The 72,089-nt window shown below is 41.3% G+C and overlaps 1 pseudogene; it reads left to right on the top strand.

Annotated features, from left to right (window-relative positions):
- Nucleotides 1-30,087: 30,087 nt before the first annotated feature.
- Nucleotides 30,088-31,374, top strand: LOC101709608 (ras-related protein Ral-B pseudogene; annotated as a pseudogene).
- Nucleotides 31,375-72,089: the final 40,715 nt, after the last annotated feature.

The following is a 72,089-nucleotide window of genomic DNA, read 5'->3' as shown; positions in this document are numbered from 1 at the left end:
AAGGACTCTCTGTGCAGTCAGTACCCAGTGGCTTTCTTGTCTTCTATCCAGTAGGTGTGGTGGCCACAGCCGGTGATCCCTGCAGTTGTGACAGCCAACAAGATCCCCAGAAATGACTCCCGTCTCCTGCTGGCGAAACCATCCCTGTTAAGAACAGAGTAGGTGAAGCTTGGAGGGTGCATGAGGTGGTTACAATCACACGGAGGGCAGGTGTGGAGGAAGGAACCAGAGACAGATTGAGAAAGGGCTCATCAGGTCCATGAGAAAGTGACATGGAGGGGGCAAGGGAAGGAGGAGGGTGAGACTGGGGGGCGGTCTTTGGAGTTGGAGATGTAGGAGTCATGCTAAACCTTTAATAGGGGGCTACTGAAGAGGGACCAGAAAGTGACTCTGAGGTAAGTATAGGAACGAACAAACAAAAGTGAGGACTGTGATTCTAGATTAGCTCCTGAATAGATTAGTTAGGGAAAGACAAAAGAGGAGAAAGAGGCAAAAAAAAAAAATAGAGATGGTTTGTTTTAGGACAAGAGAGACCTGCAAACAAGGTGGGCTGATAGGAAAATGCCAATAACTTCAGGCAAATACAGAGCTTTAGGAAGGAACAGAGTCTTTCCTTTACTAAGAGTTCAAAATATGGATAATATTAATTATGAGAGTATATGTAATTCAAATTATAGCAACATTATATTAATTGTAACAAGTATAGCTGTCTCTTATCTTTTCTTTCTTTTAAATGTTACAAGACAAAAATCCATAAGTTAGGATGTAATACAATTAATCTACAATACAACAAAATCATGATTTTGCCTTTAGGCTGCTGGGTGACTTTAATAGTAGTGATGATTTTCTTTCTTTCTCTCTTTCTCCTTCTTTCTTTCTCCTTCCTTCCTTTCTTTCTTCCTTCCTTCCTTCCTTCTTTCTTTCTCTTTCTTTCTTTCTTTCTTTCTTTCTTTCTTTCTTTCTTTCTTTCTTTCTTTCTTTCTTTCTTTCCTTCTTTCTTCATTTTCTCCCTCCCTCCCTCCCTCCCTTCCTTCCTTCTTTTTTGGTTTCTTGGCTTCTCTTGCTTCTCTATGACAGCGTGGGGATCAGGAGACAACAATACTAAAACTATCCTTCTTTGTCTTGCCTTAGGAACCACATTTGCGGGAGCACATCGAACTAAGGGGAACCGAGCGAGACAGGCTCCACTGTGTATTATTTTGCCAGTGCTCTCCTTGTTGCACAGCATCAGTATAGGGAAAATCACCCTTCCCGAACACACCCTACTTTTTGCATTGTGTTGCCTCAGTCTCCAGTCCCCTTCCGGGCTGCTCACTTTATCTGCATGGCTTTGGGCATCTTCTTTATTCTGTCCAGATTTCAAGTCTGTCATTTACACAATGAGCAGGTGGGAACCAATAAGCTCTGAGGTTGTTTCTGGCTTTAAAATTCTATAATTGTATGATTTCCTTTCTGCATTATCTTTGTTTGGTAAGAGCTTGCCTTAATCTGCTCCATTCCTGAGCAAAATCTCTCAGATTGACTTGGAGCTCCAGTTTCCACTCCGGTTCTCACACCTTCTGTTTATTAGGTCATAAGTAATGAGCTCTGAATGCTTAGGAACTTGCCAGGTTCACACAGTCTGTCTGTCAGGAATGTATTCGGAGTGAGAAAAAAATTTCCTGGCTTTCCAATTCCCCTGGTGCAGCATTGAAAGCCAGGAGAGCAGCCACCTGGGAGCATGCAGAATGCACATGTTTGTCCCTCTTCAGTAGGTCACAAATGCAGTGCATGCATCCTTCCTTTTCGAGCCCCATTTGCAATCAGGTGGGTCAGTAGGTTCTAATTCCTTTGATAAAGAATCATATATGAGTTTCATTTCATGTATGAGTTTTACCATATGTAACTATGGCAAAAGGATCAGCTACCTCTCATAGCAAGTTGACTTTCCAGAGAGTGATTGTATTTAACTATATTCATATATTGTAATTTGCACTGCCGCCCCTAGCTTCAGACCTTATCTTTAATCTCCTCAGCCTCGTGCCTGACCCCCAGTAGGGGAGGACTGTCCCAGGGGACTGATTAGCTAGACAATGGGTTACCCCAAATAACACAGCTTGTCTTGGGATAAGGAGCAAAAAGCGTTTCACTTCTGCCCTGGAAGTTGATTTAAATAGAATTTTTTAAAAACTTAAGATATAAATCCCTTTCCTACATTAAGTTTTGTGTATGGCAGTGAAGGCGCTTGGCTATATTTTTGAGGTAGCTGTTTTTGGCCCTCCATGGCATTCTGCCCATTGACATTGAGCAAGGTGTTTTCAGTTACATACAATGTGCTCCTCTTAGTACGCTGCTATGCATTACAGTCATGCAAACTGAGTCCAAGGTGTCAGCAGGCTTACATTCACATGGAGAATTGGAAGTAGGATTGCTTCGACACAGGGAACAGCGTTCTGAGCAGCTGTCCACTCACCCTTTCAGTATGATGGGCCTGGGGTGGGGGAGGACAGGACAGAGGAGGCAAGGAGGATGACGGAGGGACGAATGTGCTCACTGAGAAAATAAGATTAGGGGTGCTGAGGCAGAACTGGGGGACAGGTCCTTTCCTCAGCATCTGCAGAAGAGGGGTGCATTTAAATCATTCTAAGCAAGCACTTCAGGCAGGACCTGGGCTTGGCGAACACTACTCCTCAGGGCTGGCTTTTATTGTCTGTGTTCCGTTCTGTTGTTTCAACTTCTCAACACTGGCTAGGTTGGTAATTTTTGGAGAATTATTGAACTGCTTTGCATCAGCGTTTCTCTTTGTAAAACCTGGGATATTCCAGTGTCTGGAGGACAAACCAGTAAAACGCCAGCATCGCCTCTTCTTTGTTGGGGAAAGAGCTCAGGAGTACCCTTCACATAAGCTCCTCAGTTCACTTTGGTTTCCCTTTTTGTGGTTTTCTTATTCATCTGTTTTTTTCTTTTTCTTTTTAAAAAAGGTCTAACATACTTTTGCTCATACACAGTGTACATTTTGTTCAAAACATAGTTCCAAATTTATGTTCTACATAAAGCCTTTGATGAGTAAACTAGGTGCATAAATATCTCTGTCTTCTGTATACCTCTTCTGCTCTGTTTTCAGGATATGCCAGGGAGTTACCACCGTCTTCCAGATTGTCTAGTTGTGTCGTGAAAACATGTTTTGATTCCCCAAGTAGGAATTCCTGATTCCTGCTCATCTCCTATAATACCTAGCACAGTGCTGGGCCCCAAATACTTCCGGAATGAATCACGACATGCTGAAGACTGTGAAAAGATAAAAAGAAAATCATCCTGAAGCTCTGCTGGCAAAAGGTCAGTTGAAATTTATGACAATGTCAGTAGCTGAAGACGAGCGATGGATGTTGTTCCCAGTTTCGAAGGGGAGATGACACCAGCACTGAGAAATGTGAAGCAATTGTTCTGTATTCTTAACAGCCCATGTATAATCCTAAATGATACACATGGGTTGGCATAGTGCACTCGGTTTGATTCCAGGGATATCTCAGGCTTATTTAACAATGCTACCCTCAGAACAACATTAGCATACTAATCTATATTACTAGCCGCAGACCACATTCCTGGGTATCCTTTAACCAGGCAATTGAGGCTGTTGCCCCAGATAGCCGGAATAATACTTAGTATGATGGCCTGAGACTTGAGGAGGGCAGCATTGGGAGGAAAAGTCCTGGATTGAAATCATTTTTCCCTTGCAGCCTTCTTCCTGATAACGCACACAACGAAAAATCCTCTGAAGTTTAAATCTCTTTCTTTCCCCTCACTTGTGCTGCTTATCACTCTCCTGCGCACTTCACTGAGCTTGAAAATTGCAAAAGAAAGACACCGCTCCCCCACCCAGCTCCTAAACTACTCTGTTTATAGTCAGTTTGCTGCCTGGGTCTTATGTTTTAACACATGCTGTAGTGTTCAGATTCCAAACACAGCAGAGGGATGTTTAAATCCTAAAAACAAACTGTTTTCATTGCAATGTGCAAAACAACATTCCACGAAGACATTTCAATTAATATTGGCTGAGTGAGGGAGCCCTCTCGCTGTGGCCTGTTCAGTGTTTGGCCTCTCTCCGCAGAGCCTGCCAACGAGGGCGCTGCCAATTAATGCCAGCTGTGATCTATTGTTTGCTTCTGACACCTGGGAAGTCCCAGCGCCTCAGAATCCTGCAAACAGCAGCTGGCTTAGTGGAGGCTGCCAGACTTGAGGGATTCTGAGATCTCCCAGCGAAGGTAGGGGGCCGTCTTGTTTTAGTTAAGGGAATAGTCTGGAATAACCAGCTTAAAACCCAAGAAGACTTATATTAAACAACCCACCAAATTTGGGGAGCCTCATAGCTCAGCCTCGGTTCCCGTGGGACGATCTAAAAAAATTCGACAAATGTTCTTAATCCTTTCTTATAAAGGTATACTGTAAAGGTATTTCCAGGGCTCCTTGTAGCTCTGTGAGGTTCTCAATTTGGTCCACTTTTGTGATAATTTAATTTTGCATGCTCTGAAAAATGTGTATGTCCTCCCTTTGCCTAAAATTCAAGCTTTCTAGGACAATGCACAATCTGATTTTCTTACTGATAAGACTTGAACGACCAACATTTCGTGAGTGCCTACTTACTGTGTGCCAAGTGCTAAGTCCTTTACAGGTTCTATCCTTCTATTTCATTCATCTTTAATAAGCACGCTTGATTGTAGTAGTTATGTCGAGTGCGTGAAAAGTCAAACAGGAGCAAGCATTGCTTCTTCTGCCTTCACACCCTAGTGCTCTTAAGTGATGCTGATGTTTTACGCTGAACTCAAGCCTACTTCGAGGAAGAACTGGAGCAGGTGGCACTTCCGGGCTGCATCTCACCATGGTGGTGATGGGGCAGTTGGTGGAGTTGTCTCACTCAGAACTCAGAAGGGTTCATGCTTCCTTTGCATTATAAATACCAGGGAGACAGAAATTGCCTGTATGCATCACAGGTTTCCACCCTGCAATTTGTAAGGCCCTGTAGGAACAGCAAAACACTGTGGGCTTCTTATCCTGAGAGAGCGGGTAAATACTACTGGATATGACTAGATATTCTGTCTCTGGAGGCCTTCCTTCATATCCCAGGCCATTTTCACATGGTGCCCTTTAAGATGGGCTGGTAGCTTCCTCTCTTCTAGAAGGCTGTTGATTGTGTTAAATATGCAGTTACTTTATGGTCCTGATTGTTAGAAGCTAAGATGAAGCTATTTGGCCTTTGATTTATTCAGTACATAATTCCATGTCTCAAGAAGTGAAAATCCAGAGAACGAAGCTTCTGCCTTAGCTCTCATTAACAATTTGATCCAAATCCACTCAAAATGCTCACACTTGAAGTCATCAGGGATGATGATAGCATTGTTTGTTTGCTAAGGTCTGTTGGTTCAACTGGATAATTATACAGAGTTTACAAAGTTTCCAAGTAATACTTGATTTCTTATAAATCCACCAAAATTTCTCAAAAAGTTAAAATTTATTTTATAACAGTAGAATATACAAATCGTATAAAGGTGAGAGAGCACTTCTAGATTCAATGTGCAAGACTGCAGAGTCTTCATCTGTATTTATTTGAAATAAAGTATGTAAAAACAAAACTGGAAAGGAAAATTGAGGGAAACAGGACATTTTGATGGTTTCTTCTGGGTAGATCACGTCAGTCTTTGACCTGTCTGACAAGTTGATGCACTTCATCCAGACCAGCTAGTTTGGGAATCAGAGCCCCAGCCTTCTCTGGTCCTGAGCTAGTGGATGCTGTGTGGAGGAGTGTGTGTTGGCAGCGCTGCTAGGCCAGAGTTGCTTTATTCAGGTTTGACTGAGGGAAGAATTAAACCACACTCTTATAGATCTTTTGTATTGGAGAATGATACAGAAAAATCAATGAAGCCAAGAGTTGGTTCCTCAAAAGAATAAACAAAATTGACAAACCCTTAGCCAACCTTATCAGAAAAAGGAAAGAAAAGGCCCACATCCGTGCAAATAGGAATGAAAAGGGTGAAATTACAATAGACTCAGCAGAAATCCAGAGGATCATCAATACCTACTTTGAGAAACTGTACGCCAGTAAGAGGGAAAACAAAGAAGAAATGGACAGATTCCTAGATATGTATGAATTACCAAAGTTGAACGAAGAAGACCTAAAAATTCTAAACAACCCAATATCAATCAATGAAATTGAAAACGTATTAAAAACTTACCAATTAAGAAAAGCCCAGGTCCTGATGGCTTCACTGCCAAATTCTACAAGACATTTACAGAGGAACTACTGCCACTACTGTTTAAACTCTTCAATGAAATTGAAAGGCAAGCAATGCTCCCGAATTCATTTCTGGAAGCAAGCATCACCTGGATCCCCACAGCAGAGAAAGACCCAACCAAAAAGGAGAACTATAGGCCAATCTCACTAATGAACATAGATGTAAAAATCCTTACTAAGATACTGGCAACTAGAATGCAGAAGATCATCAAGAAGATCATACACCCTGACCAACTGGGATTCATCCCAGGGATGCAGGGATGGTTCAACATACTCAAATAAATCAATGTAATACATTATATCAATAGAGCCAAGGACAAAAACCATATGATCTTCTCAATAGATGCACAAAAAGCATTTGACAAAATCCAACATGCATTTATGATAAAATCCCTACAAAAAATTAGAACAGATGGTCCCTACCTCAATCCGATAAAAGCCATCTATGAAAAACCAACAGCCAATATCATACGAAATGGTCAAAAACTGAAATCCTTCACACTCAAATCAGGAACAGGACAAGGATGTCCACTATCACCACTCTTGTTCAATATAGTTTTGGAAACATTAGCCACGGCAATTAGACAAGAGAAAGAAATAAAAGGAATAAAGATAGGAAATGAAGAAGTCAAATTGTCATTATTTGCAGATGACATGATACTCTATATAGAAGACCCCAAGAATGCCACCAAAAGTCCTCTAGACTTAATAACCAAATTCAGTAAAGTAGCTGGATACAAGGTCAACACACAAAAATCAATAGCTTTCCTCTACATGAACAACAGACTCACTGAGAGAGAAATAGGGCAAACAATTCCTTTCACAATAGCATCCAAAAAACTGAAATACCTAAGAATCAACCTAACAAAAGAAACCAAAGACCTATTCTCTGAAAACTATAGCACTTTGAAAAGAGAGATTGAAGATGATATCAGAAAATGGAAAGATATCCCCTGCTCCTGGGTAGGAAGGATCAACATAGTGAAAATGGCTATACTTCCAAAACTGCTTTATAGGTTCAGTGCAATCCCAATTGAAATTCCAGGAGCATACTTCATGGACCTTGAGAAAACAATCCAAAAATTCATTTGGAACAAGAAGAGACATAGAATAGCAAAAGCAATTCTAGGCAACAGAGACATGGCAGGTGATATCACAACCCCCAACTTGAAACTATACCACAAAGCTACTGTGATAAAAACAGCATGGTACTGGCAAAGAAACAGACCTGAAGACCAGTGGAACAGATTAGAAGATGCAGAAACAACTCCAGACACATTCAGCCACCTCTTCTTTGAAAAAGGAGCCAAACACCCTCACTGGAGGAAAGATAGCCTCTTTAATAAATGGTGCCGTAGAAATTGGGTTTCAGCTTGCCAAAGATTGAAACTAGACCTGTATCTCTCGCCATGCACTAAACTAAAATCAAAATGCATTAAAGATCTAAATATTAAAACAGAATTTCTGAACCAGCTGGAACAGAGGTTAGGTAGAATTCTTGAAGACATTGGTGTAAGAAAAGATTTTATGAACAAAACCTCGGTTGCCCATGAACTAGCACAATCAACAAGTGGGATCTCTTCCTATTAAAAAGCTTCTGCACAGCAAGAGAAACCACCAGCAGTGTGAAGAGACAACCCACAATGTGGGAAAAAATTTTCACCTGCTGTTTCTCAGACAAAGGTCTACTATCTAGAATCTGTAAAGAACTTAAAAAAAATCAGACCTCCCAAATTTAAAGACCCAATCCAAAAATGGGCGTCTGAAATGAACAGACATTTCTTGGACAAAGAAGTAGAAATAGCAAATAAATACATGAAAAAATGTTCAACATCACTGGTCATTTGAGAGATGCAAATGAAAACAATGCTGAGATTCCACCTCACCCCAGAAAGAATGGCTGCTATCATGAAATCAATCAGTAACAAATGCTGGTGGGGGTGTGGGGAAAGAGGAACCCTGCTCCACTGCTGGTGGCAGTGTAGACTGGTGCAAGCACTGTGGAAATCAGTATGGAGATACCTCAAAGAGCTAGGACTGGAAGTCTCATTTGACCCAGCTATTGCCCTGCTGGGGATCTTCCCCAAAGAATTAAGAGAATCATACCACAGTGATATATGTGCACCCATGTTCATAGCAGCACAGTTTGTAATAGCTAAAGTTTGGAAGCAGCCCAATTGCACATCAACTGGAGACTGGATAAAGAAAATGTGTTTTTAAAAATAAAATGGAGTACTACTCAGCCATAAAAAATGAGCAATTAGAGACATTTATAGCTACATGGATGCACATTGAGGTGATACTCTTAAGTAAAATAAATAGTACACACATGAATAAATACCGAATAGTTTCTCTAGTGTGAGAAACAAAGTGTAAATAAGGACTAAAAGGTATAGTAGATAATGTGAAATAGGAAGAAAAGAGGCAAAGGGGAAGGGGAAGTGGGAGGGGTAGGGGAAAGGAAAGAAGGGAAAGGAATTAATATGAGAAAATGGAAAAATGGAAACAAAGTCTTTGTAAATAGAGGGGGATGGAGGGGTTGAAGGGGGGGCAGGGGAAGAGGGAAAAATAAGAACCAAGAGAGGTTATGCACAGGTGCAAATTTCCAGTGGTGAATGCCATTATATTGTGTACCTAAAATGTACCAATAAAATTAATTTAAAAAAAGGAATTAAACCACACTCGCTCTAGCCCCAGCCAACCATGGAGCCCTGCCAGTTTGCTTCTGTAAACTAAAGGCCGTCATCCTCATTGCATGTTCCTCTGCTCTTTAGATATTTGGAAATCAAGTAAGTTCTCGAGGGCCTGGATATGGTTCTATAGCTAAAGAACAGCCCACAAGTCTCTCTACTCCACCCGCCCATCAGATCTGGAAGTGCCTCAGCATCATGTATCATCTGCACCAGAAAATTCTCTTCACATGAACTCTGATTGACTTGAGCCTTGCCACTTTTCATCGTTGTATTTCATTACACAAGTGGGGGAACTTTGTGACTTTTTTAATCCATCCGAATGGCCCACGTGCTCAGGTACATGTGGTTTGATGCATACTCGGTGGACGGCAGGCCTCTGGGGAGGAGAATGGCATTTTGGCACACTAGCCAAGTGTGTCTGGAGACCTTCAAGGCTTTTGCCACAGTTCGGGAGCTACTGGCTCACTGAAATCAAACCAGGGTGTTCAATACCTGTGAGGAATTGCTGTATGTGTTGGCACGGTTCACATGATACCTTCACTTCAGCTTAGCAAAGCTGTGTGGCAAGCATAGGTAAGCTTAGACTAGGGCTATTTTTACTGAAATTGTACTGACTTTCTTTCTGAGGACGCGGATACAACTCTGATACTTGGTGCTGAGTGGAGTGGTGCAGCCGTCCCAGCCCCAAGACTGTCAGATCGTGAAAGGGAATCTCCCACACACAGCCGTGGGCTCTGCTCCACACTCAGAGGTCTCCCTTTCCAAGTTAGGTGAAGAGGGTGAAATAAAAGGCCTGGGGTGGAACTGCTGCCTAAACAGTGAGGAAGGCAGAGAAAGCCGCAAGGAAGGCAGTCTAGAGATTAAGCCACAGGGGTTAAAACTGACACAGCCTGGAGAATTCCAGGTAATTCTAGTTTATACTAATTTCTCCTAAATAACCTCTCTTTCACATAGATGTCAGCTTGAACAAAGTAGACAGGAGAGTGTTTCTCAGCCGTCCCAGTGGCCAGTTCTCTAACCAGAAAGTGAAGATCAGGGAGGCCTGATCATACGGTTCCTAACAACAAGCTAATTTTTCCCCTTTTCATTAGGCTTTCTGAAGGAGTTGTTTAACTAATGACAATAGATAGTTACTGAGGGCTGCTAGGGTTGTATATGCTCCAGTGTTTTGTCTAGAAGGCAGAGGGACCAATAGATGTGAGCATTCATATGTATGTGCCGCAACACGACTTAAAAGTGGGACTTAAAAGTGCTTGTAAACAGGGACACTTACAGAAAAGATGGGACGGCTTCAGTAACAGAGGCAGATGGTCACTTTGTTTTGTGTGATCAGGCAGGAGTCTCCCTGTACAAGATAGGTGTAAGAATAATCATTTCCACATCTGTATTTGGACTCGGCTCCCATCCCTTAAATCAGAGTTATAAATCCTCTGAAGCTGGATTAATCTTACTTTATGGATGGCTGTAAAGTGAAAGGATGTCCTCTGACTTTACTTCAGGAAAACCAAGAGGCCTCTGCAGAATGGAAACATGGGAAGGGATATTCTGGGGGTTTGAGACCCCCAGAGGCGTCCTGGGTTTGCTCTTGTTAACTAGAGAGCAGACTGGAGGTGTCTCAGTGAAGCTGGGGTAATAAAAAGAGCTTAGGTCTGGGGGTCAGACGGCTCTGGATTTGGATGCTGGCTCTATGATAACTAGCTTTGTGACTTTAGACTTGTTACTTAACCTCTCTGACCTCAGGTTTCATTTGTGAAAATGGAAGTAAGACCCATATTACAAAATTGTTTTGGGAATTAGGGATGGTCATATGAAGTGCATTATGTTTGGCACTTAATAATTGGTAGCTGTTTTCTTATATTGTTGTTTGATTGCAGTGTCGAGAAGGCCCGGAAACCGCAATCACATGGCTCCCAGGAGGTTACAAGGTTCTGCCCCATTCCGTGCAGCATGCGCAGCCTAAAGCCTGGAGAGGAATCTACAGCCACACATTTTCAACAGCCTAACACCTGACAGATTAAACTTCCCTTGGCAAGTCTCCTTGGTCACATTGGTTTGCACCTTCGTCTTCTTCCTCTTCCCCGAGAAGATCCAATCTTTGGAGTCAAACTTACTTGGATTATTAGAAAAAGCACATGTGTCTGGTTTGATACGCATTTGACCACTTGTTACCCAGAAATACAGGTTTCCTTCTTGCTTTGAGAAAATCTCCCTGGCAAAATGGAAAGAGGAACCTGCTAATTTAAAAGTCAACTTCGAATGAGAACCAAGGGAAAGAGCTCAGCTCTTACGCATTGGAGGCAGACACAATACATCTCTGTGGCTGTAACACTGTTGCTGTTCCCCAGCCCCAGGACAGCCTCACAAGCTTGCTAACGACTACCTGGGGTCAGTACCGACCTGGCCTGGGCCCACACTGGTGTTCCCGGAAAACACAGGGCCTCTCCCTGACCAGTGCCACGGGAGATCAGCAGCTCTGGCCTCAGGCCAGGTGACTTGTCTCAGACTCCTCACAAGACCTTGTCTGCATTTTGTTTTTATTAGTTCTTACCAGCCTCATTTCTCTGCTGTTAATGTTTCATTGGTTTAAGCTCTCGGCAGTCTTTCTGCTTTCTCAGCAACTTAAAGAAAATAAACAAAACCAAGTGAGTGTCGGGAGGGTTCCCCCCAATTCACAGCTCTAATTGTGTAATCACCACCCAAACTCCTCACCCCGAGTCCCCTCTGTTTTTCTACACAGGCAGGCTGGGCGTCCGCACTGGGAGGTGTCTTTCTACCTGCTGGGCGGATGCAGGGCACTCTCCTATGCAAATGCACAAGGTGCCACCGTGCCAGGCAGGCTGCAGCTACCTGCACCCTCGCTGCTCCCCGCAATCCAACCATATAGTCCTGGTGAGGAAGCTTACTGAGATAGTTAATGGTTATAAAAGCACTTATTTACATCTGCTTTAGTGTAGCCATGAAGAGTGCAATTAATTAAGAAGTTTCTGGTGTGGTAAGAATAATCATACAGCAAGAATGCAAACACGTGATTTCCAAAGAGAATTTTATTCCATATGGAATTTTTTCCTAACAAAGAATTAATTGCAACTTTAAAGTAGGTTTGATTGTGTCTATGAAAAACATTTTAACTACTGAGGAACCCTAAATGACTTCAATTTAGAATTTTCTTTCTTTACATTGTTAGAGTTAAGAGAGAAGTGCTTTGATCAAGCTCTGAGTTACAGAATTTATTAGAGTAAAAGGGAAGAGGGTAACCTTCAGATGTTTTCTGTGGTGAAATGTTGAAGTTAAAAATTTTAAATGTTTGCAGACTAAAGACATGCACGGCCGTGAGGCCTGAAAGAATAAACAAAATGTGACATGTTTTATTTTGTTACTTAACCCTTGTTTAAAAAAGCACAACAAAAATGTATATAAATCATATTTTTATGTCTTTCTGCAAACACAGACATGGATTTTTGGTGATTATCCTCCGTGTAGAGGCATCAGGCCATCGGGTAGGCAGTGGTTAGTATGTATGCAAATAGCTGTAATTTTTGGTATGGCAGCCTCCCGAAGCTGAAAGCATTTAAAGATATCCAACATGAATTCCATGAAGGGATGCCCTTCTCTTTCTGCTGCCATATGCTGCACATTCCAGTATTTTGCTGCAGTCGAGCGATGCATAATGCAAAGAGCCCAAGAGGGAAACAAGGAAACACACAACAGAAAGCAAGGCTGCCCGGGAAGTGATGCTCTTTACTGTCCCGACACAGAACCCGAATGTGAGGTGCGAGAGGAGGACAGGAGTGAGCGCGACTTGGATGCAGACAGCCGATTTCTTTCAAATGCGCTTTCAACAGCTGCTGAGAAAAAAATTTCAATCAGTGACAAAGAGCTCTTACTGCATACAACTTTAATTTGATTGGCACGGCATTTCCATTATATGCTAATGAATTAGGGATGATGAGAACTGCTGTCGCCTTCGGAGTGCAATTGAACATTCATCAATCAGTTACTTAAATGCCAGGCTGTCTGAGATATTAAAGGAAGTTGTTGCTATTTTGGAGATGAAAGTAAACAAACTGGAAATCTTGAATTAATTGAGAAAAGGATACACGTAGGTAAGTAGGATTTGGCAAGTTATTACTTCTCTGAGCAGATGACAGAGCAGGTGCCCTGCTCTTGGCACAACAAGTCTGTCCCTGCAAAGCTAACAAAAACAAATTCTCTTAAGTAAACCCTGTTTTTCTGTTGACTAGCATTATACAATTATTGGGGTCAAAAAGCACTGATCCTACAAGGTAGTAAGATCGCGCTCCAGTGTGCAACACTTTTGACAATACATGTTTCAAGGGAAATAACCACCTACTAAAATATTAACCATGACCCTCACAGAAGCAGCAACTCTTTTAATTTTTTAAAATTATCACAATAAACTCTGCAGAGTAATTGAGAGTTGCTGCAAAAGCCTGGAGTTTTTGAGAAATAACCAGGGGTTTGGGGAATGGAGCAAGATGAGGGAGATTAGGTCGAATACAGCCAGGAAACAAACTGGGGAACGTTGGCTCTTTCTTTGTATCAGGTGGAAGAAACTATCACAGAGTTTGGAATCGGGGAGAATCATGGCTGGATATGTTTAAAATGAACACAGGCGATTCTCCGAGGGAAATGCAACGGAAATGTGGAAATGGCAGTTGAGAGGAGGATGTGAGATTACTTTTAGCTGGAAGAATCATGGAACAGAACATAAAACAGAGCAACAGAGGAAAAACATTTCTTTTTACATTGGAGCACGCACGAGAAATCTCTAAACAGCAGAAGTAAGACAGGAAAGTCTCTGCTCTGCTATTGAGTTATTTGTTGATGTCAAGAAACCAAAGCTCATTTACTGAGTCCCTTGTGAGCCAGATCACGTCAGCACGCGGTCTGTGATGGCAGCCTAGCCGTGGGGCCTGGGGCTCTGGGAACCCTGGGGGTAGTCTCCTCGGATGGACACAGCCTGGGGCTTTATCTGAATACCAATGGCTGGAGAGCTGGAGATGGCCAAGCGTTTCCTATTTAGAATAACTCATCTAATAACTGGTGCTTCCAACACACCCCTCCCTGCTTTACAGTTAGGTGACAGCTGGGAGAGTACCTTTTAACGTGCCCATCCATCACCTAGGAGATGCTGGCTCTGTGTTGGAATCTAGGAGCCCGTGTAAGTGACCACTGGTATCACACACTCAGTACCATTGTGGTGCTGGGATGTAATTACTGGACAAGTAGTGTCAGTAGCTCGAACCCAGACTCTAGAGTTCAGGGAAGAACAGATGACGCCTGTCTTCTCTTTCCTTGAGAAAATGTTCTGTGCTCCTAATAATGCTTTTCTCAAATTCAACATGACTGTAAAGAGTAATGGAATCGTGTATCAGACCAAATAAAAGAAGTGCAAGTCTGTGTGTGTGTGTGTGTACACCCAAGTAAGTACACAGTTGATGAGAATTACAAACAAGAAATTCCAAGCACGGCCTCGAGTGTGCTAGAAAACATATTCTATAAAATCAACTGCTTTCAAATTTGAAACGCCCTGTCAATGTTTTCCTCTCACTCAGAATGCTCATTGAAGTAATGTTCTACTACAAAGTTAAAATTTTACAGAGTAAACAGAAGTAGAACTTAATTTTATCTCTCATTGCCATATTCAAATAACTGTCTTTGGCACTTGCGTCATACAGTTGTGTAAATTGCTAACAAGTTGAAATATACTAGTTTTGGTAGATAACTTGAGTTAACTTTCTTAAATATTAGAAAATCTTATGAAAACATTCCAAACTATTAGCTTTTCTCTCTCTGAGTAATTGCTGTAAACTCTGTGTTTAATTACATAGCTAATTTTGTTTTCATTATAATGTTTTTTTCCTTTGGGAAAAATACCCAATTGAATGAGTAATCATCAAAGATGTACCCCAAATTAGAAACAAAGTTTATGATATTCAAGGAAGATATGTTTTATCTTTCACTCTAAATGTAGTTCTGTTCTTTTTCCTGAAATTGTACCTGTGAATTTCTGGATTAGTTCTGTTTTGTTTAAAAATTTATTTGAAAGTTACTGAAAAACAAAAAAAGTAAAATGTACCCAGAATGATACAACCTGAGAGGCAATGGAAATCCATAAGCGACATTCATGCTGTTGCCTTCCCTGCTTCACTCATTGTGCAATGCAGAAGGAAGTCCTCCATGGCGCTCCAGCCTTTTCCTGTGTGTCTACAGGCAGCCATCTACGTGTGCATCGCTCATGCATAGGTCACCTTCTCGTGTGTCAGTGTTGAAAGGCTGAAAGGCTGTCTTTCTAGGTCAGTGTGTTGACTTCCACCTCAGCTATTACCGTCTGGAGATCTGGAAAGACGTGGCTTGGAAGTGACTTTTCATTGGGTTGGCATATAATGCGTAGTAGAAAAAACTGAATTTCAGTTCTTTTGGTGACAGACCTCTTGATTTCTTGTCATTGCACACATTGTTGTATCTGCTCTGTGATCTGAAGCGTTCACATTTGTGATCTCGAGTTATATTCCGTCTGTGTTACACCTTCGCTTATTTGATGGCTGCTCATACAGGTCCTTGAAGTTTCCCTTCCCTCTAACCATTATTTACTACTAAAAGCAGTGTCGCACTGGCTATCTTAAAGCACTAATCTATGTTGCTCTTAGTCTGGGATTTTGAAAGTGGGATTGCTCAGTCGTGTAGTATTATACACCTAAATCTTTCACAGACACTGCAGGTTACTCACAATCTAAATTACCAGTTTTTAAATTCCACGAATATATGAGTTAAATTTCCCTACTCTCTTTACCAATAGCTTATTTCAACTCATTCAACTCTTTCCCATTCTGAGTGATGAAAAAATTAGTGTGTGCTTGATTAATTAGTATTTAAAAAGAACACATCTATCATATGAATTCCATATTCCCGGGCTAAGTCTAACTTTCATTTGGATCATTGTCTAAAATGTAAAATATTAGCTCTTTGTTATTAGTATTGAAAATACCTTCGTTCTTTTCAGTACTGGGATTGAACTCAGGACCTTGTGCTTGTCAGGCAGGCACGGCGCCGCTGAGCTCCATCCCCAGCCCTGAAGATGTCTTCTTTCAGTCCTTTGCTTGTGTTTTACGTTTTTTTTTTCACTGATGGGCAACTGAACCCAGGATCTCATACGTGGCGCCTCAGCCCCAGCCTTTTACATTGATTTTGCCCCTTTTAGCACGCAGAAGTTTTACATTTTTATGTAATTAATTCTCCTGTCTATTCTTAGTCTGAACAGGCTTGAGGGGGCTTCATGCTCTCCTCTGCTGTCAGCAGCAATGTCAGCTATAGTGCATGAAGCAATTGCAAAGCCTGGTAAAAAAATTGTATACAGCAACATTCAGTGCAGCATAAATGTTAAGAATTAAACTCACAAGCTGTCCATTTCTGTGCTATTCAGCAAAATTGTCAAACACTTTCTCTGCTCCGTACTTTTGAAAGCTTGGAAGAGTATCCCGATTGTCTCTTGGGTGCCTTTAATCCATATTGTGTGGTAGGGAAGTTACTATTCCTTTGGAATTTTCATTTTCAGTTTCTATATATATTCTAAAAGAACAGAAAATACCCCATCGCCTAAACCCCTCTTTGCTGTGTAGTTTTGTTTAGTAAAGTTGGAGTTGATGTGAAGATGAAATTCCCATCCTATTTTTCCATTGCTTCCTTTTACCTATTCGACTTACGAATGGATCTGATTTTGTTTAATTCTACCTTTTAGTTTGTGACAAAATGTTCACTGCCAGCTTACCTAAACCAGGTGTTTTGTTTGTAATTGAAATTTTAGCCATGGTAGGGTATGCACACATTCTGGGGGTAATACAATGGCTAAATTAATATGATAATGAATTGTGGAAAATTTTCTGAGTTTTCATCTTGGAGAACTTTATAAATCCTACTCCTTCTGGTTATAGCCTGAAAATACCACAGTGATTTTAAAGACAACTGTATAAATCTCAGCTTTTTGTTGTGGTTTTGTGTAGCACTCCCTGTTGACCTCAGTGTTCTGATCTATGGAATCCATGTTTAAAAATCAAATGTGAAAAATGAAGCACCTCTTTAGATCCCTCAGTCCAGAGCTCTCGTCAGCCTTGTTTGGGACTTTCAGCCTTGACCTGGGACATGCACGTTTGTTGCTTCCTGTGGAACTCTTGTCCGTCCTACCAGATAGACTGCGTCCGTGCCCTGAGCAGATGCCGGAAGAAGAGGAAAGGCTGAATTCACTTCTCATCACTAGCCCCATCTCCCATATGCAAGGCTGCCATACTCTGCATTCAAAGTTCGCAGTGTAAGTTGAGCATTGATGTAATTAGCAAACAAGATGTTAATCTACTAGAGTCTTTGGAATGCTGTGCTCAGGTTTTGCTGTGCTGACCCCTGCACCTTGCTGACTGCTTTCAATGACAGCATAGTGAGAATGGGCTGTGGACTCCAAAGGCATTGTCTTAATTAGTTAACCTGGGCCTGGCGGTGGTGTATTTGCTGCTTGGTGCGTCAGGTAACTACAGACACTGGGGACGCTGGCCTGGAAATGAGCTCTTATGGCTCTGGTCACAGAGATCACAGGATAATAAAGTAGTTAAGTGAGTCTGAGAACTAGTTCTCCCACTTACTGCCTCTAAGTTTTGGTTTCTTTAGCTGTAAAGTGGGACAATAATAAGGTTACATAAAGATTAAATTAGTGATTATGAAGCATTTAGCACAGTGCCCAGAGCTAGGCAAGTGCTCAATACCTGTTTGTTATCATCAGCACTATGATATTGCCTATTGTACTGCCCTGTTACCACTCCTGGGAGAGGGTGTGAATGACTAATTGCCACGTCTCCCTGCTGAGGAACATACATAGAGCTGCTGCTGCTGGGAAACTTGCCATGTGACCCTATGACCCTGAAGCAACCCAATGGAGTGGACACAGCCCAACAGTCCTGAGTCGCTATCTTGTTGACATGTGTTCGGATAGCAGAGCTGTTGTCAGCCTTGAGGAGACTGAAGTCCATGGACAGTTAGAGCACTGGGGACTTGATCACCTTTGGCACCCTTTGGCTGTGTAATTATTTGCTATACGGATCCCACCTATATGCTCACGTGTCATAGTTGTAACCCTGAACTGAAGCTGCTCTATGGCTTCCTCACTAGCGTACCCCATATTCAACCCATGTGGCCCAATGACAGTGCACAGTATGGCTGTGATAATATGCTTCTCAGCTGTGCTTGTAGATCTGGTGGACATTAGAGGACAGAGGGGGATTACTGGCTACCTTTGGTGATCTACTACCTTTACCTAGAAAACCATATGTATCCATGTATCTCAGTGTTTGTGTGTGTGCCTGGGGATAGAGCAGAAATGAATGTGTCAGAATTACCTCCAGTTCCAATGAAGACTTCCTGAAACTCATTATATTCCCCCTTAGTAAGGTTCAAAATTATTCATGTCTCCATTTTACCAACTTGTAGCCATTTGTGAATATTTATTGCATAGGATAAAGCTAGGCTGCTGAAATATAGAGATCCTTTAACAAAGTGGCTCGTAAACAAGGGATTTTCTTTCTTGTGTAAGAGTTCCAATATGGTAGGAAGGCTGCACTCACATTTGCTCTGGGTCCTCCGCCTGACATCTGGGGGCTGTCATGATCTTCCAGGTCTACGTGGGCCAGAACCATGGCTGCATTCAAGTTGGAGCCAGTGGAATATGACCATGGCAGAGGTAAGTTCAGTGCCAGGAAGTGTCCTCACAGGACAGTTCCAGATATGGGAAAGGCCATTTCCCTCTGAGTTCACTGGGGACTACTTAGTCTAAGGCTGCTCACAAATGCAAGAGAGGCTTGAAAATATGCTCCACCTGGCAGTTGTGTGTCCTAGGTGGAAGATGGATTTGGGGTGAACTGCTAGTAGTCACATTTAGTGCCTTTGTTGAGAAATGTGAGGTATATAATTTTAGTTTTAAGTATGGACTATGACCAAGAGACTGTAAAAAAAAATTAGCTCTCATTGAGTTCTTTGATAAGATAAAGTTTATGATTTATAAAGATTAAAACTTTAAGGACCGGGGATTTAGCTCAGTGATTCTGCTGCCTGCCTTGCAAGCACAAGGCCCAAGTTGGATCCCTGGTACTGGGCAAAAAAAAAAAAAAATTAAAACTTTATACTCAGTTCATTCACTTATATATACATGTGTTCATAAATGTATCTTGAATAAATTCTCAGGCTGAAATTGCAGCAAATACATCGAAATTATGGGGGATGATGTGAGAACCATAACAACTGATGTGTCATAGGCATTTAGGGTTATGATTTATGACACTTGAACCCTAATGTTGTTAGCACTGCCATAACATATGTGACCCCATCCAATGCATTCAGTATTTCTGTGTCTCCAGGTTTTCTCAAGTTCTAACAGCACAGTCCTGTGTTGTTGATTTTGTCTCCAAAATAAATCTTAAAGACGACTTATTTTCAGCTGTGCATGCTGGCTCACATCCGTAACCCTAGTACTCTGGGATGCTGAGGCAGAAGGGCCACAACTTCAACCTCGACCTGGACAACTGAGTGAAACATTGCCTCAAAAATTTTAAAAATGAAAAAAAATATAAAGGGCCGGGATGTAACTCAGTGTGAAGGCCCTGAGTTCAATCCCTGGTATTGCAAAACCAACCAACCAAGCACCCATTCTCCTCTGTGGCTACCACCCTGGCGGGCTTTTCCCAGAGTCCCTGACCCAGCTGCTTCCCCTTGTCTAGCCCACGTCTACTTCCCACACTCAGGCCCATGCTCAGGCCTATGCTCAGGCCTGCATCAGGCTCACGTCAGGCCCACGTCAGGCCCACGCTGAGGCCCACGTCAGGCCCGCCGCAGTACTGTTCTTTCCATCCCAGGCCATTCCAGGCTCTTCTTCCTCATGCCCTTGGGGACTGTATCTCTTTCCTCTGCCCCTGTATGGCCATACCTTCCTCAGCCCTCTGGTCTCCACTTCGACGTCCCCTCTTTGAAGAGGCTTCCTTGGTCTTGCTAACTAAAGTAGGTTTTTAACAATGTTACCTGCTCAGTTTGCTTTCTTCAAATATGTTTGGTAATTATCTTCCTGATCCATTTGTTTGTTTTCTTCAATGCACTTCTCTGAACTATTTATTAGTCCTATTAAAGTAAGAGTAAATGCCTGTGCTATCCATCTGTTTAATCAGCTAAAACAGTGCCTTGAATCCAGTGGGTGCTCAATAAATATGTATGGAATAAACTAATATTGGAATTTACAAACATGTGATCTGATAATTAATTAAAACATAATGTAATTAAAATTAAAAATAAACTTATATTTTAAATTGTACAAGAAATCTTTTAAAACATGGCCGTGAACCCTATTTTAAGACAGAAATTATGAGTTTTTTCTTTTATTTTTGTCTCTTATTTAAGATCTATTTTCTTTTCTGCCATTAAATATTCTGTGATTTAAATACTTTCTCAACCCTGTAAAGACAAGATGTTTTGGGGAGGGTACTCACTATACTTAGGATTTTATTTTGTTTTGTATAATTTTAATCATGAGAGTCTTTATCAAATCCATGTTTATTTAAATATTTATTTCCTCTTGCAATGTTGAGATGGAGTATGTTGTTTCAATTAACGGCGCTTTCTTGTTGCTGACTATATGCTTTGGCATTTGACCAAAAGCTGAACAACCATCACTGCGATGTGCAGAAAGGGGGTCACCTTGCCGTGCAGCCCCGCTGCGGGCCACAGAGTCTGAGGAAAGGAGGCGAGCAGGGCCCTGCAACAGGCACTATCTCTGCTTATCCAGAGAAATGCACATCTTTGGCTTAAAATGGGCAAACTTGGACAACAGTGAAAGGAAGCAAAATCGGAGGAAACACAATTGTTAAAGAAGCTCAGCACAATACTTTCTCCTCTGAGTGTTTTATAGGAAGAGTGCCAAACTTCAGACTCTGAAATGAGAGTTCATGACACAAATGTACAGAATAAAATGAACCGCACCGTTGCTGCATCTGGAGAGGCAAATCGCTTTTCAGGAGAGCGGACTCATGAGTGGCTCACACAAATGACTGGCTAACTTTGTCCAGTAAATTGTCATTGTGCCTTAGCTGTTAATCTATTACTTCACAGTTATATGAATTTATTGTCTTCCTTCATCCCCAAGAGAATGGGGATTTTTTTCATGGAGGCAATCATCTCACTTGTGCTATTATAGAAGATGAGTGCTGTACAGTGATCTAAAAAAGAAATCATATTTAATATATAAAGTGTCACTAAAACCAATTCGGTCTGCACAAGCTGCCTCTTTTGAAAGCAGTGGAGTTGAAAGGGGAGGGGAAGGGAGCAGGAGAGCCGAATCACCCTGGCTTAGACACCGCCCAGCTTTACCGCCAGTGAGCTTTCCTGGTTTGACCCGGTAGGAAATGATAATTTCATGCTGGCCATATGAAAGGACAAATGGTGCCCTAGACCTTCACCAGTGTACTAGTCTCTCAAGGGTGCAACTCAGCACAAGGAGGGCCTGGAAAGGCTTCCACTAAAACTGTACCCAAATCTGGCTTTAAACCCCACAGGCAGGTAACATCTCTCAGCTCAGGAAGCCTCACCATAGCCATTCACAGATCCACTCTAAAGTTTACACTTTTAGTCATTTTTTAGTACATCTACACACTAGTCTATGCATTACACATAAAGTCATCTCATTCAATAAATTTTTAAAAATCAGATTTTTGTGTGACAATGGCCTTATGTTTCAAGTATAATATATCTTCAGACTTTCTGTTAAAGTGGCTGCTCTAAAAGAGTGTGACAGAAGAGTCTTTCATGAAAAAAGTTACTTGAAAATGTGAAAATCATGGATTTTATACCATGCATCTAGGAAGGGCACTTACTTGCTGTTTTTCAAGCATAGTGTGTTTTTTTTCTTGATCTAAGAAAGTGATTAAAGAGACAAATGCCTAGGAAACAAAAATCAGTTAAGATTTTAGGCTCTGGAAATAAAATTGTGAAACACAATTATTAAAAATAGCTTACTGGCAAACTCAGCTGAGATTTATAACCCCATGGGACATCATCACAGTATACATGTTGGTAATTGTAACATTCTTTTCATATAAAAACAAACCAAATACACTGGGAGTTAAGTCCAATTGAAACACACTTCAGAACAATATGTTTATTACCTATTATTCATTCACAGTAGCAATTGCAGTCCAAATTTATAAAAAGTGTATCTTGCAGAATTCCATTTGGGTATGATGTGGTAAATTAAAAAACCCACAAAATCCTTAGCTGTATGACACATTTGCAATAACTACAGACCTAAGCTATGGCTTAGTATAGACCACAGTCACCTCTACATTAAAAAAAATTAGCCTTTAGACTCATTATGCAATGAATTTAGTAAGTTTGATTTTTATCAAACATGGCATGAAAACAGTCACTGCACTTGCACTTAGGAAAGCAAGTATTTCTCCAATAGTGAGTGTTTTTCTGAGTGTTGAGAGTTTATACTAAGAGAGAATGTGGAAGCATCTATAAAATGTTTCCTGCTTTGTGGGGATGCTGCTTAATGGTATGATTATATCTTTATATTTTTATTGTGTAATTGTATATCTGTGTAACTGTGCACATTTTCCTTGCTTATTGTGTACTTAGACATATTTTTGCTTCTTTTCTTATGTTTACATACGTGACTATCACAGTCACTCTTTTCTCAGTCACTTCCTCTTTATTGAGCAGATGGTGCTCAAGGACTCCTGTTAAGCGGATAAAGGAAGAATAATGTACCTCGAGCCAGTGCGGCATCTGGAGAAGCCTTGTGGCTCCACGCACTCACCAGCACCATCATAAACATGGGAGCTGTGCAGCTATTGCACATCATATGTCACGTACAAGGTCTGGGGCTCTAGAGTTTGCTCACCAAGCACATCTACACAGACTCACATGGAAGGTGTGCGCCTGCCATATAAGGACACACTGAGAAAATTAAGAACTCACACAATAGTACTGTGTGTTTCTGCTGGGTGGCGAATGAAAGGCCATGAAAAGCATTTCACGTTCAGTGAGAGCCAGGCCAGGAGGAGTTTGTCACTGCCTGCAGGGCAGGTTTTAAAGAAGGGAATGGAGTCCCTAAGCTTGCAGAGAGAGAGAGAGAGAGAGAGAGAGAGAGAGAGAGAGAGAGAGAGAGAGAGAGAAGGTGCCAGGTGTAAGGGCTGTGGTCCTAAAGATGGCTTATTGACATTTAAAAAGATTAAACCAAGAAAGCAGAAGGTAGGTTTGCCTCATAGGAGTGCTGGGCTAGCAGAGTAAGATTTCTCCATGAACTTCTCCATGGAAAAAGACCACGGAGAAGAAAAACAGCTCCAGTATTTGAAAATCAAAGAGAGAGAAGCAAGTGCCACCCAGTGTTGTCCGTAGACCTGCGAGGAGTGGATATTTGAGACAAGAACAAAGATGGAGCAGGCTTTAGAAAATACCAGAAGGGGCACTGAAGTAAACTGAAGACCCAGCAAGTAAGGGAGGAACAAAAGCTCAGGGGGAAAAGTGTGTACCCAACCCTCGTCTGTGGAGAGAAGGGTTGAATTTTCATGAGCAAGTGTCCTGATTCATATGATTGGGTCTTTGAGAAGCCAACTGAAAAAACTAGGAAAATGTTTCCCTTGTGCTTCAGCATAGACCGTGGGGGTTGATAATGTCCCTGGCAGTTGTGCTTAGCTTAACCCAGTCAGGGCCACAGCCACGCCAAAGCCTGGAGCACATCTGAGGGCCTGCTGGCCCATGGGCCCAGTTCTAGGTACTACGAGGCCAAGCCTTTAGGACAGTTTTCAAAACCAGATCAACATCTTTCCGAGGCATAGCAAGCATCTCCTCTGCCTGAAGAGTCTGTTACTGTGAAAAGTGATGTCCGAAAACCCATACATTTGTGATGTTAGGATGAGTTGTTTTTTATATCCTTTACAAGCTAAAAAGTACTCAGGCCTGTTGACAAAGCAAAGAAATGGTGTCAAAAATAATTTAAAAACCTTTTGACCTATAAGGTTTAAAAGAATTAGGCACAGATTCTTTGCTTTAAGCCTCTTGGTGACAAGAAATATGGTGTGCTGCCAGACTGTGACTGACAGGAGCGTTTGTAGTTTCAGCTGCTAATACAGTATGCTTCTTGTATATTCTGAGTGGGTAAATATAGAAGACTATTTGTCACCTGGGTTGATGGATTACAAATAAGTGAGACAACGTGGTTAGGATTCTGAAGCATAAATGAAAAGTCGAAAACTGTATATTATTTACAATGCAACACTTATGATTTAAGATTTGTTACCCCTCTTACCTCAAAAGAAATGGCTGAGTTTTAAAATAAGCATACTACTCATTTTAAATCATATTTTCCATTACATAGTTATTTGTTACAAGAAGTCACCAATTAAGTATACCAAAAACTGATTAGAATAAAGGACTTATTATAGATAGCTGCATTTATTTTTAAGTATCATGATTCAAGTGTCTTAATATTTTTCCATTCATAGGACCTATGACTAATGACAAGTTTCTCTGCTCAAATGGAGCTTGCTGTTCTCAGTACCTAATTAATGTTCAAGCTTGTTGCATGCACTTCAGCTTAGAATACTGGTGATTCTGAAAAATCATTCTTGGTCAATAGCCCTTTAATAATATTGATTTCTTTTTGTACAACATTTTGAATTTGCTAACGTGCTACAAGAGGTATAACATAATTTCAAAATGATATTGTGAATGGTTCAGTAATTAATATTTTCAAAGAATCGTGCCATTCAAGATGAAAAGATTATTAAGGTGATATTACCGAGTCTTTGGATTTAGAAAAGAAAATTTGCTTTGGAAAGCACATTATCACCTTTCAAGCCCAGAAGTAAAATTGGCATTTTTAGCATGCTACTCTTATCTTTATTTGCTGATAAAGAAAGAATCCAGAGTTTTTCAGAACTTTAAATGAAAGGCTTTGGTAAGGCTCACATTACTGGTCGTTAGAAAAGAAATAATAACAATAATACTAAACGAAAAACCAACAAAAAGACAAAAAGCAGCCCCAGACATAAAAGGATGGGAACAAAATAGAAGCAATAGCCTTGATGTTTTATTTCAGAGCTTTAAAAATATCTCTACTCTAAACAAAATACAACATATGAAGTCTACTTGTTTTCTATGTAATTAACACAGTATTAAGTTCAAGTACATGAAAGTATAAAGCTAATGTTCTATAACTATAACTTAATATCATAACACTATCAGTCTATAATGGATAATACACTTCTTTTTGAGTTGGTTTTTCTGTTGATGTCTGTATTTCACAACAATTTATGTTAAATGGGAGGGAACATACTAAATTCTTACCTTGATTCTTGTAATTTTTGCCTTGGTATAAAGATCTGTGTAGAATTTTCTTATATCTTCACTGTGACATATTTACTATTTAAAAGTTTCTGCATCTGACTGCATGTGCTATCAGAAAAACAAGAGAATTTAAATTAAATTTTATAAATAAATTGTAATTCAATGCAGTACTTTGAAATATTCAGTATATTAAAAATCAGTATTATATGCATTTGCATTTCATGTTAATAATGTACATTTTATTAAATACAATATATATGAATTCTTAAAATGTGACTTGATCTTTCTAAATTTTTTTTGTGTGCTAGAAAAATTCTTTTATATTCTTGTCCCACAAGCACACACCCTAACGTAGATAGGAATAGTTAATCACTCTATTACTTGAATATTAGTTTTGTTTTTGAATATTTTGTTTTCGAATATTAATTTTTGCCAGAAAAGTGTTAGATTGATGTATAAGTTTGAGTTGAATGGCTGGTATTAAATACACTATCCAATTTGGTAAAACTTGAAGCCAGAGGCTCTGTGTTCGATGTTAGGGTTTCAAACTGAGGTCAAACTATTAGTGTTCATAAAACTCAGATACAAATTTATTATTTTGCTTTCCAGAAAGAACTAGTGATTAAATGTTAAGAGTGTGCATACCTTGCAATCCACCTTTCTCATTTTATGGATGAAGAGCCAGAAGAGGTGCTGTAGCAGAGCTGAGTCACACGGGGGACAGGGCCACTGGACCCGGAGTGTGCTGCTCTACCCGGGCAGCACGGCCACTGACGGGTCAGACAACTTCACCCAGCCGTTTCCTGAAACTGCTGGCAAGAGTTCTTGATATCCTCCCCAAAATACTACACTGGACATCGCTTAGACATTTTGGAGGACATTTATAACAACAAAAGAAGAAAAATATTTTAATTGAAAAAGTATAAATTGTAGTTCCTAAGAGACATAGAGTTACAGGTGTTTAAGGGGCCACCTGTATTTTTGCTCTTGACCATTTTTGTCTGAGGGGTAGTGGTGGTCGGGGACATTTTTAGCTGCAATGCATCTTTAATCTTTCAATAGAGTACAAAGCATTTTTCCTCTTTCTTTTGCTCCACAGAGGATACCTTTGAGGAGACGAAAATTAATGTTTCATATTTGTGCAGAGCTCATTGTCTAATCTGAAGGTACGCAGCACCATTTACTTTATTGGTTTCCAACAATGTGACACAACTCTTCTGAGAACTAACAGCGAGGAGCTTGGTGAGCCTGGGGATAAAAGCCTACCGAGTAACCTTTTCCAATGGAGGCGAAGATCCATCCACCAGGAAGTCTCAGGAACTGGAGCACAGGACCTGCTGCAGGTGAGGTGAAGGGGCGCATTGGTGTGGAGAGATGCTGCAGTGCCTGTTGTTCTCCGTACTTCTCGAAAGCACAGGTAGAGGCTTCCACTGTTCTCCTCGTGGCTTTGTTTGTTGTTTGAATTGGATGTGTTAATGACAAAAATATTGTAAAATTCAAAGTACAGTTATAAACATGTAAATGATTGCAATTTTAATATACTACCTTTAAATTACTGCCAGGTATGGTTCTCCATGTGGAAATAGTTGTACATCTAAAACCCAAAGTGCGCCTTTAGATTTCTAGTGCCCTGTTCTCCTTACTGAGTTCCAGGTTTACGTGCATTTTATGACATGACAAGAAACAAAAAGACAGTTCTGGCTCCAGAGCCCAAGGAAAATGAGGCACCAGCCCATGAATGCTACTAAGGCTACAGAAAGGGTTTTGAAAGTGAGTGAAGAGCTTGGGTGCTAGAGTCATTGAGGCCACTGATAGCCGTTGTTACTGACGGTGTTGTTTGTATGTGTGAGGGCAATGGGCAGACTTCCAATCCATTTTTGCGAATAAAGCTGTATGAAGCTTTCCATGCCCAACATTTTTGGCTGTTGATGTGCAATTATTTTTAAGAGAAAATGGCACAATCTAACTATTAAACTAATAAACTACTGGATTCAATATTTTCATGTAAAATCTAAGTCCAAAAGAAAAGATTCATTTTAATATCCAATAGGAGGCTAGCAAACAATGCTAAAATTAATAAAATAAGAACTCAAATTAAATTAGAACCCAAATCAAAGTTATAATCCACATAAAGTTCATTTTAAGCAAGCAGTTATTTATTGCTCTTAATAAATACAATTAAATGTCAGTTTATGTCAATTAACTGAAGCAGTCTGACACACAAGCCCCTCGTAAATGTACCCAGATTTATGTGAGAAACTCAGGATTTTATAGACTCTCAAGGACAGACTTGGCGAGCGATGAAGCACAATGAAACGAGCACAGTCGTAAGAAGAACATTTTCCAGTTCAGAGAAAGTAAACCTCTGCTTGACTGTGGCCCGAGAGCGATGGTGGCAGTGGCAACTCTAGTGCATCTTTGTTCCCTGACACGTTGTGCACACAACGATTATATTTTATGTTCTAGATGGAGTACAGGGCTCAGTTAACCTCCGCAGTACAGCACTGGGAGGCTTCCTCACGCAGACCACCGAATTTAAACCTCGAAAGCAGCCTGTTAAGCAGGAAACTGTACCATCAACTACATTTCAGAGGAGAAGAAATTAAACCAAAGACAAGTAATTTTTCCAAGATCCCCAAATTGCATTTAAAGCTAAGATTATTATCTCAATGTCCATTTCCTTTGTGCTACATCACCCAGTTGTTTAAAATTCACTTTTTGTAAATGTAATGAAGGAAGCACACAGACGTTGAAAAAACTTAGTCCAAATTGATAGTAAAGTTCTTTTGGTGCTACTTTGATTAATGAATTCTCTTGGAACAAAATTCCTTCGTAACAATACAATACAATATTTTGAAAATGCTCCCTGAATGTTCCGAAGTGTGATGGTATATTGCAGCTGTGAATGACAAAAATACCTCCTGGCACGGTTTCTATTTGTCTTTGCTCAGCTGAAGAGAAACAGGGCCAGCTGTGAGCAGAGCTGAGAGCCTTTTGAAAGTTATTTTCCAATTTTAATCTACCGTAAACAGAGAGTCACGTTGTGGCAGCCAGAGTGTTGATAACTGTGTATCCCTTTTAGTAGCTTTACTTACTCCTGACTTTATCTTGTTTCTGGCCTCCTCTTCTCCTTCCAAGTCTGTATCAGCCCCCGCCCCCAGCACTGAATGAGGGAAGAATCGGCTCCCAAGTGGGTGTATTTCCTCACTGAGAGATGACAGCACTTCACTTTGAAGACAGCTCTCCTCCTTGGCACAACTGTGTTTGTGTCTTTGTATCTCTGGGCATGAATATCAGAATGGCAGGTGACCTTGTGAAAAAGCACCACCTGGGTATTCTAGATCACTATGTTTTAAATTAGCATCCCGGGCTACTTACTGAAGAAGCCGTGCCTGTGGGCAGGAAAGTCTCTGAGAACAGAATGGAGAGGCCAATGAGGAAGCCTGTTGGATAGTATTTGAGCAGAAACATCCCAGGAATCATGATTCATTAGTCTTTCCTCCACCAGATTTGTGATTCTCTGTTTTTCTTTTCTTCCTCATTCATTCTTTCTTCAAACATCTATGCTTTGCTGGCAACAATGAAACAAAGCAGTGGAGCTCATAGTCTAGGGGGGACCCACATCTCATTTACATAAACAGCACCACCCTCAGGCCTAGCCAAGAGGCTGGGAGTTTAAGAAAACCTCACTCTGGTCTCTTATTTGACTGTGGCCTCTCCCTTGGGCTGGGGATTTGGAGAGCAAATTATAATCAACTGGAGTTTGCCCTTCTAGAAGATGGGATTCTTCAGACTCATTCCCTGGACTATGCCACTAGCATGTGCGTAAGAAGCATGGTTTGGAAACATGGTCAATGTTTACATTTTTAAAAATTTATTACAGTACTAGATATGTTGCTTTGAATGCCCATCAAAATATTTCCACTTACTTCAAACACAGTTATCTTATCTGCGGCAGAAGTTCTGGAGTCCCCTTTCCTGAGTGTCCTTAGTTGTGCTGTTCTGGCTGCTTTGAAATTCAAAACGTTGACTTTTCCTGGTCCTTTTGACTTTGGGGAGGAGCTGGAATCTGCATGATGCCAAGTTTGGTGACTTAGGTGGTTGAGGGCATTGACGTTTTACGAGCTGCCTGTCTGCTGCATGGCGCTGAGCAGTGGCGTTCACTGTAGCTTCGGTCACATTTCATGAAAGAAAGAGCACTTCCAGAACTGCTTCAGAAAGTGGCAGGAAAGATGGGGCAAGCTTGTTCAGAGCAAGGGGGAGGTTGTGAGGAAGATTCATGACCATGTCTTTTCCTGTAAAAAATTTATTTTAATTTCAACATCTACCATATATTCTGATCGCACCGTGTAGCTAGGGAAGTCGTTAGTAGGGCAGTGAGCAGAGTCCAGACAGAGCTGGCCATTCACAGGTAGCGCCATTATGGGGGGGATGGAGTTGGTGGCAGTGGGTTGGCTCAGAAGAGCAGTCTTCTGGAGCTAGAGGACAGCTTTCCCAGTGTAGTTCTGGCTTGGAACTGTAAAGAGTAGGAGGGTTTTAACTTTAACTCAGCTGTCTAGAAGATGCGTTTTTCAGGGCAGACAGAGAAAGTACATCTCATTTAACAGTTCTTCTGCTTGATTTATAACTTTCAAATATTTGAGTGTATTACAAGTGGGCTTCCATTCACACTCTTGCCTTGGACCCTGCAAGTTAGCGGAGAGCTGTGGTTGGAGTTAAAGTTCTGAGAAGGGGAGTCGCCCGGCCTGGGTGATGAGGCGACACTCGTGCTAGATGCCGAATGGTAGGTGGGTGGGTGGATGGAGGCTGAGTGGAAGTGGCAGGGCAGGGAATCCAACAGATAGCAGATTCAATGCATGAGAGAGCCACAGATTACATGGAATATGCTTGACCCTTGCAGTGCAAGGAGAGCAGCATTCAGCGAAGGCTGCTGGAGTTGCCCTTAGGAGCCCTCATGTGAACACTCCCAGTGAGTTCTGCTGGTTGTTGGGAATTGTAGGGCTTGGGGTGGAAAGGGGAGGCCAGGGTATCATTTGGGACAGTTTCCTGTGTATTTCTTCTTCACTGCACAAGGAAATTTCAAAGAAAGGGACCTGTACTTTCTGGTCCCTAGATTTGTTGTGATTTTTTTCATTAAAAAAAAAAAATGTTTGGGTCCTGGGGGGTGGGGCAGGGCTCGTTTAAGAGCAGCGGCCAGGTGCGGACTGGTGAGGCAGCGAGGCCGTGCGGGTCGGGTCCCAGCGCTCTGACTGGGTCTTCTATCTGCGTGTCACCACCTCAGAAAACAGGCAGGATGGCTGCCAATGAGAGCAAGGGCCAGAGCAGCTTGGCCCTGCACGAAGTGACCATGGTTGGCAGTGGAGGGTCAGCAAGTCGGCCCTGGCGCTTCAGTTCATGAGTGACGAGTTTGTAGAAGACTACGCACCTGTCAGAGCTGACCGTTACAGAAAGAAAGTGGTTCTTGATGGCGAAGAAGTCCAGATCGATATTCTGGACGCAGCTGGACAAGAAGACTGTGCCGCCATTTGAGACAACTACTTCCGGAGTGGGGAAGGATTTCTGCTTGTGTTTTCAATCACGGAACACGAATCCTTTACAGCGACTGCTGAGTTCAGGGTAAAGATCCTCCGAGTGAAGGCTGAAGAGGATAAAATTCCATTGCAGGCCGTGGGAAACAAGACTGACTTGGAGAAACGGAGGCAGGTACCCGTGGAGGAGGCCAGGAGCAAAGCAGAAGAGTGGGGCGTGCAGTCCGTGCAGACATCACCCAAGACGAGGGCCAAAGTGGACAAGGCGTTCTTCCACCTAACGAGAGAAATCAGGGCAAAGAAGATGTCAGAAAACAAGGATAAGAATGGCAAGAAAAGCAGCAAGAATAAGGAAAGCTTAAAGAAAGACGCTGCCTGCTGTGAAGACCAAGGTGGTGGTGGGGCCCACTGCTCCGAGGACATGGGGCTGGGCCGGGATCCGGGGCTGTGCTTGACCTCTAGTCGTACTTCCTGCTCTCCCTAACCTGTTCACCCGCACTTCTGCACATGGCGAAAGCACTTGTGAATCAGTGGCTGGCAGAAGAAATAAGCCCTTGTCCATGCAGTGGACTGGCTGCTTTGTCAGGACCCTCAGAGTTTCTGTTCTCCCTCCCTCTTTCCCTCCCTCCAGACAGTGTAGGTATACAGTGCCGTAGGCAGGAGACATTCAAGTGTGGATTTTTACAAAGTGCTGTAATAATACCTTATTTTTCTCTAGTTTTATAACCTTACCATCTCTTGTTTTGAAATAAAATTGTCTTTTTCGTAGCTTTTAGAAGAGGACTCTAACCCTTATCGATTTAACAGTAGCACTCAGAAAAATCCAGCAAACTCTAGAGACCCTTGACAAGTCCCAAAACTTTTTAGATAAGTTTCTTGGCAGTTCCCTGAGAATCTGAAGCATAGCTAGGAGAATGAGCTTGAATTAGGCCAAATAGATCAACACCAGAATGTAGCTATAAGTTGTTCTCTTCATATTTAGATATTGGCCAGTTACAGTCTGCGTTGGCTCTTTTCCTCCTCAGTCTCCTGATGTTGTGTAGGAGATGATTTCAGGTTGGTACACTAAGTGAAGACACGAGCGGACATACTTTATAGATGACACACTGTTGCAATCAGATCCTTGTCAAGCCCTTTGGTTAGCACTCTCCTACCTGCTGACCGCCTGGCACGGCTCCTCCTCACCTATCCATAGCCCTGTCTTGATCTGTGGTGCTGCTTGCAGAGGTCCAGTGAGCTGCCCCTTCTTTTGTTCAGTGTCAGATGAATCTTCCGAAAAATGTGATGACTTAAAATTGTATCCTAAAACCATGAAGCCAGAGCCTGTGCCCAACCTGCTACCTCTCATAGAATTGCTCAGTAACCCTAAATTTACAATTAGAAGAAGTGGAGAAAGATAAACCATTGTCCCATGACTGCTAAGAATTGGCTGCTGTTTCTAATGTGATTCTTTTCTGAGATAGTTGTGTAGTTAGTCAGAAAAAGATTTGCATTGAGGAGAGATCATTCATTCTTCTTACTGTATCAGTATTCTAAACTCAGCCATCAGAAGTGTTCTCATCAGGAAAGGATTACTGTGCCCAGAGCCTGGTGGGCAGCACATGTCCCCCATTTTTCAGAAGTGAACATTACATGTTTAGGAGCCAAAAGTGAACTGGGGTGGGGAGAGCAGGAGCCTGTGGAATTCGTGGTCATTACAGAGACTGTGGGAATTAGGGTCTGACTCCTGGAAACCACTCTCGCATCACCTCCCAAAGAATCATGGGCCTTTTTGAAAAAAAAAAAAAAAGCAAACACAAAAAATGTCTACTTTTGTTTCTAATTTTTGTCTCCTCTTCCTCCCCATCGGTGACCCCAGTTCAGTGTATCTTAGGTGAAGCTGTAGAAACAGCGGACCAACCTCGATTCTTGGAAGGCCACGGGACCCTCGGAGGATTTAGGCAGGGAAGTAACTGGGTAGGCTTATTTATTGGATTATTGGATTGATTTATTTTACTGGGGATTGAGTTCAGGGCTTTTGAGCTACATCTTTGGCCTTTCAATTAAAAAATTATTTCTTAGATTTAAAAAATTCTTATTGGTACACTTTAGATATACAGAATGATCACATTCATTGTAGGGAGTTTGTAGCTGACCGTGATGTACCTTGATTCTTCCTTTTCCCCCATTTTTCTTCCATCTTGTCAATCCTTCTTCCCCTCCTTATTTACACAAGCTTTGCTTCCATATTTTCCCTTCTATTCTTTTTTTCTCCCTTTCCCCCATCACTTCCTCCCCTTCCAATTTGAACAGTTTCTTCCTGCTGAGTCTCACTAAGTTCCTAAGTTGCCCAGGCTAGGCTCGAACCTGCAGTCCTCCTGCCTCAGCCTTCTACAGTGCCAGGATCACAGCACTTGCCACCTTGTCCAGTTCAACTGGGCTTTTCTATATTGGATGGACTGTCAAGAAAATGGTTGGACTGTAGTTTCTTTTGGCAACCTAGGCATGCTGACCTAGGTTAGGTTGGCAAAATAAGAATATCTACTGAGTTAAAATTAGCAATACTTAATGCTTGATCACAGATGTGTAATCAAAAGATTTATCCATAAGTTTGAGCATTCTGATTTTGGGCATCATAATGAGTATAACAGTGATCTGAAGAGAAAAACTGCATTCTGTTTTCAATGTATTGAGTTTGCATTTGCGTGGTATATGAAAGTCGATACATTCAGCAGCCAGTGAAATACACGATTCTGAAGCTCAGAGGGAAAGCTGGGTGGGCTGGGCCTCTGTTGGGTGTGTTTGTGGCAGTTTGTGTCTGACACATTCCTCATGCACGTACACATAGCTGTGTACAGTTTGCGTGCACATCCATGTATTCATGTACACCACACATTTGTGAGAACAGAGCTCTCAAGCACAAAGCTGAAACCATGAGGATGAGTGAAATCACTCAGGGAAGGCAATCAAAATGAGTACAGCAGGGAGCTGAGGACACAGCCCTGAAAACACAAATGCTTTGGGAGTGAGCAGAGAAGGAGGAAAAGTGAAAAGAAACAGAAAAGTAAGAGTTGGATTCAACATCTTAGAAACCCCAGGAGGGCAGTTTTCCCAAGGAGAGAGTAACTGGAGCATCAGTTAAAGTGCGGATGCTCAGAAGCAATATTTGGAAACCGAGGAACTCAGAATTTCAGAACTAGTAGGCCCAGAAAGCAGCTTTCAGTGAAGCAAAAGGTGACTTGGGAATGAAGAAGGGAGACTCTTCCTTTCTTTAAGAATACAAAGGTTTCTCTTAAAAAGTTAATACAAAGATGAGGAGAAAGAACACACTGCACTCTGAAGGGAACTTAAAAGTCCAATGAGATCTTGACAGAGGCTTGATCACCTCATGGTGGCTCATGGAGTGAGAGCCCAGGGACACTCGTGGGGACAGGTGTGATTCATGAGTCTTCATGGGACCTACTGTCTGCAGGAAACCAGGTGCTGGTGGGGATGGAGTGAAGTCACAGTGTTGGGAGCTGGGACCCCATGGTTCACTGAGGGGAGACGTTATAAAAGCGATGAGTGGCCTCAGGTTGCCCCGGTGTGCTGTTCTCCAGAGACTCATTTCCTACACTGATTTGGATTTGTAGCTCTGTGGAGCATGACAGAATTGTTAGAGCAAGAAATGGAGTATTTGGGAGTTTAAGAAAAGAGACAATCAGCCATGAACAGTGAAGATTAAGGTAGGGTAGGGAAGAGAAAGGAAGGTGGACGCTTTCAGGAAAGGGGGGGCTCTGGGCTTTGAGGAGTCATCAGGGAGTTCTGGATGGAGACCCGGTGGGAGGGAGCTGGCTGGGGCACGAGGTGGTCAGAGCCACTGGAGTCCAAGGGTCTGGAGGTGCAACAGTGCATAGGGATCCCAGGGTGAGAATCAAGTTGGCGCTTTGAAGCGTGTGGTCAGAGCCAGTTACAAGCGAAATGGATTCAATTTAGCAAGGTCTGGAAACCTCAGGAGGGGTTAAGAACTGGATTCCCCAGGGCAAAAGTTTGAGAACTAAAACTGTTAAGAAAAGAGAGGGAAGTTTCATTGATTTCCTTTATATTTTATTGTTATAACAGTTTATTACTCTTGGATATCAATGGTAATATTGATGTTTCACTTTGAATGTCTTTATGGCTTTTTTTTAACCTTTTTGTATGTGCACTAGAAATAGCCAGGGATTTAGAATAAGAAGACAGATTTAATTCCCATTTTGATTCCCGTCTAATTGTATGACCTAAGACGGCAATCTATGCTGTTTTTAATCGCTAAAAGGAGATAATACTTACCCTTCGGTCAGTTAATGGTGATTGAATGCAAGAACAAGTATATTTATTTACTTTTAGTGCACTGCCAACTGCTAAGCAAGACTTAATCGACACGGTTGTTTCATTTCTATGTGAGGGTGTTGGAGAGAGCAAGCTTTGGGGTTCTTTCTAAGCTGGAATCATAGCAGACCTTGTGACATTTGCTTGACTTGTCGATTACTCAGTAGACTTAAATTCATGTATTGAAAAAAATCTCTTAAAATAATTTATAGTAAACTAAATTTAATGTGTAAAACTAAAATTGTGGCAATTAGATTTTGTGATGAACACACTTTATATGTTTTACAGTCCACAAATAAAATATTTGAAAACATAGAGTTGGACTGGAGTTGTAGCTCAGTGGGAAAGCTCTCGCTTAGCAGGCATGACTCCCAGGTTCAATCTCCAGCATGAATACAAACAGCCTAAATAAACAACAGCAACAACCCTTATTTACTTTTAAATCATCTTTTACAGATAAAGAAAGGGGAAGGTGCTGGGCTGGTTGATGATTGTGCTGAGATCCTTTAAAAAATAACCGTATATCATAAGCAGGCTGCTTATGTTTTAGGGATACTTGTTCTTCCATCATTGAGCTATTAATCAGAAGTGTGACTACTAATTGTTAGTGAATTAAGAAAATGTCTGGAAGTCTTCAATTTGGTAAAAGGAGATTAAAGCAATTTGTACATTTCTGTGTTATCACTTTGCAGCAGAATACAGCTCTTCTTTCCCAATTTCCCTCCAGTGCATGTTGATAAAGGAGACACTTTAAAAAGAGAATTCAGCAGAACCAACCAGAACTTTCCCTCATTTGGTGGGGGGCAGACAGAGTTACAGGGGCATGGGAAAGACTGAGTTTTCGAGTGTATCAGATACATGGCTTTGGCTGTTCAGATGTCCCCTGCAGTGGGGTGCACGTCCCCATTTTAGAGAGGAGGACACAGGTGTGAAGAACATCCAAGTTCTCTGCCAGTAGAAGGAAGAAGGTTGCAAATGGCAACGCCAGGTGGAGCTGCAGAAGCTGGGAGGAGTGTCCACGATGAACAAGTTTATGCAACAGGTTTTGTTGCCTACTCCGATATAAGCAATATCATTTAAAGGTAGACTTGAGATTCTAATCCTAATTCATACACAACACCTGTGTGATTTGGGCAAGTTACTTAGCCATTCTCCACCTGAATTTTCTCACCTACAGAAAAAGGAGGGTGCATACTACCTCCTTCACAGTGCCAGGGCTAGAACAAAAGGCAGCTGTAGAGTGGTGGTAGTGGGTGTGACAGCGCTTGGAAGGTGGCAGGAGGTTAGAGCATAGGCCCTGTTGTTTGTTTGTTTTAGTGGCGATCTTATATTCATGGTTTAAAAAACCATGGTTCTAAAATGTGTTTAAAACTGTTGTACAACTGTTGCTAAGCTTTACTGAGTCAGAAGCCTTGCTTTTTTGATTTTTAGAAAGGATGCCACTAATTTGTAAGCTTTTGCAGGGACTCAGAAAACACCTCTAGAAAACCTGTCCTTTGGGCCCATGAACCACACATGCTTATTAGGTGGGTGATCGTTTATCCTAACTGCAAGGAAACTAGCTCTACGGAATAAATGTTCTTAGCAGTGTTCAACATTTTAACTTGCAAATTCAATTTGATGAAGGACAGTAGCAGCATATAACCAAGGTTAACAGGAGTCCAATATATAAACAAATAGTGGTAATTGGATTTTAACGAGACCAGGAAAACAAAGCCTGTGGCCACCACTCTCTTCTGCTGTTACATTACTGAATCTTGACACTATGTACAATTTTAGGGTTTTTATATCATGCAGTCTTTTGGAACCATGATTGCACTTTTTCCATGAAATGCCTGAATTCCCCAGAGAGAGACAGCAGTTGCTTGAGCAAAAAGCAAATAACATATTTTACTGGCTGGAAATAAAATAAACACAAAAGATCCCTGTTCACTGGAATGAATGAAATACCACGTGGCTGACAACATTAAATTCATTGTTTAATATTAATAGTAAGCTTAGGTATGTAAAGCAAGACCTTCTATTATTCCTACATGAATGCATTAGAATCAGACATAAGTGAATCTCAAAAGGAGAGGAATTTGGTTCATTTTCCATAAGCACCCAGAAATTCAGATGCTTATTTAAAGCTTATCTGAACTACCTAAACAGAGTTAAGTCCGCAGACTTAGCAGAGCAGGATTGCATGTGAGATTGTCAGCATTTGGGCTGCCAACTCAGACACAAATATTGAGAAAGGAAGACTTCTGCCGGCGTGCTAGCTTATTTCTAGATCTAATTGTTATTGTCAGACTAAAAAGGAGAAAAGCAAAACTCTGAACTCAGTTCAGGATTTGAGATTCAGTTCAAAGTGAAGGTTGTCTTAGTTCATAGTTGACAATAAATTCTTGCCTTTGGGGAAATGTTTGAGGAATAGTCAATATTCTGATTTTTGTTGTAATATGTTAATTGTCCATATAAGCACAAAGGAGCAGAGTCTCACAGATTTGCAAGAGCCTAGCATTTGAGAAGGTAAATTAGCAAGTTAAGGTAGATGACTCTTTGATTTTGGTCCTATGATTAAGTAACTGTCTAGAATGACCTTGTAAAGTTCAGAAAAAACCAATAGACCCCCAAATAAAACCATGGCAATTTGTTAACCATTTCTGGACACGAATGATGCTTTCAAACTTTTCCCTTAAACCTGCTGTTCCTGGATGGTCAAATCTGAAAACCTCAGAAACATAATTTTGTTTATTCCAAAAGTGAATATCTTTTGGAAAGGGTATGGAGCCCTGAAAGGAGAACAATGCTGTGAGTCCATTTATTTCTGAGTGATTGGGCCAGGGCAGCTGGGCACCACTGGGATGGCATGTGGGATATCCAGCCTTTTCAGATTGAAATGAAAACTTTCATTCAATCCTAGGAAGAATACACTACAGAGCTGAGATGAATATTCAGTAAAATACCTGTCATTATTTCATTTAAAATTTTATTATTAATAAAGTTTTTTTACATTTAAAACAATCTGTAGGTGAAATGTTTTTCTCATTTGGAGGGATTATCAAACAGGTATGATAATTGTTGAAGAGCCACCACTGGCTGTGGCTTAAATTAGTTCTTTATGCACAAATAAGCTCAAAAGGCAAATTATATCAATCTGAAATAAATATTCTTAGCAGGAAGTGATAGTCAATGTGACAGTATTTTGGTATAATGTGGGTAATGCGGAATGGACTCTCCAGAAATAAGACTGAATGTCCTAATCTGGAGGGAAATTGGGGTATTCTGATTTGAGAATGGGCCTTGCTAGAGGAACAGAACCACAAGCTATAAAAACTGGTTTGAATGTTTATGTGCTCAGCAGCTACGAGGATCTGAGTTGCCATAGCTACAAACAACAGACTGTGATTATTGGGCAGGGAAGACTACAATTCTTAGAGTATTTCTAATTAGGGTTGGATTTAAAGTTTGTGGTTAATGTATATTTGTTATTTCTTTGCATTTTTTGTATAATGCTCCCATTCCTTTCCTCATATTTGTTTATACTGGTATAAATAATGCTTCCTTATTTATGTTATCCAGTAATGATTATTCTGAAAAGGGAACATACAGAAAGGTATACATCATTTGTTTTGGAAAAGCATTGGTATACTGAGTATTTGCTATCAGGGAGAGGAATGAATTGGGCTACATCCTCAGAGAATTATAAAGTCTGCGAGCTAACTGAATATGTAGTAGATGACAATGACTTGTGTGATAGGGTAAAGGTGTTTTAAATTTTCTTGGTTGTTAGAATAATTATTTTTTATTTTCCATAAAAGAAGAAATGCTTGGATCCCACTCACCATCTATGTAATCTGTTTAAGGGGGAGGTGCAGCAGTTGAATGCCATGGGCTGATTCTTCTCATCAGGCAGTTCTGACAAACATGGCATCAACTCCACATTCTCAGAGACATTTGTAATTTGATCTGAAAACTGGAAATGTTCATTCTGACAAAGTCTGCTCTGATCCACTCTTGAATTTGGGTGGTTCTGTTGGTCAAAACATGTTGGTTTGTAGTCCACTCTTGTGAATCATACCTTTCAACCTGGTCTTTCAAAGGCAAGGAGAATGGAATGAAACACCTAATTGACATAAATAAGTCAAGAAAAAGTGGGGAAAATTCTACTCAAGCCTTTTTAAAAGTGAAAATAATTTCAACAGAAAATATGTACTACTTTGTCAGAGGATTGTTATCGTGGTGCATTTAAAAATAGGAAATTTAAGCTGAGTGTGACAGTGCACACCTGTAATCCCAGCACCCTGGAAAGCTGAGATAGGAGGATCACAAATTTGACTCCATCCTGGTTAACTTACATAAGAATTCTAGAGACATTGTCTCAAAATAAAAGATAAAAAAATGGCTGAGGATGTAGTTCAGTGTGAAGGCTGTGGATTCAATCCCTAGTGCTGGAAAAAAAAAAAGACTTCAATTTCCAGGAGTCAATAATGTAAAATAAGATTAGGAATATTTCTGAATTCAAAAGAAAATAATGAATCTAATGTTTAATTACTTAAAAAGGAAAGAAAAAGTTAATAATATATAAATCATCTTCACAATCTGATTAAATGATGAGATTGAGCGAGACAAGCTTATGTACTGAAGTCAGGGCCTACAATACAAGAAACAGATGTTGAGAAGGAAGCACAGGTTCTTAGAAAAAGACAAAAAAATATTAAAAAACTTAAAGCAGAAGAGGAAAGCAATAACAGTAACTGACTTACTTTCCTGTTAATCAATCTCCTTATGCACAAGTCAATATGAAGACATTGCTCCATCTTCTGGGCTCTTGCAGAAATTTATGTAAATCTTTATTCTTCTATCTGTCATTTTTGGCATAGCTATCTACCTTCCTTATCAAATTCCTTGAGCTCCTCAAGACAAACACAGTGTTTTGTTTTAATTCTTTTTTCCTTAGATATTAATGGCAGCTGATACAATGCAGTAGCACAGTCATCTGGCAAACAATTGATGGACTGGATGAAATAAAACATGATACTCATAAGGCTACTTCTAGAGACTCGGCCAGGTGAGTAATTGTTCTGTGTAATAGATATCAGCTCTATTATTTAAGTCTTGAGCAGTTAATAGTTCAAGAACAATTATATTTTTCAGACCAAATTTACTCAATAATATGTAACACTTATTTAAAAAAATATTTAAAGGCATCAACCATTGGCTTTTTAGACTTAGTATGAACTGACTGTAATAAAGAACTATGGAACACTGGAGTTGAACAGGCCTCGAAGGCAATTTAGCCTCATGGTTTTAATATTGGTACAAAGAGGTCCCCCACCTCTGCGTAGAGACCTTCTGCCCTCGGCGTCTCCAGGCAAGTCCTCTTGGAGTGCTGGCCTCTCAGAAGGTTTTATTACTTTCTCACAGAATACGAAAGCTTGCAATGATCCAAGAATAGTGCAGCAGAGGCTGCCAATGAGCAACTGAAGGGCAAAATTCTTTCAGTCTGGAAAAATAAGGGCTAAGAGCAGCTACGATTCTCATGTGCAAGTTCTCTGTACAGTAAATATTTTCAAAACTTAAGAGGAGTAGACTTTCAGAAGAAGGAATTTCAAGATAAATAAACAGAATAGTATTGTATACAATGACCTGCTATCACCACTATTGGTGATATTGTTGCTATTAATATCTTACAGCCACATATAATGTAAAAAAGAAGACTTTTGTGAGAGCATATAGACTGCTTTTGGAGAAATAAAAAATGCGATGTTCTTCCTTGCTGTGCAGTTGCAGGGCTATGCTGGGAGTCGCTGGGTCTAGCAACTCAACTCCAGTATTTCAACAACCTGCCCTGCCAGGTCGCTTTTCTAAAATCTCACAAACCTTAGTTTGTGAAATAATTTTATTGAAAATAATCTGAGATTAGCCTCTCTTTTGAGGCTTTTGCTTTTTCAAAAAAGTAAGGCATTGTAGAATTAAGGGCTGTGGCTAGATAGGAACAACTGCTTCCTGACAGCCAGCAACATAGGTGTGGTCTTGAGCTGTCCCTCCCAGCAGGCCGGAGCAGGCCCCGTTCAGCGATCCGATTCGTACTGATGAAGCTCTCAAAGACTGAGATATAAAATGTCTGATCTTCATGTGTAAGAGCAAGAGTACCAGTGTGTTGTTTCACAGGGAATAAAGGTCAATTGAACTGGTTGTTACTGAATTCCTCCTATGTCCTGGGCCCATGGCCATGCATTTCAGAGCTAGAGAGCACTGGGTGTGAGTTTGAGGCTCCGTAACACATGTATGTCCAGGTGTGCCTCTTTGTACCCTAGGCTTCGGTGACTGACTCTGTTCCTGTTTGGCTGACTCCCTTCCCACCATTCAGGGTAATGCTCCAGCAAGGCTGCCATCTGGGCTTGCGGACCACTGCCTCTCTGATCCATTTTAGATGTTTTATGTATTGTCTTCAAGTGAGGTGGGGGTGGGGTGGGGAAAATGATCTCATTAACTGCTTTGTATTATCCACAGACAACTCGGAAAATGTATGTGAAAGCTCTTTAAATGTCAAATTGGGTGCTTAAACTCTTACAACATCAAATGGGAAAATCACGCAAAGACATGAGTAGAAAGAGAATCCAACGATGTCTTTTAATTGTAGTCTTTCTTTCCTTTTCCTTTTCCTTTCCTATTTTTTTTTAGCTAATAATGTCGGCAAATGTAAATTAACCCATGTTGACCATATCAGACAGTAAGAACTTCTCACACAGGTTGAATTTTTCAGTTGATATGATTTTTATTAGCTCTTCTCCAAGTCTTGCGTGGAACAAGATAAAGAATTTTTAAAAGTTACAGAACTATAGTTATTTAAACAACTGCTATTAAAAACGGCCATGCATGTCATTTCATGATTATGAGACTAAGCCTGTGACATCTGGTGCTGATGAAGTATTCCATTTGGGTCGAACTAGCATGCAGGTACCATGACAAAACACTTAACAGATTTGGTCATTAAATGCAGGTCAAGTTTCCTTTTCATGTTTGAGCTGAATTTGAAAAATAAAGGGAAGGACAAGAATTTGTTGAACTACTAAATATGCACCATGGCAAATATGTATGGCATTTTAAGTTGTGAACGTGTATGCTCATGTTGGTGCTATCCCTCAACATATAAATTTGTTTTAGAGACTTGAATTCAAATAATAACCATGTTGTGAGTGTAATGAGTCTTCCACACTTAATCGCTTCTCATAATAAAAACACTCTAAGTAGGATTAAGGACTCCAGATTAAGAGGGTCCATTACCGGCGAGTTTTCAAACTACTAAATTACACATAGAATGTATTCCACTTCCCTCAAGACGCTACAAAGTAGAAGTTATACTGTCAGTTGCTGCATTTTGAATATTAATGTAGTGAATTAGCTATTAAAGGAACCACATGAAGCAAAATAGTATTTTGCAGATTACAAATGTTAGCTTTTCTCTTCCACTCTAAACAGATGTGGTTAAATGTCTTTGAAACTGAACTTTTGACTTCTAGAACATACCCTTCCCTCTTTGAAAATGTATAAACTTTTGACAAATAATAAAACATAAATTTGTCATTTATAGATAGTATTTATCTCTTTGTTTTATTGGGACACATAGGGAAACAGACATAACTAGAGTATCAGGACAGTTAAAAACTTTCATTTGTTCTAGGTACTCAAAAGGCCTTGTTGCTGGACATAGTGACACATGCCTGTAATCCCACTACTCAGGAGGCTGAGGCAGGAGGAGTTCTTCAAGTTCAAGGCTAGCCTGAACCACATAGGGAGACACTGTCTCAAAAAGAAACAAACAAACAAAAGTTTTGTTGTTTGTGTAACATCAAGTTTCATCTGTCAAGTAATTGTGATGCTAAAGTGGGCGAGTTGACTTTAACTTTTTTTTTTTTAAAAAAGCACTGATACATTTCACAACCAATCTATGACGTTGGTTACATTCATTTTAAGAAACATTTGTTTACATCCTCTATTTTAAAAATTTGTTAAATGAGTCAATGATGGCAGACAAATTAGTGAAATGAGACAATATTCCTCTGAAACAGGTTTGTGTGTGTGTGTGTGTGTGTGTGTGTGTGTGCGCGCGCGCGCTGAAGTAGCTTTGACAGTAACAGGTTCCTATTTCAGGAATGAGATGTGGATACAAAACACTAGGCCCATACCAACACCCAGCGTTTGTTAAATGTTTTTACATCTTTAAAAACGGTGTCACATGTAATATCTTTTCCATCCTCAAGGATCTTTGGAAGTCTATTCTATCTTCATTTTTACAAACAATGAAACCATACCCCAGAGAAGTTAAACAACTTGTTCTCTTTTTTATGTCTCAAAACATTTAACTAGTCAGTGTTTTAAGTTGTTTCTGTTTCCTAGCTCCTTCTCCCTTAGCTCTTTAGATTCAGTTCAGCCTATCAAACATGTGTTTTCTTATTAACATTTATCACTACACAGAATCAGGTTATCTGCTTGGCAGTTTGAATATCACTTTGTACTTTGAGTATCATTTCAACATAAACTCCAGGAGGGTAAGGCATGTATCAGCTCTGCTTGACGCTGCCTGTGTTTCAGCTCACGGAATGGAGTTGGCACATAGGAGAATCTCTAGTTATTTACTGAATGACAGAACAAATGGATGCGCTCCATCCAGGTGCCAGGCCCTGGCTGGGAGGTGGCTACACAGACAAAGGAGATGTAGCTCCCAACCACCAAGAACTTTCGGCTGAACTTTCAGGCCCTGCCCACAGCCTTTCTCAGCTGAGTAGATCAAAGATGCTTCGTGCCCAGTATCTTAACCCTTTGAACTGCGATTCTTCTGTTTCTGTCCTCCACTCCCTGCCTCCACACTGGCGCGGGTCACCCATGCCACAGAGGCCCTGGTTTGCATAGAGAAGTGTTCGCTTCTGTTTTGTTCTCAGTGGCCTGCCTCCTGGTCCGCTCAGTTCCTCCTTGATTCAGGGTTTTCTCTGCTGTGTGCAGTACCTTCCTTTCAGTTCTGATGAGCGGATACAGGGAAATTCAGTTTCTTGTTTTGAGGCTGTGCCACAGTCACTCTGTGGGGTTCAGCCCTCTGAGAACATGGGGTGTCATTTACTACGCAGTTCTGTGTTCTGTCACTCTTTTGGGTAACGGGGATTGAACCCAGGATCTTTGCACCAAGGTACATCCTTAACCCTCTGTCTGTCTATCGAGACAGCATCTTGCTAAGTTTAACAACATCCAGGCTGGGCTTCAACTTGTGATTCTCCTCTGCCAGTGTTCTGCCTTTCCTGGATGCAATGCACACGTCTTTGTAGTGTGTCTGTCCTGTGTCATCAGAACTGAGGTAGGGCGGGTGCCAGAGGGCTAGCACCTGCCCAGTGTCTTCAGTTTCTCTTAGGTGTGTGATATTTGAATTTATCTTCAATAGTTAAGAATTTCTCTTTTTAAATAAATACAATCATATATTAATATTTTTAATGCTTATGTTTTTTGAAAATGTGAAATTGACTAAACTGACTGACTGATGATAACAAACAGATTTAAAGTCTTTACATTGCGGGCTGCTCCCAGCTGGGTGCCCCTGGGCTCCCAGAGCCTGTGGGTCCTCGGAATAGAAGGGGACACAAGGACACCCAGGCGTGCGAGGCTGGGAGGCTGGGGAAGACGAGTGTGGCTGGAGTCCCGCACTAGCCTCCCCAGGCCCACGGCTGACCTGCCCATTGCAGCAGTGGCCCGCGGTGTGCAGGTGCAGCAGCTGGACGGGACTCAGAGCGGTGGGGCCCGTGGTCACCTGCCTCACTCTGTGCTGTGGTGCTGAGGAGGGGTCGCTACTCAGGGCCACCATGCACAGCCTAGAAATGGGGGGATGCGACCAGCTCTGGGCAGACCTGTATCCACTGCATAGTGACCTCTTGGAGGGACTGGGCTGATGCACTTACACCTCTTGTAGGCTGGGGAGTGAGAAGAAAGGATCAGTTACGCTCGGAGGTGAGCTGCTGGTGATGTACCATCAGTGGCTTTTCCCTTCTCTACCTAATTATTTTGTCCCTCACTGTTGCTCCCTGGGATTGCATTCCTTAATAAAACAGCAGTGTTCAGAGTATTCCTTGGGCTCTGCTATCTGACAGAATATAAGAGGCTTAATTCTGTGGCTGCCTTAAAATACACACTGAATCTTTGTTTTGATTTTTATAAACTAAAATTAATTTGTTAGTGATTGCCATTATCAATGAAAATTGATACAGGTGGATTCTGTTCAACCAAATGATTTTCATTTTCCAAACTCTAGGGTCACCCTCAGGAGACAACACTTACATAGACGATGCATTATCTACTGCTGTATAGACAGAGGCAAAATTTATATCCAGTAGAAAACTTTCAACACCACCTCAGAAGTGATAACTTATATTTGACTTCCGGTATTTTTAGACAAAGCAGGTCAGAAACCATTATTTATATGACCAGAGTCCTCCAAAGATACCACACCAATGAATATTACTTTTCCTTAAGTCTGTCCAGCTCAATGTTTCTCCCATAAGAATTAACTACCTGTATTACTGAGCTATGCATATGTAGACATGAGCTACTGAAATGGGAATCAAGGAATATTATGGTCATTTGAGCTAACTGGTAAGTTGGCAATGGTGAATACTATATGAGAATTGAGATGTCCCCCTTTATACCTTGGCTCATCAGTATGAAGGAGAATTCAGGTCGAAGTTTATAAAATGAATCAATTCTTCATATTGTCTTACACTTGTATCTCTCTCCTTTATGACTTTTTAGACTTAAGGTGCCATCTTTTGAAGACTTTTATATGTTTTGTCCTGAATATTAATACACTCTGGTCTGAGAAATCCATTTGGAAATAAATACAGAATCCAGATTCTTACTTGTATCTTCTGATCCACGCAGTTTCTTTCATTGTGATGAGATGCTTACCACATTTTTCTGCTGAAGGAGTCTTTCAGTTGAAATGATACACGCCCTTTCTCCAAACCGAGAGGAATGTCCTCCTCACAGCTAGGAATACATCCATTTAAAGAGCATTGCTTATTCTCATTAACTACTTTGGAAATATTCTTCAGTTATTTTAGAGGCACATGTCTGGAGTTTTGTAACAATGCTTTTTCATGACAGGGATCAAACAATTTCTTTTCTGTATTCTAACAGCTGCCTTGAGTGGCACCTCCTGCAGCTCATTAGAGTAATTCATTTTTATGACGGCCTAATGAAGAACTTTTTGTTTTTCTAAATGAATGAACTGACTCATGCCTCAGTGTTTCCCTTATTAGTAGGAGGCATAATTAGTGTGTTTCAATGCTGAGCTCCTATAAGCTGTTGTTGGGACGGGTAGAGACTGTTTCTCTAAAGTTCTGTTACAAACTGTGAGGATGACTTTGAGCAGAGCGGTAGGAGCCGAGCACTGTCAGTAATTGTGAAGGAATAAAGTCCTGCCAACGCGGGCACCAGAAAAGCTGCCAAAGCTGAAAAGTACCTGGCGAGGTTTTAAAGGACAGGAATACAATACTCTTACTAAGACGCACTTTATAGAGTCCGCTTCACAGCCAAGGAAAACAGCTTTTGCAGCTTTTGGGTGTCCATAAACAGCTAGATGAATGCAAGGAAGCCAAAACCAGGGATGAGTGGGGTATTTAAGTGCTCAGCTCACTCAGCTGCCACACACCCTCCCCAGGCACAAATGCACTGGCACTGATGGTACCAAGTAGTACCCTGCCTGTTTGTGGTTGAAAATGACGGAAAAAGCTAGTGAAGCCCTTGGTCAGTTGTTCTACTACAACTTATGAAAAAAATCTCTGGTTCGTATTCTCAAGGTGATCATATAACACGATGTGAGAGAGGGGAACAGCAGTGACCCTCCGATGATGCCTTGCGGTCACTAGAGTCCTGGGCCAAAACTGCTGGTTAATAAGACAGTTCAAGCATTTTCTTAGCCAAGACACTCCATAAACCTTGCCAGGAGAAAGGGCATGTGGCAGTAAGTTGTAAAGTGATAAAAAGCAGACATGGGTGGAAAATATTTTATCAAGAAAGATAAAATGGAGAAATTATATGAATACGATAACAGCAACAGCAAAGAATATTTTATAGAAAAATTTTTTGTAATGTTGCCAACGACTAAGGCAAAATGAATGAAGAGCTAATGGGTTGTATTTCAAACACATACCATTACAGTGAGCAGCGGTCACGTTTTACTACTCGACTCACATTTTTTGACTGATGCAATAAAATTCGCAAAATTCAAAGAAAAACATAGGATTTACATCTTTTTTTAACCTTCAAATTTAAAATGGATTTTATGGTTAACCATGCAATAAAAATGTTTTGGAAATGTTCTGAATCATGTTATAGATCTGAGGAAACATCTCACTGTTTATAACCAGGGAGTTTCCTATGCTTGTTAGACAACTGGATAATCCTAGCACATTTTTAACGGAGAGATTTTACGCCATAATACTTCAATAATCATTATATTTAAATGGCTCATAGTGATCCAAATAGTCCATTAGGGCTTCATGGGTCATAAATTGTGAATACTTTTTTTATGATTTGGAGACTTTCTTTTATATGATGAGCTAGTTCTAGTTTTAATTATTCCATTTGATTCAGCTTCTGTTGACAGAATCCCAAATTGGGCATAAGATTCAGGAAATATGACACAAAATTTATTTTCTCTAACTCTTTCTTTGTCTGTTTATCTTTTGTTTGCTTGAGGCTATGTTAGTCAGAGAACTCAGCAAAGAAAAAAAGGGCTTGGATCCTGGTAAGTAGAATCTCCCACGCCTCCCAAGCGGCATTAGCTAAACGCTAGTATAGCAATCCTCCTACCACTTGTAACTCATGGAAATTCAAGAGCTTATTCTTTTCCTTAGCTATCTGCACAATTATTTTGTTTTATTGGCTATAATTATTTGTTAAACAGATGTACATTTCTTCTCTTCCTCTCATTCTTTTGTGTGCTGACAGGCCAAAGGATAAAAACATTATTATTTTTTCAAAGAACAGAACACTGAGCTGTCTTTTCGAATGTTTTCAACATTTTTCTAACCAGCCATAGCCATTGCCGTTCATTAATGAGCAGAGTCTGCACTCACAGGTCCGGGGTTTCTGAGGGCTCTCTGGGAAGAGCCCTGCACACAGCACAGCACCCCGCGAGATGTCTATTTGTTTTCACGCACAGTTGTTCTGAGACAAAAGCCAAAGCACACTCTTACTGGTCTACAATAGTGTACCTTGGGAAGAAGTCAAGTTTGTACTTGGGCATCTTCTAAAATATTGTATTTCAAATTAAGTGGAGTAATATGAACTAGCAATTCATGTAGCATTAAGAGATCTGTGTGTGTGGTGAACAAAAGATTAACATTAATCCAAAAAATTAAGATATTATTAAGGTCGCTCAAATTTTATTAGACTTTGGCAGAATATTGTATTCTCGGGCTGGGGATTTAGCTCAGTGGTGCTACACCTGCCTCGCAAGTTCGATCCCCGGTACCAAAAAACAGAAAATTGTATTCTCTTTTGACAGGGAGTAAAAATGCTCCAAGCTGTTCAGAAAGAGGATTTCATATAATCTATGAGAAGTTTAAGAATTTCTGAAAATTCTTAAAATTCAAAGCATCATGTATTTGGTGTCAAAACCAACTTGTGTTTATAACGATTGTTTTCTGGGCACTAAGTTTTTGCTAGGAACCTTACCTGATCTAGGCTCCGCCCTTAGAAAAACAGGCGGAGTCTCCTCTCCTCCCCAGGCCCTTTCAGACCCTCGCTGTTTTCTTCAGTATCATTGCCCGTCCTGCTGCTCCAAGGTCCCAAGGCAGGGGGCTTTACCCATGTGACCTCGGGCGATTTCTTTGTCTCTCTGGACCTCGGTTTCCTCACCTTCATGGCACATGAGCTGAGTTGGAAGAGTTTCCAAGAAAGAGGCTTTCTAAGCAGCATAGCTGTCTCTTACACAGTGAGATAAACCTGAGAGCAGACTTGCCGCCCCACCTCGTGCTCCCATGCTGGAGATTAGCCTGAGAATGAAGTCTTGACAATGTCTTAGCTATGTTTAGAGCAAGGAAATAAATGTCAAGATGGTCCTTTTGAAGTTTTTGCTCTCTTTTTCTCAGCAGTAGAATCAAGAAAACATTTGAAGGCTGCCAGCAGTGGATCAGTGTGTGAGGCTGAGATGAAAGACACGCTCTGCCTTTCATTAAGCAGTGATGCTCAGGACCCAGTTACCAGGGACTCTGTTTGTGTGTTTATGGCGTGGCCTTCAGGAGGAGCCCTGTCCAGTTCCTACCAATCTCTAAGTTCTTGCTCAATGCTCTTTCCTCATAGGAAGCATCTTGGGCACAAAAGTGACAGGGATTATCTTCTTTCTGGGAATCCAACCTTCATTTTCTCTTGCCAATTCATCGTCTTCTATTTTATGATTGGAACTGAAGTTGAATAATTTAGCTTGCATTATGCTACTCCCCCCAACCAAAACAGAGGTTCCTTGTAGGGGTATCAGGAGACTATGATATCTCGAGTGCCTCTTTGCTGTGGGACCTTAGGCAAGGATGTCACTCAGCCTGAGGCCTGACTTTCTTATCTCTCAAGGACAGATAACAGTGTGACTTTCCTCTCCTCTTCTGAGCATGTGGGCAACACATCATACAAGGCGCCCAGCGGATATTTAGCACGTAGAAGACTCAATGGTCCTTTGCAGCCTTTGAAGGTGGGTGGAACTTAGCCAGTTCTTATTGATCTGTGCTTCATCCCACGGTGCCTCACGCACAATCAGGTGCGCAGTTCATGTCTGTCGCCTAACAGGAGGAAAAAGGTGTGCAGTTTCCCCTGGGTGTAGACTCAGGTGTTCTGTCTGTCCCACGACCTCTACCTTCTTTGACTCCCCAAGTAGGTGTGAGGCTCAACTGCTCTCCAGTTGTTAAGCTTTGTGGTCACCTTTAGAAATCATTCCTTCTTAAGGACCTGGGGACTTCTGAGGCTGCTCACATTGGCCAGGTCACTCTGCTGCAGTGGCTAATTCTCACAAGGCGTACTGGCTTTCGTTACCTTGGGAAGAGTTTCTTTCTTCCACTGGGTCCTCGTCTCAGAGGTTGAGTGTGTCGTAACTGGCTAGATTGTGTTGAAGAGTAAACAACTCCAAAATGTCAGGAGCTTGCAGCAAAAGAAACATCTCCCAGGCACAAGCTATACGCCCATGAGACATCTATTGGTTCTTCCCCTAGTGTCACTCTCTCCTCCCGAAGCACCAGCTGACAGCACTGCCTGGAACCACGGAAGAGGGAAAAGTAACTTGGTTGAAGACATGCAGGTTCCGGGGACTTTCCAAGAACCGACACTGCCTCACTGGTCACATTTCCTCTGCCAGAGCAAGCTGGATGGCCAAGCGTGATTTGCGTGTGATGAGGGAGCAGAACCCTGTAGCTGGAAGAGAAACCGGATGTTACTGAGGAGTGGTGCACTCTGCAGTAGGGGCTAAAGGATGGCCTTTGTTTCCCCTTCTTAATTTTTCCCTATTATGGGTCAAGAATCCCAGTCTAGGTAGCTAGTTGTCAGTTCCAATCTGCTTTGTTTTGGGGAAGCCTATAAAGACTTTTGTACATGTAAATTCCCCAGTTACTGACTTTAGGCTTTAACTGAACCTGTGCTTGCTCCCAGTCTTTTTGTAGAATGAACTGTGTTTAGAACTCCTGCCACATATGCATTTATTTTTTTCAGTACAAAGAAGGCTACTTGTTTGGTATTCACAAAATGATTTCACTTGAAGCTGGTGACTGTCACAGATAACCTCACTCTGGATTGTACACTATTCAAAACTGGCAGCTGAAAGGATCCCTTTACTATATGAACAACTGGAAAAGCAGTAACTTTCAATTTTCGATGCTTCCAGATTATGTGGGATACATACAACTATGTCCTGTTTCCCTTTTAATTACTACCGCTAGGGACAGTGTGAGTAGTAACAACTGTACCGTACCGAGCATTGTTCTAAATGCTGTATGGAAGCAAACACAATCTTCACAACAGTGCTATAATATAGATGCTCTTTTATTGCCATTTTACAGATGGGGAAACTGAGTCATGGAGAGGTTAGGTTGCACATGGCTATGTAGCCAGAGAGCAGCATCGCTGATATTTGAACTCTGTGAAGTCTGGGCCCAGAGTGTACATGGTTAGCTATCTTGCTACGTCCTGTGTAAAAAGAATAGTGTACGTAAAATGCTCAGCACAGAGCCTGGGTTATATTAAATTCTCAGTGCTTGATCACTGCTGCTCAAATTGGCCAGCTTAACCTTTGTTTCTTCAAAGGAACAGGATGTGTTTTTCACATAAAAACTCCTCCTTCTTTACAGAATTTCTCTAAGGTGTGTGGAAACCAGCAGTGCTCCTGCCATTTATGAGGAAACGGCTCAAAACCCCAGTGATCATGCACTTTGGCTTGTGTGTCCCTCTCCTGCTATGGATCTGCCCACACTGCACCACATCCACAGAACAGTGGGGACTTTACCCAGCAAGGACACAGCTCAGTATGAGTGGGCTTATCGCACTGTGGTACTCCTCTGGCTAGTCAGGAATACACAGCTAATTTGTAGGTGACATTATATTTTCATCTTGTGCTTTATATGCAACCTCTATCCATGTTAATGGGAATTTTTTGTGCTCACTCTAGGGAAACCTGATTCCAATTATTGAGTATAATTTATTCCAACCCCTTGATGGAATAATTTATACTCTTGAGATACTCTTGAAACGTGTAACCAACAGGGAGCTCTATTTATACATAACTTTTTACACATCTTTCAATTAAATAAGAAATCCAAGTGCAAAACCCATCACTCAAGGAAAGCATATGAGTTTGTAACACTCCCGAGAGGTTTTCTGGTCCATAAACCAATAAATGGATTACACTTACAGGGCAGAATTCTTCTCTCTGCTCCCATGTGGAGCTTCTATTGACTTACCTGTGAGGCGGCTCACTGGGAGGTGAGAAACCTTAGGCTGCAAGGAGAGAAGTGGTCATTTTTTCATCTAATCAATTTTAGGGCTCTAATATTGATTGTTGTAAAGAATATATTTATCAGGATAGAACCTATTACATGTTTAAATACACATTTATTTGGTCATGAATCCTACAAACGATAGGTAGTTTAGCAAGGAAAAATGAGTGCACCTTTCCAATAGAAAGATACATATTTATGTGCATTCATAAATATAAATGAAATAACAGGATAAGACCACTTTGGGGTTTATACTGTAGTAGTTATACAGCACACATTTAATGTGAGGTAAGAGATATGTTACATTTTTTCACCTCAACATTTCTAGAATCTCTAGAAAAACTAAAATGAAAGTTTCTTGTGCTAAGTACTGGCATTTGTATTTTTATCTAAATTGTATTGTTTATAAGTTGCTAATGGAAATGGTATTAATACAGATTCCACTTTATTTCACATATTTTCAAGAGTAGTCGCCCTGTGTTGAAGTGGTTTATAAACACATTATTATTGTGTCTTGTAGTAAATTCATTCTATTGTGTTTAGAGAAAACAAAGCATTCATTTTAGAGTCCCTGTTTTTAAAAATAAAGATCCAAGGATTATGTGGCTTTCGGTGTATTTCTGAATTTGAAGACCTAGAAAGCAACTTACAAATGCATGAACTTGTTGAATGCCAATTTGCATCTGACTGTAGCTTGAATATTTCTTATAATTCTTGGGGACCTACCCAGATGGGATGCCCATCCCCAATACATGCTTTGTGAGTTCAAGATTTTGCCAGTAAAAATAAGAGTATTTATGGTGTTAAAATATTTAAAATATGCCTTTTCGAGTATGGAAGTATTTACAGATCTTTTGGGGATTGAAAAGTCTCATCCTCCGAGCATATAGATTTAATAAGCATAAATAGCACTTATTTTATGTGTATGGGTTATTTAACATACTAGTATCAGTTACTCTCTGTGTTGGATAACGATGAAAAAGTCTTCGTCTCTGGAATATGAAAAACTTGCTATGAGAGGCCAAATGTGACCTCCCAGGCTTTTCACGGAAGCCCAGGGCGTCACAGGCCGGGGGGCTGCTCAGGGGCGGCGGCAGACCGTGGGCCTTCGGGCCGCGGCTGGCTGGTCCTCCGAGCCGGCTTCGTGTTTGTGCCGCTCTCACTGAGTTCTCCCACTCACCGTTTGCAACATAAAGGAACGGTTCCGTATTTGCTGCAGACTCGGTTCTGGAACTGAGTACCTAATCGCAGTCCGGGTCTGCGCATGCGCACGGGCGAGGCCCGGAACGTGGCTGCCGGAGGGGCGAGGCCCGGAACGTGGCTGCCGGAGGGGCGAGGCCCGGAACGTGGCTGCCGGAGAGGCGAGGCCCAGCCGCTCTTCCGCCCGCCGCCCACTGTGTCGAGGCCGGGGACACCCGCGAGGACCCGGAGTGGCGCTGAGGCCCAGCCCGGGGGCTCAGACAGGGGGTCGGGGACAGCGCCCCTGGGCAGCTGCACTCAGTGCGTGTTTCTGCATCAGAGAAGCAGTCGAGCGAGTTTACGGGGACACCGCTTGGACTGGAGACGAAGCAACACGCGCGCGCGCACAGGCACGCACACGTACACGCGCACGCACGCACAGGCGGACATGCCCTGGTCAATTTAATTTGGTAAGCTGACAACAAACTAATTGTAATGCTAAGTAGGATATGTCAGGCGTTTCTATTTTCTTGAAGAACAACTGGCAAAGATACTCTTTCAGTAATCCCGTGTGGCTGCTAAGCAGAGCCCTCCTAAGTGAAAGAAGCCGAGTGCTGCACTTTACATCACACTGTGGAGGATCTCAGGTTTAGGCTCGTGTTAAAAAATTAACTTTTACAGTCATCTTAATACATAGAGAAACCAAAAAAGTCTAGTTTTATATTTTTTAGGTCAAAGGAAATGTCTTTCTTTAAGAAGACGTTTCCATCAAACTTTACCCTATCAGTGCTAGCCGAGTGCTAGCTCATGGCTGTGTCACAACAGACCTCCGTGGTCCCGGTTTACTCAGTTTCTTATCTAATGACACAGGGACTTAGAGGCACAATCAGGGCTGGGACCCTGACTTTGTGATCCTCAGCCTTACGTTCTTTCCATCCCAAATGAAACAAACTCAAATGTGGCTAAAGGCTTAGAAATCATCCCAAGGGCCTAGCACCGACCCTTATTTTTCGGCAAAGTGATCTCACTGATGTAAGTCATGGCCGGACACAAGAAAGGGTAGAAATAGCGAGGTGGCACATCCAAGAACAAAGAAACAATATCCCAAGAAAGGCTGAGTGGTGGACACACGTGCCGAAGGAGGCAGAAGCACTCGCCTGCTCTGGGCCTTGGTCTTAAAGTCAGACATGTTTTGTTTCAGTTCATGCTTTACTAGTTACAAATTTTGAGGCCAGAGAAAACTATATAATTTCTCCTAAGTTTCAGCTTGTTCATCTATGAAACAGAAGTAATGGCAGGATCTGTCATACAAAGTGACGGGGAAGATTGCATGCGACCATGCTGAGAACTGCGCTGGCCACAGCAAACTGAGTATATGTCCTTGTTTTAAATTATTATTGTTGTTCTCTCAATTTGCAATAAAAGGAAATAGAAAATAAATGGCCTAGCAGGCATATAGCACTTGAAACTGTCTTATTAGATATATATCAGAATCCATGTGCTAAAATATACTCAGTAGTACTTGAGAATGTTCATTTTATTTTAATTTAAACACTTCTAAGCATTTCCTCTGTTATGCTATTCTACTGTAGCAACCTCACAACTATTAATTTGTTCATCTTCACAACTATATGGATTAAGCACCATGTCGAGTTGGGTAAACTGAGGAAGAGGGGTTGACAGGTGAGATGCCCACACTGGGAGATGAAGAGGCCAGAATTCAAAAGCAGGCAGGTTAGTGCGCGGCTGCACGCAGTACCACCGGCACCCCTGCCGGGTGTGGAGGCTCCGCTACCAGTGTGGCACCAAGACATTCCAAGCAAGGACTTGGATTTAAAGTCAGTGTAGAAATAGTACCCTAATTACATAAATATCTTTGAAGCACTACTGTAAACAGTCTACTATTTCAAAAGAAAATAGCACAGTTGAAAAATTGTGTCTATTGAGGCAGTATAAAATAAATCATTAGAAGAAAGAGCTTAGAGGTAGCATGTATACGAACCCAGAGTATATTCTGTGTGTAAATATTTACAAACTTTTCCTGTTTCTTGGCTCCAGTCTTGTATAATGCATATTTGTGACATCACATGTAAATGTAAGAGGGTATAACGTCTGGCTAAAATGGCTTTTGACTGTTGTTACCTTTAGTTTGTTGTACTCTATCAGCAAATGCTTAATTTCCATATGCGAATATTATGACAATGTGACTATCTAGAATTTTTTAGTTGAAGTATGAGCAGGCATGATGAATATAGAAATATGCAATATTTGCATGTTTATATTTAATCATGCTACATCTCAGTTCCATTATTGAATTTTGCTAGTGATTGCTTGGAAATAAAATGTTATTGTATATGGTAACATTGATATTAATGAAATAATGCAGCTATAAATCCCTTCATTCCTTTAAAGCCCTCATTTTGCTGTTTTCAGAGTAAAGATCTTTGTTTTCGTGAGTTGCTAGAGTGTTACTTTATAAAGTAAACTAAGTAGAAGCAGCTGAGTTTGAAAATTGGGCCCTTTATTATCTAAAGTACTGATAAATTTTGCTAAAGTTACCATCACTAAACAAAGCTACTCATATACACCTAGGTGTATAAGATGGGTCATTGTGCAAATAAATTGTTCCCTTTCCTATTCGCTTGCTCCTAGTCATAAGGAACAGACAGTTCTAGCTAAAAGCCCAACTTTACTGCAGATGATCCAGTAGCTGTTTGCAAATGTCAATAATTAGGTTGTAAGAAATAGAAAAAAATCCAATGTCTGTCAAATGAAGACAGACAGTAAGCGCTGTTCACATTTCAAAGTATTTGTCACTGCTTACTATCATTTTTCTTTCAGAGCAAATGAATCATTTTAAATAGAAGCAAACTGATCCTCCTATTAGCAAGTCTAAATCAGTAGAGCAACATCTATATTTGGAATCTTTGTGGCTATAAAGGGACCTTTACAGTTTGTAACACTTCGCCCTGTCCCAAAATGACAGCATTCTGTCACAAATAGATGACTGGGCCTTGGTGCTGGTGTCTCTATTGTGGAACCTCGTGCTGGGGAAGCTGACAGCTGAGGGGAGTGCAGGGTTTTGAAGGTTACGAGCACAGCAGTTTCATAAGTGCTTTATTTCAGTTCTCTTCTGGCTGCGGAAGGGACAGGTGCGGTCTGGTTCTGATTTCACTGGTCTTAATTTCTTATCTGACCTGGTAGTCAATCAAGGGCACGAGAGAAAGGGAGTGGGAGAGATGCATGCGTGGGAGAAGACGTGGGGCCTGGGAGCTCAGGGGTCGCCACCGCACCCGTGAGTGTGCGGGAGTGTGAGTGTGTAGAGCTGAGCACCTGACTTTTCTCATTGAGGAGAGGCAGCTCTGCCTGTCATTCTGCACTTCTGTGTGTACGAATGCTGCCCTGTGCAAAATGTATTTCTGAGTGTTAACCATCATGTTCTTCTCCTCCAAAGGGTCTTCTGTAGGATTTCATTTGCAGAGCATAGAGGGCAATATCTAGGGTAATTCCAGGGCTTAGTGGCTGTGATCTTTTGTCAACTCTTCTTGTGAGAGAAATTAAACTTGGTATGAGCACCCACAGTCCCGGCGAGTGCAGTGCCATTCCTGGCCAATGGGTGGGAATCATGAACCCGACAAGTATTTATGAGAGGGAAAATGAGAAGTCATAATATGACAAGAATATATTCATTAAATCTTTCAATTTCTCAGAAACAGAGAATTCCCACTTCAGTAAAAGGCTTTGTGGAGATTTATCAAGTCTGATATTCTTACTTTTATGAGATTTGACTCTCTATGCTAAAATGAGATATATTTAAAAGCGGACAGCATTGCCAAAGGAGGAGTGAGTAGAACGCCAGCCATTGTTCCTTGGGTGGAATCCTAGATGATGCCCACACGAGGTGCTGGAAACATCGGGGGCAAACATGGACAGCAAAAATAAGTCATGCCTTTGGAAGCATGGAAAGGCATTTGGGCTGATTTCCTGGGTTCTTTAGTAGTAGCTATGGCAGTTTTATAGCTTCTTACAATTGTCAGGCAGTTTCATTTTATTTCAGTACAATCAAACAATAACCGCTTGCATTAGCGGCATTTGTCAGAATGTAGCTTTCATGACCACAGTGTCTGCAGACGGGTCTTCCTTCTGCAGAATGTCCTTAAGTGTGACTGGCGCAGTGTATTCTGGGAGACATGCGCGGGGCCACGCCCATCAGTGTGGCTCTGTTTGCTTTTGATCTCTGAGACCAGAGCCGGTGTATTAAGACAGAGAGCTCTCCTCTCCTTGGTAGATACACAAGACACGACTTTAGATTTGTGTTGGCTTCAGAATTTCCTAAATCTGTTTCTCTCAGAGCAGACACAGGTGTGATATGGAGAAGGTTGTTAGTAGGTGGGAAAACTGGACTAGCTTCAGTTTGGCTACTTAGGACTGAACCAAGATTTGGACACTGGCCAGTGTGGAAAGCACACCGGAGCTGCTTTCCCCACCACCGTGTCCTGCTCTTGACCTTGGAGATACACAGACTGTGAGACCAATCTGTGTCTCCTGTTCAGACAGTGATTGTGACCTAATTGGTATTTGTGCTGAGATACTGTGTGTTCTTTTTTTTTTTTTTGGTACCGAGGATCGAACTCGGGACCTTGCACTTGCAAGGCAGGTACCGGAACCACTGAGCTAAATCCCCGGCCCTACTGTGTGTTCTTTTAAAAAACTGTATGTATCTTTGAGAAAACGCAAGTAGTTAGCATGCTGGAGGCCTTTATTCATGGCTTTTATTCTGGGTTCAGACCAAAGAGGGAAAGTTCGGTTGCAGAATCCAGTATTGACTCTACTGTCTGAATCACTCACAATTTCTTACTAATGTTTGGTGAATAGTTATTATAGCACATCAATTCCTGAAAGTACATCTTATAGTGAAAATAATTATAATTAATTTTTATGGTATGTATGACTTTAAAAAATATTAGCTATCATAGCAAAAACTTGTTTTAGGCCACTTAAATATGGCTCTTTCATTATATCACTGAAGAAAAAGAAATTACCCCTGAGGATGAGAACATAGAGATAGCTTTTAATGTCAAGGACAATTTGGTGCCAAAATACACTAAAGTAACCACAAATGTGGTTACTTTAAATACTAATGATGTGTCTAGGGAGGGGAGAGTGAAAGAATAAAACATATTTGATCCTAAAAATTTATTTAGAAGAAGGTTGTTCCCGTATACATTTTGTTTGTATGTAGAGTACACATCTCTGATGAGCGTGCCTAGCACTTGCCTGTTTGGAAGGAGCCTCCCATACAGTAGACCTTCGTATGTGTGGTAGAGAACGCATCTCACTAACCTCTACACCCACCCAGCCTCCCGCAGCAGTCCACACACCTGGGGGCTAAGGAGATGTCCAGAGGGAAAGTCCTTTCTAGGGTAGGAAACTTTTTAGGTTAGTAGTTGGACATCCAGTGTCAAATATTGCCCAATCTTTCTCCACATTTCAATTTTACATCCCTTGGTAGCATTATTGATGATTGTCTATGTCTATGTCCTCTTCTACACTAAAACCTCCCCTTTTGAAGAGTAAAGGGCTAAGAACACACATTTTATGGTTGGTGTTTAATTTATCTTTTTGTGCTGGCTCTACCATTTACCACTTGCATGACCGACAAATGAATTGCTCTCTTTGTGCCTTAGGTTCCTGTCTGTAAAATAGAAAGGTATTAATGGTTACACAGTGACGTTTTCATGGGAATCAAATTACTTAATGTAAGAGACATATATAGTAAGCATGTAATAAATATTAGTCATGGTGTGTGGTAGTATTAAGGTCCTCAAATTGATGGGTATTGTGCCCAGCACTAACTAGGCATTTGTTACTAATTTTACATTTCAAATGGGATTAAACAAGCATGAAACACAGAAATCACTAATAAAAAGATTGTTTTCTATAATGTAAAGAGACAGTTTTACAGCTCAATTGCTAACTTGCAGCACAATCAGACATTATATATTTCTTCCTACTGCCTCAGTTCCCTGCCGGTTGGAGAGAGCAAAACAATCATTGTTCTCTTCCTAGCAAAGGCATGAAAGATCTGGGCTTAATCAAGACTATTTATAATCAGTTGTAGTTCCTAAATATGGCTGGTTTATTGACCTCCCCATACCCATATAAAACTAGCATATAAAATAAGTGCATTCTGGTAATCACTATTACTAAAAATAAAATATACATTTTTCTGAAATAAAATAGCCCCTAGATATGAATACACAGTCAGGTTGCCATTAGGAAGCAGGAAGTAGCTCGCTCACTCTGAGCACTTGGTGGTGGTTCTGCAGCTGTTGCGCCCTGTGTCCTCTACCCTGGCAAGATGCAGCCTCTGCGGTGTAATTAGCAGGACAGTCTGCTGCGTGTGGGGTTTGGAAGAATGGAAGATTTCCCAAAGGCTCTTTGACTACAGTATTTGGGATGCTGTCATTATAGTTGAATCTGGTAACTTGTAATTCTTTTCGCATTATCTGGCATGGTTGTGGTGTAGACCAACAACTTTAGTTCCATAGGATCTCCAAATGCCACGGAGCAACTAGACTGGAACATGCGAGATGAAGAAGACCAAGGAACAGAGAGCAGCTTCCTGCCAGCTGCCCGTCCCAAAGAGACATGTGCTGTGGCCTTTTCATGTGAAAAGTTTCCTGTTTCTTATGTGAATACTCTCAACATCTTAATGGCTTTCCTGTCTTGGCATTTTGCTTGGCTCTATCCTGTGTTATTAGGAGCCTGTTATACATGGTATAGTCAGTCACTCTGGGAGGGCTAGGAAGCATCCTGAATTCTGAAAATGTTGGTGTCACAAAATAAATATGAGGAAAATTTTTTTAAATTAAAATGACTTTTAATGAAAAAATTATCCCTATCTTGTATATGGAAAAGTTCAAACATATTCATGTAGACAGAATAGTTTAATGAATTGTCATATACCTCCACTGAGCTTCAAAGAATTTTCAATTCAGGCGACTCTTGCATCACTATTATCCCCCAATCTTTCTATTATTTTGAAGTACATCCCATACATTAATTTCATTTGTAAATACTTTAACAATTAACCCTAAAGATACTTTTTAAAAACATAGAGATGCTATCATACCTAAAACATTAGCAATATACCTAAAATATTTGCACATATTAGCAATAATGATATTACTTTAATAGTATTAATTACACAGGCATCATTTTCATTTCCAATTGTCTCATAAAACATCATGTATTTTTAGTCTTTGGCTTTTGAATTGGCCTCAAAAATGTACACACATCACAATTGGTTAATATATGGTTTAACTCTTAATCAATAGGCTTTCTTTTCTAGCTTTGTTTCCCCCCATAGTTTATTTGATCAAGAAACTGCGTTTTTCCCTATGGAGTTACAGTATGTACTTTGCTGATTGCATCCCTTTTTCTTTTCTTTTTTATTTTTGAGACCAAAGGTGTGTTCATTACAGCATTTATGGGTCCACCTCTTCCACCATTAAGTGTGTGCAGAGTTGGGAGGGAAGAGCCAGAGAAACACACGAGGGAAGAGGCTGTGATATTAGGGCTCAGGGACAAGCTCATGTTACTAGGCTCAGAATTCTCCTGTTTTCATGACAACTCGCAGGGCTGCTGGGGTCTTTGTGGAGTGGGAACCGCTGGATTCCTGCTTCAGGATCTCTCAGAATTTGGGGTCTGTTGCAAGGTCACCCAATGACTTAAGTTGGCAAGTTCTGGCCTTCTCTGCAGCCTCTGGGACTACTAGCTTCTGGCCAAATAGCTCATGGCTGATGGGCATTTCCAGGGAGTAGATTGAATTCTTGAGGGCAAAGTCTGAGTGAATCTCATGAGGTTTTCAGAAAAGCAATTTATTGCAGTTTGCTCAGGATCCACCAGCGCCATATACCTGAACCTGTCGACGTCCAGAGGCAGTGCAGTTCCACCAGTCTCCAGTGTGTCCAGGCCTGAAGCTTCTGGATTGGAGAGAGTGAGAGCCAATGGCAAAAGAGAGTGGAACCTGGAGGTGGGTGCAAGCTTCTCATTGGTGGCAGGGCAAGGTCTGAACTAATGCACACTGGGTAATTAGCAGGGCTACCCAGTTTATCCAGCCTGTTTCCTCCTTCAGGGTATGTACTTGGCGTTCAGGTCCATTCACTGATGGTCAGCACTGCAAATGCCACTGAGCTGGACTAAAGCAACCAGCTTATGCTCATCTTGTAGCCTGAGCAGCAGCTCCAGCTAGTAAGTCAGCCCTTGTTCTGCATAGCCATCCAGCTGGACCACCAGGACCAGGTGAGGCACACTGAGAATTACCCTGGCCGCTTTTGCCTCTCAGGCCCTAGATTTCCTCATGATTTTTGTTAGTGTGTTCTCTCCTGCTTTAAAAAAAATCCATAGCTCAGATTCAGGTTCTTTCCTTTTTGTCAATATCATTTCACTTGCTGGTATCTTACTCTCGTTAATAAATACAGTGACCCAGTGCAGTTTCTTCAGTGTAGTGAACCATTTAAAATGCTTTTAAAGTTTAATTCTTGCTATTTTTCCAGTGGTTCTCAAGGCAGTTGCTGGACCAAAATCATCCACATAGCTGGGAACTCTTAAGAGACAATAATCTTAGAATTCACCCCAGATTGACTGAGTCAGAATCTGGGCATACAGCCTCACAAGCTGTGTTTTAACAAGCTGTCTGGTGATGTGATGAGAATTAGTGTGAAAGTCACTGTTAAAAGATCTTTAACAATCACTGGTCATTTGCATTTTTCAAAGTTCAAAACTTGTTAGCACTTATAAAGAGGCAATTTTGTAAATTCCTTCTTGCTTGTATAAATATCTTGCCAAATAAGGTCTCTCTTAACTTTTCCTCATTCCAGCCCAAGGAATAAAGTGAATTGTTGTACCAGTTATTTCAGTAAAAGGAAGATAGGGAATCCAGTAAGGAATTTTCATCATCAGTTTGTCAGCATTCTGTAAAATGTGTGGCTCCATATTTCAGCTGACTACTGCTCTTAAATACTGCTGTTCCTGCTTTTCCCTGTCATAAACTTACTTACATCTAACTCCCGTTCTACCTGGAGCAAGTCGGGGGCCCTTAACCTGTACTTCAGAGACTTATGCCTTTCAGTCTGACTTCCATCAGATGCTCCCGGTAACAGTGTTACCTTTTTGTCCCCCTTAACTTTCACTGGCTTTCCATAGAAGACCTCCCTTTCCTTAAGACACTTGCTTTCCAAGTACACAATCATTTGCCCAGCCAGTCACACCCCATGTCTCACCTTTATAAGCCTTCCTGGATTTATGCGTGTATCACCCGAAAATGAATGTGAAACCCACTCTTAGCTCATCCAAAATTTCCCTCAGCTTCATATTTTAAGTGGGCACCAGTGGCAGTAGAATGTAGGAATGAAAGGTATGGGCCCTTAGATTTGAATCTACTGCTTGTTACTATTTCTTGCTTTAATTTCTCCTCCTGTAACATGGATAAATTTATAGCACACACTGACTTCATTGAGGTGGTGTAAGGATTAAATAAATTATCACCGATTTTATACTTTGAAGCATAGCTATACCTACCATTCTCAATATTTCATTAGATCACACACGTTAGTTCCTGATTATCCATGAGTATTGTCCACCTTAGAAAATTCTTGTAGGTTAGCAATCATACCATAACAGTTAATTCAGTGCCTCCTGCAATTTAGGGCTTTTTAAAATTTAATGCCATTTAAAGCTCTATTTTTTGGAATATAATCTTAGAAAAATTGTAAGAACATAATTGAGTAATGTGCTGAACCTGAAAGTAATTATTAATCTTGTATAAAAAGAAAAGAAAACCTGTATTTAATACTAATAATATTAATATAATATTATTTACTGGCCACTTATGTACGGGATAACCAGGTAGTTTGTGAAATGCACTGTTGTTCTGTAGCAAGGCTTCTCTGGATAAGGGGAAGTCAGAGGTCTGTTCTAAGAGCACTTGCAAATTGTAACAATTACTCGTGTTGAAAGGTCTCAAAATCTGACTAGTACTTGACAAAGAAAGCTTGAAGACCAGGACAAAGTGTTCATGGTCACATGAAGGTAAATCGAAAGGACACATTGACAGTTGCTGTTACTACTTCGGGCAAATGGCATTAGTCTGCTGACTATCGACACGGGCATTTGCTGCACCGTGACTCAAGGCAAAGTAATCATGAGATACACAGTATCGATGACATGTAGAACTTACTCTTCATGTGGCTGTGGTATTGGTCAGAATTAAATCGCTGCGTCCAGTGTCAAAGCCAATAGGCTAATGCTGATAAAGACACTATAGTAATTTACAAAGACTGTGTAATTCTCTCCTGGCATCCAGATCCAAAGCTTCTTTTTCCCCATTTTGTAAAATGAATTAAGGCCACTGCGCCCCAGTTATGTCCACGTTCCAAACGCCACTGAGTGTGTTTGGGTGGGTGGTCAGTTCATTCATGTGCAGTGCAGACCCCTCGTCCCTTCTGGACCCCCAGCCGGCGCTGTTCCCTGCTTGTTAGGTGAGTGTGGACACCAGGACACCCTTGGTCCCTGAGCAGCTCCTGTGACTGTATTTCCCCCCAATACCTCCTGTATGGAAAGACTTCTGAGGAAGCTCCCTTGTTAGCAGGCCCTCAAAGTGCGGGGAAGTAAGGGCATTTCAGAAATGTTTGCTTTTGAAATAATTAAAATTGAAAAATTCATTTTAGATGAGTTGAGAATCCTGAGTTAACCGGAAAAGGTTAAGGTAGACAAAATGGGCTAAACTATAATTTGTCCTAGGTTGTTATAAAGATGGAATGTGTTCGTGTTTGTAAAGGGCTGAGAGCAGGCCTGGCAGAGAGCACGTGCTGGGTGGGTGGAGTTAACTTAGCATTAGCACAACCTGATCACTACTGCAGTCATTAGTTGGTTATACTGATGGTGATGATCAGAAAAGATATTTGAAGGCAGGGTAGGGGTGGCGAGCTGTTGAATGTGTTACCTTTCTGACTTTAAACTCTTACTTCTCTTTGTCCTCCCTTTTGTATCCCCGGCCACTGTCTGTAGACCCTAGTTGGGAGGTCTATGTGCTTCCGAATTACGATGCCACACTTTGTGGGTGTATTTTTCTGAGTTTTCAGGGTCAAGTGTCTTAGTATTTTGAATAGTTGTGTAATGCAGGAGTTATACTGTAGCCCACAGATGGAGGCTAATTCCCTTTCCTGTGTGAACACGTCCATCTCTGTGTGTGCACGAAGTCAGAATACACGATGCCCAGAAGGAGATGTTGGGCTGAGAACAAGTCACTGACCGAGCAGGGTCCACGAGACAAAACCACAGGTCTACCAGATGGGCAAGCGGAAGCTGCGTCCAGAGCTGCACTTTCACGCTATGTTTAACAGCGGCCGTGGTAGCGTAGAAGCCCTGTGGCACAAGATGGAGAGTTACACAGGTCTTTAATTTGTAAATTTACAATTGCAGCCAATTGTAAATTTTTCTGTGCATTAGAGTCTGTAAAGTACCCTGTCATGCAGGAGCAGCATTCGAAGGGTAAAGTGCCTTTCTTGCAGCGGTATTTTTGTATCGTGCAGAATACTTGTGAGGCCCAATTAGTGTCCACAACCTGCCGTGTTCCTGTTAAGTGAGCCTGGCACCGGGACCTGAGGCTGATCCCTTGGCAGCCTTGTGTGGAGCCCTTAGGAGGCCTGCTGCTCTGCTGCAACCTCACGGCATCCGAGCCCACTTGGGCCTGGCTGTGGCCCTCATTGTGGGGTGCTGAGCCTCTGGCTCAGAGTGAGCCACGGCCTCCCTGGCCAGGAACACAAAGTGACTCTGTGGGCTCCCCTTCAAGGCTGATCTTCGCACCTGCAAGGGTGCTGTCCTCAGCCTGTGAGCCTGAGAACAGGAAGGACTTCGTCTTGTCAGAAATGCATCCCAGCTGGGCGTGGTGGTGCACGCTGTGATCCTGGCACCCGGAGGCTGAGGCAGGGGCAGGGGGTGGCTCCAGGTTCAGTTCCAGCCTGGACTTTACAGGGAGACTCTGTCTTGGAAAAGGAGGAAAAGAAGACTGATACTGTCGTTAGGGAGAAAATACTCTCAAGCAAGTGTCTACGAATGAAGAGTGGGAAAGCGGAAGCAAACTGGCTGGAACCCTTCCTGTGACGTCTGGGCTGTCTGATTTCAGGCCAGGTATTGAGCCTCTCAGCACTGTAGCTTCCTGATCTGGAGAACGTAGTTCCCAAGTAGGGCTGTCATGGGGGTAGACTAAGTTCACATAGATCATTCCTATAAACCGCTGGCCTCTTAGGTAAGGGTCAACTAAACAAACTTTGCAAATGAGGAAACAAAATACTATCTAAATCTCATTTAAGCAAGAATACTGCTAAAAATGTTATATTTACTCTTTGTTAACAGTTTGACTAGCAATATTCAGGTCTATTTTTTTTTTTTTGGTACCAGGGATCGAACTCGGGTCCTTGCACTTGCGCAGCAGGCGGGAAACCACTGAGCTAAATCCCAGGCCCCAAGGTCTATTTATTTTAAAGAATGTAGATTTGGTCTGTGGATGAAATTCAGAACAAAATTATTAAAATGTAACTTTTCAAAGCTTTGAAAATTTCATCCAGAAAGATTAGAATAGATCATAATTTTGAAAACAATAGTGTTAAATATTTCACTGATGAGATTTCATTGGCAAAGAGTCAGTGGGTAACACTTTGACTGTCTCCACCCTGAGGGTGCTCAGAAATGCCTGGTTCGCTTTCCCCCTTCTCCATTCTGTAGAGCTGGGGGTCACACAGCCAGGCACCCTGGATCTGGCAATCCTAGACCTCGCAGCTAAGCCAGTGGGAGTTGGGGGTGGTGCTGGGTCTTTCCCACATGGGAGAGAAAGGCAGCAGAGCAGTGTAGGGTCCCCAAGTCTCAAGCCCAGCTTGCCACTGTCTCACTGAGCACCCCAAGTCACGGGCTTTGAGCTCCCCTCCTCTGCTCCGAATCTGTCCCGTGGCGATCAGAAGAGCCCTCACCTTGCAGAGTGGCTCTGGGGGTTAAAGGGGATCCTCAGTGTTAGAACCTCAGCTTCCCCACTGGGCTCATTAGTAAGCCCTTAATAGGAGCTGGGAAGGAAGAGGGTCACAAGTTCAAGCCTTGCCTAGGCAATTTAGTGATTTAGCTAGGTTGTGTCTCTAGATAAAAAATGAAAATATAGGGCGGGGGGTGTAGCTCAGTACGATGGCCCTGGGTTCAGCCCCCCGGACTGAGAACCCCTTCTACTGACTGTCCCTTGTGGGAGGGTCACCCCGAAGTCGAGGGAAACAGCACCTCAAGCAGATGTGGAAGGGGCAGTCCTAGCCCTTGAATATGTGAAATTTGACTTTATTGCATAGAAAATTTTTGACCTGTAACAGATAAAAGTGTGACAAATGGCATATCAGTACCTCTGAATTCACCTTTATTAAGCTTGTCAGGTAAAATACAAAACACTGGTTAAATTTAAATTTTAGATAAACAATGGGTAATTATTTTTAGTACAAGTATATCCCAGATGTTGCATGGGATATACTTAGGCTAAAAGTTACTCATTTTTATCTGAAATTAAAATGATACTAAAGGTCCTATGTTTTTATTTGCCCAGTCTGGAAATCCTAATCTGCAAATTTCACTCTTTTGAAACAGATGCTTAGTTTTTACTTTTTTCATAGATTTTTTTCTCATAAATTGGTAACATCTATGTTTTCTGTCCAATAAAATTAAATTCTGTATAAAACAATGAAATAATTTAGAATTTATAGATGAGAAAAATTAATAAGATGCAAATTAAAAGGAACATTAAATAGATCCAAGCTCAATTATAGACATAAAAATAACAGTACTTTTTCATATTTCAGATGAATTTAGTGTTAATCTGATTATGATAATACAAATAGCCAGTGATGGACATAATAAGAAATAAATATGAATTATTGCTAAACATGATAGTTTTGACAAGTTAAGTGCACAAACTCAAGAAAATAAGTTTTCTAAGTTTCACATTTGGACTATTATGTTTTTTGTTTTTGTTTTTTGTTTTTTTGGTCCTGGGGATCAAACTCAGGTCCTTGTGCTTGCAAGGCAGGCGGCAGAACCACTAAGCTAAATCCTCAGCCCAATATGTTTGGCTTCTTTTTTTTTTTTGGTACGAGGGATCGAACTCAGGTCCTTGCACTTGCGGAGCAGGCGGCGGAACCACTAAGCTAAATCCCCAACACTTGGACTATTATTGTCTCTGGTAGTGTCATCTATATACTTAGTTCTGGGGACACATTTATAATATACTTCTTAACATTCTCATGTGAAAGATTTAAACTTTTTTTGTTATTTAAATAGTACCTGAAAATCTTGAGGCAAAACATCCATCAAATTAGGCAGTTTTAGGATCATTGTTAATTTGAAGCCAAGGTGAAATAATTTACTGTTTTAAGTTGGAGGTATGCTTGTACAGACACAAATATACATAAATGTATAAACAAATCTTCACGATTTCATAGTTCTACAAGCAATACAATACTAGTGTGATTGCTCTTCCACTGGAAATATGGATTAATCAGAAGTTGTAAATGGTTCTTATAAGTTGTTAAGCTTGCCTGAAACAAAAGTTTTGAGTCTAAAGAAATATATTGAAAATAGGGGAACAATCAGATATTTAAAAAAATCATAAGCTGTAGAAATGAAACTAGAAATCTTAAAACTGTGCATTCTAATTATTTCAGACAGTTGAGTGCAGACGGTACACAGATGAAAGAACTCTGATTTAATGGCGAGAAGCAAATCATATGATAGCATTTCTCAGATGTCATTGAAATTTTGGCCTAAAATAACATTAAAAGAGTCATGCTTTTAAAAGTTTACTAGTTTGGGAATCCACACCATTTGAATTTTTGCCTTTTGCTTTATTTTAAATTTCAAATGGCTCATCTGCAATATTTCACTGGCTTTGTTTATCTTTAGAGGATGAAAGTTCTTTGCAGGACAATGCCACCCCATTGCCCTGCTGCCCTTCAATTTCCTTTCACTTTGCAGGACTGCTCTGCTGCCCTTAGGTGATATGGTAATTAAATTAGGATAAAGCCAAATAGTTCTTGTATGAGGAAAAAAGTAAAGTGCTTCTTTCACATGCTTGGTAAATTACTCTACTGCTCTTCTGAATATATATAATTATTTGATTTAAGGAGGTTGCCATTTTTGTTTTTGATTTTCTGACTGTTGTTCTTGTAAAGCTTCACATTAGGGTGGAAGCACTGGAATTTTTATTCAGTCCTTCTTTAAATGCTGTAGGAAAAGATAATGAGCAGAATTCAGAATAAATTTCAGCACTGTGTTTTTATATCCCAATAAAGTTTGGTGTACTTTATTTTTGTAACAGAAGTAGTTGAGTATGTTTTATGTTTTCATATAATCATAATTAAATTGCCCATCAGTTCACCTTGAGCCTCTATTGTAAGTGGTTTCTATAGAGTTCATGTTTTCATGGCCTAGGTGAAATTTTCATAGCAAACTAAGCAAAATTTAAAAGTTTAAAATTAATTGTACTTGAAAAAAACCCAACTCTGTATTAGAATATCATTTAAGTATCAAGAAATATAAAGCACCTTTAATAAAAAAAAATGCAACCTTAAAATATTACTTATTTTTTTCACAAAGAGTAGAAAATATTTACAAACAAATTCATAGAAAGAGCCATACTATTTCTGATGGTTAAAATTTTAACTTTCCAGGATAATAGCATCCTGCTGAGGAACACTGTGCTAAATTTCTCAGTCCAGATTACATGTAAATAAATCATCCCAAGGGATGAGCTAGAGCATGGGATGAGACTCACCACCATGCAGGAAGATTTGGGAGACCTGACACTGGGATTTGTTCAGGCCTTTGGCACTTTGCCTTCCATCATGCAAAGTGGCAGCATCTTGACACCCAGCTCTTTATGATCTTATTGTGACAAGATGGTTGTAGAGGTAAGAAGGGTCATGCCCTTCCGTGGGATGCCCACTTTGTCTGCAAGCAAGGAATACTGGCTTACTACGCAAAACTACCAGAGTGTAAGCTTTATAACAGCAGAGAGTTAGCCTGCTGTGTTGACTGCAATATCCACAGTACCTACAGCAGGCACTGGGGTAGGGAAGGTGATTAGTAAATATTTGCTAAATGAAGAAATGTAGACTTGATTGCACCAAACTGGAGGTGTGGAGAGTTTCACTTCTGGAAATTTCTGCAGTAGGCACCCAGCACAGTGAAGTCCAGGGTCTGTCTCCCCTGCTGAACTCCAGGGACTTTTTCCCCAGTTTCCGGAGCTGGTCTTGTACTGGGGGGCACTCCTGTCTGCTGCTGTGAGGTGGGTGATGCCCCTGTGGAATTCTGTGCTGCTCATAAAGCACAGACTGTATTTACACTAAGACTCATCTTCAAAGTGCGACCTGCTTCCTTTTGCCTGCTAGTTTTGTTAATCATCAGCATCTATAACTCCTTAATATCAGGGAAAAGCCCCAGAGTCAATGATGAGGAAAATGATATTCTTTGAGCTCAAGCTACTTCAGATAAGATTATTTCATAGCATTGCAGGGAGCTGTGGTTGCAGGTCTTGCATAGTATTTCAAACGAAGTGTCGTCAGACATGGGATCTCAACATAAGAACCGAGCATGTCTTTAGGGCATACACATTAAACACTAGCATTCGGTCCTCTGTGGTCTAGAGTCTCGGTCTCGTGGGTTGATGGACATGCAGAGAAGGTGAGCGCATAGGCGAAGTGTGTCAGAGCAGTTTCAAACTGCTGGAGACGTGGCAGTGCTTAGAAATGTCACGATAGCTGCACAGAGGCTGGAGTGGTCGAGCAAACTATGGAAAAGAGGTAGTATTTTGCCAAACTGGGCTCCGGGGGAATAGAGTAAAAGGAGTCTGGGAGGCAGGTGATGGAGTTCATTCCGAAAGGTGTAAAGGTGTTGACATGGATGGAATATAGATTGCATGAGTGGTAAACAGGAAATTGAGAGTGTCATTTTAAAAAGGTCTTTTATGCTAAGCAAAGCAAGAAGTGGTGACCAACCTTAGCTTTGAGCACGAAAGTGACAGCGCAATCTTCATAACGTGGACCCAAACTCTGGCGATTTTGTGAAAATAATAAGGGAGGGGGAGTGGCTAGGTGCAAAACTAGGAGGTTTTATTTTTATTTATTTATTTTTAATAAATTCAAGTAAATCTTGGCTAAATGGGCAGCAAAAACAATGCTAATAGTAATAATAAGTGAAAGCCAAGCACCAACACACACTTTAGAGTTTAACTTGCACGGTTTCGCTAATCCCGCCTCAGCCTTGTAATTCACTGTTATTGTCCCATTTTACAGATGAGCACATCTGAGTCGGGAGAGGTTAACGCACCTGCCCCACATTACTGGGCCAGAGAAGGCAGAGCCCAAGCAGCGCAATGCGGTGGGTGCACGGGCCTCGTAGTGTCCCCACTGGTTGGCTGCACAAGTGCTGGCAGACCCTTCCCCAAACCTCACTTGCTCACTCCTTGCCCTCCGCAGACGCCACTGAGCCCGGAGCTGTGTCTCAGGTCCTTCTTCCCTGGATGCCTGCCTGCAGGACTGGAATGAGCCCAGGCTTGTCCTGGCCCGGCTTGGGCCCTTGCTGGAGTAACCACCAGGTGACACACAGCTCCTGGGGAGCCTGTCAGTCTGCGATGGCTCTTCTGGCCCGCCTGCAGAAACTATCATGTTTTATATGTTTAGCTATATTAAGATGTAATTATTCAGCAGGATATCATAGTGCATGTCTTTAATCCCAGCTGCTCAGGAAACTGAAGCAGGAGGACTGTAAGTTCAAGACCAGCCTGGGCAATTTAGTCACACCTTATCTATTAACATATAGATAGACAGCCAGATGGATAGCTGGGGATATAGCACTTGCCTACCTTATCCGAGGCCCTGGGTTCAATCCCCAGTACCAATAAAATAAAATGTTAGTTCATAGGTATTAAAAATGAGAAATGAAATAGTTCTCTCTTTCCCTTTGCCTTCTCACCTTCCCACCATCACAGAAAGAAGAAAGAACAAGTTAGAATAACAGAAGGAGATACTAAGTATCCTAGAACAGTTTTCACTAGCTTGGAAGTAAAAATTTTACAGAAAGTAATCAGAGCAAGTTACTCTGTGTTTTATCTCAGACTAACAGTACAAATAAATTCCAAACTTCCACCATACTTCAGACCCCAGGTATAACACTATGTCATCAAAGAAGCCTTTACAGATCCCTCAGATTAAGTCAGTACTTTGGATTTTAGCTCCATTTTACCTTATAGAACTCATTTGTCTGCAATTAAGTAATTAATTGACTCCTTAATGGTTCAATTACTAATTGTTTATCTTTATCACATGATAACTTCTTAAGGGTAGGAAATTAAAAAAAAACAAAAAAACCTCTTAGACACAACTGTAGCATGTCCTGTGGCAGACTTTCAATAAATATTTATGGTGCACAAGGAAGAATGAAGGAGTCAGCATCTGGCCTTCACTCACCACAGGAAGAGCAGACGAATGGTCCCTGGGGTGGAGCATCTGCGAAGACAGCATTAGGGCCTGAAGGGCGTGGGCTTCAGGAGGACGTGCTTACGGGTCATGATGGCCTCCCCGTCCCATGGGGCATTTCTTGCCATCGTATCTCT

The sequence above is a fragment of the Heterocephalus glaber genome, unplaced genomic scaffold, assembly GCF_053883595.1.
Source record: "Heterocephalus glaber isolate CG9 unplaced genomic scaffold, H.glaber_assembly_v1.0 deba00001688, whole genome shotgun sequence".
NCBI lineage: Eukaryota > Metazoa > Chordata > Mammalia > Rodentia > Bathyergidae > Heterocephalus > Heterocephalus glaber.
Note: the sequence above shows the minus strand (reverse complement) of the source record. Positions and strands in the feature narration are given on the sequence as shown.